The sequence below is a fragment of the Stenella coeruleoalba genome, assembly GCF_951394435.1.
Source record: "Stenella coeruleoalba genome assembly, chromosome: 2".
Classification (NCBI taxonomy): domain Eukaryota; kingdom Metazoa; phylum Chordata; class Mammalia; order Artiodactyla; family Delphinidae; genus Stenella; species Stenella coeruleoalba.
In genome coordinates this window covers 58,155,657-58,227,745 of record NC_137147.1, presented here as the reverse complement: position 1 = coordinate 58,227,745, position 72,089 = coordinate 58,155,657, and the positions used below count along the sequence as shown (strand labels likewise).

The following is a 72,089-nucleotide window of genomic DNA, read 5'->3' as shown; positions in this document are numbered from 1 at the left end:
TTTTAATATATAACCAATATGTTATTCTAAGTATACCACTCATTCTAGCATGAGCTTCCAAAATTAATTCACTGGCAAAGATTTTGCAAAGTTTTCTCTTTTTTATGCTGTCATCCCTCTCTCTCTCCACTGGTTCATTTCCAAAAAAGAATATAACCAATTTTTTCTATTTATAAAAATAACAAAATGACTTCTTTAACTTCTATTCTAGTTACAGTTGCACATTTGCACTCTATTTAAAAAAAATGTTTAGTCTGTAATCACTGTTCATGCCTCTGCACTTCAGGTTCTCCTCAACTAACTCATATTGGGCTACTGTCCCACAACACCCCCTGAAAATGCTTTAGTCAAGATCACCTACAGTATGCAATTGCCAAGGTTCTCTTTTTATCTTACTTGACTTCCGAGCAACGTTAGTTATAGTCGACAATTCCCTTTACATTTTTCTTTATTCAGCTTCCATGATACTTCTTTCTCTTCTATTTCCTCCTACTCATTGTCCTCTCAGTTTCTTCTGATGCTTCTTTCCTACTGACTTGATCTCTAAATATTGAAATTCCCAGGACTCTGGGAATTGGCCTCTTCTTTTCTACTTCCATATTCTGATTCTTTACGATCATTTGGTTTCATGGCTTTAAGTGCGCTTATAGTTCCCCTTCTCTGTAGCATGGCTCTCAAATATTCATGTTCTTCCACGAATTCATCCCAGAAGTCTAAACACATATACTCAATTATTGCCTTCCTTGGTTCTTCCTCAAGCTGATTAATAGTTACCTTAAACTTAACATTTCCTGAAAAATATCCTTTTCTCTTTCTAACCAGCTTCTCATTCCATAATCTGTACTATCTCAGTGGATGGCAGTACCCTCTACTCAGTTGCATCAACTGATCCCTCTTTTTCCCTTGCCACTTATGCACAACCAACCAGCCCATTAGAAATTTTGTGGACCCTACAGACCCATTCTCCACATGAAATTAAAGTTCTCTTTTAAATGTAAGATTTTTTCCATTGTTCTGGTAAAACCCTGCATGATTTTTACAGAATCTATATGTGGAAAACTGTAAAACTCTATGAAACACATCAATGAAGATCTAAATAAATAGATATTTCATGTTCATGGATTGGAGGATTCAATGTTGTTATAATGTCCATTCTTCCCAAGTTGACTTAGAGATTCAACACAATCCCAATCAAAATTCTGTAAATTATTTAGTAAATATTGAAAAACTGATTTCAAAATATATATGGGAAGGTGAAAGATCTAAAATAGCCAACATAATGCTGAAGAACAACAACAAAGTTGAAAGACTCACACTATTCAATTTCAAGACTTATTATAAAGCAACAGTGATAAGGACAGCATGATATTGGCAAAAGAATAGATACACCAATAAACAGAAAAGACAGTCCAAAAATAGAACCATACAAATATAGTTAACTAATCTTTGTCATGGGAGCAAAGGCATGTCATGAAGAAAAGACAGCATTTTTAACAAATGGTACTATAACAACTGGACATCTGTATAAAAAATGTATCTAGACACAGAACTAACATATTTTCCTAAAATGAATTCACAATGTATGGATGTAAGTGTAAAACTCAAAACTTGAAAATTTCTAAAAGAAAATATAGGAGGGGGCTTCCCTGGTGGCGCAGTGGTTGAGAGTCCACCTGTCGGTGGTCCGGGAAGATCCCACATGCCGCGGAGCGGCTGGGCCTGTGAGCCATGGCTGCTGAGCCTGCGTGTCCGGAGCCTGTGCTCCGCAATGGGAGAGGCCACAACAGTGAGAGGAGGAAATTTAGATGACTTAGCATTTAAAATGCGTTTTTAGATACAACATGAAAAGCATAATCCATGAAAAAAAAAATTAGGTACAAAACATGAAAATTTGACCACTCTGACACAACTTGCTTGTACCTCTTTATATTTTATATATTAGGTTATTTTTCTAATTTTCCCTTTAGATATATATCTAAAATTTTCCTTCAATTTTCAGTCTTGAAAGTGACAGTGGTTCTTTGTGCATTTCTCTATTAGTCAGCTTAGACTTCCATAACGAAATACCATAGACTGGGTGACGTAAACAAAAGAAGTTTATTTTCTCACAGTTCTGGAGACTGGGAAGTCCAAAATCAAGGTGACAGCCAGCTGATTTCTGCAGACTGTGGCCTTCTTGCTGAGTTATTGCATGGCAGAGGGAGAGAGCTCTGATGTCTCTTCCTCTTTTTAAGGGTACTATTCCTATCGGATCAGGACTTCACCATTATGACCTCATCTACCCTTAGTTGTCTCCTAAAAGCCCTATCTCCAAATACTGGCACATTGAAATTTAGGGCTTCAATATATGAATTTTGGTGGGACACAATTTAATCCATGGCATTCTGCCCCTCCGCCCAATTCATGTCCTTCTTACATGCAAAATACATTCATTTCATTCCAATAGCCCCCAAACTCTTAACTCATTCATCCCAGAATCAACTCAAGTCCAAAGTTTCATCAAAATAACACTAAATCAGATATGGGTGAGACTCAAGATATGATTCATCTGAAGGAAACATTCTCTAGCTGTGAACCTGTGAAACCAGGCAATCTATGTGCTTCAAAGGTACAATGATGGGAAAGGCATAGGATAGATATTCCCGTTCCAAAAGGGAGAAATCAGAAAGAAGAAAAGGGTGCTAGTGTCCAAAATCTATCAAGACAAGCAACACGAGATCTTAAAGTTCCAGAACAATCCTCCTTGGCTCTATATCCCACCTTGTATACCCACTGGGGTGGTGGTCTCACCTTCTGGACCTACTGGGATGACAGTCCTACCTCCATGGCTCTGCTGTGTGGGGATTATGCCCCACAAACGTCACCAAGTGGGGCCCTATCCCTGAGGTGCCACAGGATGGCCCTGCCATCAATCCAGAGACCTTCTGACCTGTTGAAACAGAGGAAGTGGCTCCATCCTTTAAAACCAATGAGGCAGCCCTGGTGATCTGTGAATCACCTTCAGAGTTATTCTTCCCTTTTTAAAAAGAATGGTGCATATTCACAGCTGAATTGCTGTATGATCCATTCCTGTAGGATCTAAGAAATCAAACAGTCTTCTTCCATTTACACTTTTTCCCCTCATTTAGTTCAAAATGTCAGTGTATATGCTGGTATAATTCCATCTCTGTTCCTGACTTCTGCTGAGATAGCTGATTAAGTCCCCGAGTCACACCTATTATCTCTTTATCAAGTGGTTATACAGCTACACCCTTAGTATTCCCTTCAGATCATGCATTCTAACTTTAGGATAGGCTGACAATTTTCCAAATTTCCAAGTTGTGTTTCTTTTTTGCTTAACAATTTTTTTTTCAATTCTTTTCTCACATTTTACTGTTAGTGGTTAGAAGGAACCAAGCTGCTCCTTCAACACTTTACTTGGAAATCTCCTCAGCTAATTATACAGTTTCATGGTTTGCAAGTTCCACCTTCCACACAATACTACAACACAGTTCAGCCAAATTCTCTGCCGCTTTATAAAAAGGTTCACCTTTCCTCTAGTTTCTAATAACATGTTGCATTTCCATCTGAGCTCTCACCATAATGGCCCTTAACATCCACATTTCTACCAACATTCTGTTCATGATTATTTATGTATTCTCCAAGAAGATGGAAGCTTTCTCTCCAGCTCTCCTTTTTTTCTTTCTGAGCTCTCACCAGAGTTGCCTTTAACATTCATATTTCTAACGTTCACCTCAAAACTCTTCCAGCCTCTACCCATCACCCAGTTCCAAAGCTGCTTCCACATTTTTAGGTATTTGTTACAGTAGCACCCACTTCTTCATACTAAAATTCGTATTTTGTCTGCTCAGGCTGCTTTAACAAAACACCATAGACTGGTAGCTTAAACTATAGAAATTAATTTTCTTATAGTTCTGGAGGCTGGGAAGTCGAAGATCAAAGTGCCAGCCGATTTGGTTTCTGGTGAGAGCTCTCTTCTGACTTGTAAATGTCCACTCTCTGAGTTCTCGCATCAGTTTTTTTCTCAGTGTGTGCATGTGGAGAAAGAAAGATCTGTCTTCTTATAAAGGCATTAATCCTATTGAATCAGGGCTCTACTCTTATGACCTCATTTAACTTTAATTACCACCAAAAAAAAACCCTATCTCCAAATACAGTCACATTGGTCTTCAATATATGAATTCTGGGGGAACACAATTCAGTCCATAGCAATTTCCAGTTGATCTTTGTTAATAACACTTATTTACATTTTGTGAATAGCAGCTCTTGGATTGGAAAAAAGGGCACTGAAACCACACACTTAGAAATTCTATCTGTTGCTCAAAGGACAGTAGCATTCTGATTCAGCATAGGAGTCTGTCTTTGGGAACATATTTGTTGTAAATCATATTTTTCACACCTCATGTTACAGATTCTTGGTGGCAACTCTTCTCATGAAACTTATAGGAACCTCCTGATTGATAGTTAAGCATACAGAAGAAACAAAGAAAAAATTACACTCTAAATTCAGAGAGAAAAAAATGAAATCAATAACACATATTTTTATCACAACCATCCATCTTTCCTAGAAATTTAATATCATGACATTATATTTATTTGGATTTTACCAGTAAATAAGAACCATGTGCTTTATTTATCAGCACAAAACAGGGTATTCCTACACATGCAATAAAATGAGATATTCAGGTAACTATTAGAAGATTTAGAGCCCCAAATATTTTTTCTAATAAATTTGGGAAATATAGCCTTTCTGTGTTACTTTAGAAATATAGAGGCAATAGGCTTCTGGTTAAAATGGCAATTTGAATGCAAGGACCTACTTGCTTTTTAGAATTTAAATAATTAAGTAGATGTACTTGAATTAATTCTGGAACTCCTTATGTTTTAATCTTACTGCAGTATTGAATTCAGAGAAATACTATATACAATCTAGAAGTAAAATATGTACTTTTCTCTCCCCAAGTCAACTTAAGGCTAATTTGTAGCTCACAGCATGAGCTATAAGTCCTCTTGCCTTCCCTTTCCAAGGTCCTGCTACCTTAAGCACTTGAAAATCAGCTCACTCAGTAACTCTCACTCTGATTTCCTCACCAAAACACTCACCTTCCTTATCTCCTGTGTTTTTCAGTATATATTTCCTGATCCACACTCTCTCTCGGGTATCTGTTATCTACACTCCTGTTATATGCATTAATTTCTTTGATAATGATGATAACATGTGAGCATTGGAGAGAAGCTGGGATCCCTCTGATATTAGTGAACCCTTTAGGTACAGAGGGACTGGACAGGTGGGAAGAATGGCTCTCAGTCCACACAGATGGAAAAGGAAGGCTGCTTATTCTGGGGAAGACTAGAGCATGGGGAAACTTCCTTTTCACCTCCAGAAGTATCAGAATTCGCAGGTTTAAATATGCTCTGCCTTCCACCACTCGATTATTTTCCAGTGCTCAAGAAACACTACAACACTACAGCCTGTTTGACAGCTAAGGGAACACAAAGCCTTAGCACTTTTGAGTGGTTTATTAAATCACAAGCAAAGATGCACATACATTTAAACTGGAAACGTTTCCACTACAATATTCTACATTTAAATTAAAATTCTATGTTCTTTTCCAATATGACAACTTGTTGAAATTTTCAGATTCCAACCAACCTCGCTCCTTGAAAATATAAATTATTCTTGAAAATATTTAGTGACAAAAACACAGAACAACATAAAGTGCAAAGTAATAAAAGGGATATATAAAAGACTACCATGTGGAAATTCTGCTTCCTTTTATTCCCCAATAACCAAAAGCAAACTCTTGCATTTGCTCTTGCTTGATCCAGACTGTGTTCAGAAACTGCTCTCCTGTCATAAATGTTGTTAACCACATTTTTCAAAATTGATACCACAAAAGCTTCTTATTGTTTTAAAACAATACATTCTTAACTGAAAATTATTTTAATCAAACAAGTGTGAACAGCACTGAATATTTCTGTCTTAGCATTATGTATAATAAAAGACAAATGGCTCATATGGTGTTTTATTGGCATCTGTATAATTAATCCAATCAGCCTTTTAAGAAGGTGGTATTTTCTTTTTGAAAACTTTCTGAAAATTTATAGATTGGCAAAATATTTCATAGTAGTGTTTCAGAAGACTGATATAATGCAGTCAATACGTTTCCCCTGCTGATGTACTTATAGCACTTCCAAACAGTTTCTCTGTCACAAGGAAGTCATCTTTGTAAGGAAAAAGTAAGTAATTCTTCATGATGTTCTTTGATTCTTAACAAAAGAGGACTGATAGCAATCAGACTAGTAGAAGTCAAGAAAGCAAGAGTAGCAGAAGCATGGAAGAAGCCAACTCTAAAATCAATCCTTTAGTCCTTATGATTCCAAATATCCACAGAAATTAATAATCACGTTGAAGACAAAAACAATATTTTTGCAATTATTTCAGTCTTCACTGAATATTTATGATTCAACATAGATAGGTTGTTGATAGATTGTTAACAACAAAAAAACAAACAAGCCAATCCAACAATGGGCAGAAGACCTAAATAGACATTTCTCCAAAGAAGATATACAGATTGCCAAAAAACACATGAAAGAATGCTCAACATCACTAATCATTAGAGAAATGTAAATCAAAACTACAAAGAGATATCATCTCACACCAGTCAGAATGGTCATCATCAAAAAATCTAGAAACAATAAATGCTGGAGAGGGTGTGGAGAAAAGGGAACCCTCTTGCACTGTTGGTGGGAATATAAATTGATACAGCCACTGTGGAGAACAGTATGGAGGTTCCTTAAAAAACTACAAATAGAACTACCATATGACCCAGCAATCCCACTACTGGACACATACCCTGAGAAAACCATAATTCAAAATGAGTCATGTACCAAAATGTTCATTGCAGCTCTATTTACAATAGCCCGGAGATGGAAACAACCTAAGTGCCCAACATCAGATGAATGGATAAAGAAGATGTGGCACATATATATAATGGAATATTACTCAGCCATAAAAGGAAACGAAATTGAGCTATTTGTAATGAGGTGGATAGACCTAGAGTCTGTCATACAGAGTGAAGTAAGTCAGAAAGAGAGAGACAAATACCGTATGCTAACACATATATATGGAATTTAAGAAAAAAAAATGTCATGAAGAACCTAGGAGTAAGACAGGAATAAAGACACAGACCTACTAGAGAATGGACTTGAGGATATGGGGAGGGGGAAGGGTAAGCTGTGACAAAGCGAGAGAGAGGCATGGACATATATACACTACAAACGTAAGGTAGATAGCTAGTGGGAAGCAGCTGCATAGCACAGGGAGTTCAGCTCGGTGCTTTGTGATCGCCTGGAGGGGTGGGATAGGGAGGGTGGGAGGGAGGGAGACGCAAGAGGGATGAGATATGGGAACATATGTATATATATAACTGATTCATTTTGTTGTAAAGCAGAAACTAACACACCATTGTAAATCAATTATACTCCAATAAAGATGTTTAAAAAATAAAAAAAAAATACACATATGTCCCATGCAATACTTGGGATGTACTTACACACACACACACACACAAAGTACTTAACTAAAAAATGCTATCATCTGACAACACAGTGTGGCCACAAACCTTCAGTTGTAAAAAATGCAGTATCTGTGAAGTGCAATAAACCCAAGTACAATAAAACAGATACGCCTGTATAGAATCACCAAACCAGCTCTACTTAATATTTCCTTTATAATAGTGACTTAATAATGTCAACTTCAAAAACTGCTGATATACCCTGGTATTATGAAAACCTAAGAAATACATAGATGAGAACAAATTGTGCCATTTAAATTACACCAATCCTTCAGGGCAGATTTCTTCTTCTGGTTGACTTAATTCTGAACTAGGACTAAGTTAGCAAGATGACGAACACTCTGTGAAATACATATGGAAAAAACAGTCCATGCTTGACACTTAGGCTTGGAGTGAAGAAAGGGAGAATAAATTAGAATAATAATGAAAATGCAGCTGTTCTCTCTCATAACTGTGTTTTTAATGTAATGCTTCTCTGTTTTTTAATGGAAGTACTCTTTTCAGTAGTTTGCTGTCTTTCCCCTAGAAGGGAAGTATAATAGGTATAATCAAGACTACAGAGGGGTGATAATAGAAGGGACAAAGTAAAAAAAAAAAGATAGATTGAAATCTGTTAATCCAAAGCCTAAATCCCCTGTCCCAGTCACGGGCCCAGCCACTCCGCAGCATGTGGGATCCTCCCGGACCGGGGCACAAACCCACGTCCCCTGCATCGGCAGGCAGACTCCCAACCACTGCACTACCAGGGAAGCCCCCATGTTGTTAACTTTTGAACGCTAACCTTCCTCTAACTCTCCCTAAGGTGAACAGATGCCTTATCCTTGTTTCTTGGACATTTATGTCTCCGTAGTGGTGGGTTTTATAAGAACTAAAAAAAATCTTTGCCTCTTTTAGGCTCTCTGAGGGTCTAATTCCTCTTAAGAGGAAAGGTTTCTCTTCATTACTAAATCATATACATACATTTATATGTATGTATATGTATATATGTGTCTATATATGCATATGTATGAATTTTTGGAAAAATATTTTTAAAGGCATTGAAAGCACAAAAATATGTCATACTGTCATATGTGTCTAAAGCATCACTGTATAATACAGGATCTATCCCCATTTTTGTAACCCACTGATGTCTATAGAATGAATTCTGCAAAAATATTTTCTTTATTTTAAAAAATGATCAAATTTGCTAATTCTTATAACTTGAGAATTGGATTGTGTTATAGCCACATTAAATTTAAAAATAATTTAAATGCAATATTTTTGTTGAAACATGATTTCTCAATCTTGGTACTATTGAGATTTTTGGCCTCATAATTCTTTACTGTAGGGGGATGTCCTGTGCATTGTAGGATGTTTAGCAGCATCTCTCTCCTCCACCCACTAGATGACACTAACATCCCTCAGTTGTGACAACCAAAATATCTCCATTTTTGACAAATGCCCCTGACAAATGTCCCCTGGGCAGTAAAGTCACCCTGAGTTGAAAACCACTGCCTTAAAAGAAAATATTCTATTATTTGTCATCATTAATATATGACATTATTAATAATAATATCCACATTTGGTGGATAACTGTGGTTGTGAATACATATAAGACTCTATATCCTAATAGAAATCAACATAATATATTTGTTCCCATTCAGTAGACATTTCCCAATTTTAGTGAATCTTGTAGAAATAAATGCAAATCTGAAGCTCAACTAAATAATCTTTTTGGCTTTTGGATTAAAATTATGAGGACATTTAAATTCCTCTTCCTGTGTTTATGTCCTTTTCTTTCTTTTTTTCATATGTTAAAGCAAGAGGAGATGATTTGATTATTGTCTCTACACAGTTCATTGATAGCATCTGCTACTTTGCCCTCAGCATCTCACAGAAATTTCAAGGGAAATTAATGACCAGATGGCTTTACTTGTTAAAAAAAAATTTTTTTTTTCTGGATATCCAGGCTATTTCAGCATAGTGCCTTATGTCCTAAAAGGAAAGCCAAAGTAATGTAATGTCATTAGGCAGAGTAAAATTTAGACAATGCGGTCTACTCTTTAAAATTCTATTTCTTCTGGTCACGTATTTTTTTTCACTTCTATAAAACTGCATCATCTCTTTGTGGTGCCATCCTCCAGTTAGTATTGACTGCTGTGGATACTGTATTTTTCTTCCTCATTAAATTTTTGTAAAATATTATTTTGGCAACTTTCCAAGCCAATTTGGCTTTACATAAAGAAGGAGGTATATCCATATTTAAGAAACAGCTACATGCTTGTGGGCTTTATCTAGCTCTGTGTCCTGTCACTGGCCTACACATCTAGGTGAATGTACAGATAGCTCCTGCAGCTGTGTATTGAATACAGCCAGCTCTAACTCCTGTCACCCATCTCTACTGTAATGTGTTCACCCATGTGAGCCCCTTAGCCACAGGAGTGGACACTGACAGCCAAGGCCTCCACAGCTGCTCTTAGGCCAGGACCTGGCCCCAACTCATGTCACTGGCATGCAGTGCTGCCTATGCTCATAGCTAGCTCCTGCAGTTATGCACCTGAATGCTCCCAGTCCCAACACCTGTCAGTCGCCTCCACTACTGTGCATGTGCCCGTAGCTAGCCCCTATAGCTATGCACCTGGACACCACCAGCGCCAACTCTCATCACCAGCCTTTACTGCCATACACATGCCCATTGCTAGCCCCTGATGCCACATGAGTGCAGGCTGAAACCCTGGCCCTTGCAGCCGCTCAGGTGCCCTAAGCTGTCCTGACTTCTGTCAATGGCCTGACTCCTGCCTGTGCTGACAGCCAGCTCCTATAGCAGCACACTTGCTCACTGCTGGCTCCAACTCTCATCACTGGCACCCACCATTGAGAACACACTGAAGGCTAGCCCCTGCAGTCACAGTGCATATGTGCTGCAGATTCAATGCAATCCTTTTAAAGTTACAATGTTACTTTTGAAGAAATAGAAAAAATATTTCTAAAATTCAAATGGAACCCCTAAAGACCCCAAATAACCAAAGCAATCTTGAGAAAGAATAAATCTTGCCAAATCATACTTCCTGACTTCAAACTATATTACACAAAGCTATAGTAAACAAAACAGTATGGTACTGGAATAAAAACAGACACACATACCAATGGAAAAGAATCAAAAACCTAGAAATAAACCCCCACATACAAGGTCAACTAATTTTGACAATTCAGCCAAGAATACTCAGGACAGTCTCTTCAATAAATGGTTTTGAATATTTACACGCACAAATGAAATTGGACCCCTATCTCACACTGCTCAAAAATTAACCTGAAATGTATTAAGGACTTAAATGTAAGACTGAAATCCCAGACTGTAAGACTGAAATCCCAGAATGTAAGACTGAAGTCCCAGAAGGAAACAGAAAGCTCCTTGACATTAGTCTTGGCAATGATTTTTGGATATGACACCAAAAGCATAAGCATTAAAAGCAAAAATAAACAAGCTGAACTACATCAAGCTAAGAAGCATCTACACAGCAAAAGAAATAATCAACAAAATTAAAAAGGCAGACTAAAAAATGGGGGAAAATATTTGCAGATTATACATCTGATAATGGATTAATATCTATATATGGAACTCATATAACTCAATAGAAAAAAAAAGCAATCTGGTTAAAAAACAGGCAAAGAACATGAACAGACATTTTTCCAAAGAAGACATACAAATGGCCAAAAGACACATGAAAAGATGCTCAACATCACTAATCACCAGGGAAATGCAAATCAAACCCACAATGAGATATCACAACACTACTGCTAGAATGGCTACTATCACAAAGACAAGAGATAAGTGTTGGCACAGATGTGGAAAAAAGGGAACGCTTTTACACTGTTACTGGGAATGTAAAATGGTACAATCAATATAGAAAACAGTATGGAGGTTCCTCAGAAGCCCTCCCCTCAAAAAAAAAATTTTCGGAAGACCTAAATAGACATTTCTCCAAAGAAGACATACAGATTGCCAACAAACACATGAAAAGATGTTCAATATCACTAATTATTAGAGAAACGCAAATCAAAACTACAATGAGGTATCACCTCACACTGTTCAGAATGTCCATCATCAAAAAAATCTACAAATAATAAATGCTGGAGAGGGTGTGGAGAAAAGGGAACCCACTTGAACTGTTGGTGGGAATGTAAATTGATACAGCCACTATGGAGAACAGTATGGAGGTTCCTTAAAAACCTAAAAATAGAACTACCATATGACCTAGCAATTCCACTACTGGGCATGTGCCCAGAGAAAACCATAATTGAAAAAGACACATAGGGGCTTCCCTGATGGCGCAGTGGTTGAGAGTCTGCCTGCCGATGCAGGGGACACGGGTTCGTGCCCCGGTCTGGGAGGATCCCACATACCGTGGAGCAGCTAGGCCTGTGAGCCATGGCCGCTGAGCCTGCGCGTCCAGAGCCTGTGCTCTGCGACGGGAGAGGCCACAACAGTGAGAGGCCCGCGTACTGCAAAAAAAAAAAAAAAAAAAAAAAAAGACACATTAACCCCGATGTTCATAGCGGCACTATTTACAATAGCCAGGATATGGAAGCAACCTAAATGTCCATCAGTAGAGGAATGGATAAAGAAGATGTGGTACATATATACAGTGGAGTATTACTCAGCCATAAAAAGAAACAAAATTGGGTCATTTGTAGAGACCTGGATGGACCTAGAGAGTGTCATACAGAGTGAAGTAAGTCAGAAAGAGAAAAACAAATATTGTATATTAATGCATCTATGTGGAATCTAGAAAAATGGTATAGATGATCTTATTTGCAATGCTGAAATAGAGACATAGACATAGAGAACACATGTATGGATACCAAGGGGGAAAGGGGGGTGGGAGGAATTGGGAGATTGGGATTGACACCTATACACTCTTGATATTATATATAAAAGAGATCACTAATGAGAACATATGTATAGCACAGGGAATCTACTTAATGCACTGTGGTGACCTAAGTGGGAAGGAAATCCAAAAAAGAGGGTATATATGTATATGTATGGCTGATTCATTTTGCTGTACAGTAGAAACTAACACAACATTGTAAAGCAACTATACTCCAATAAAACTTAATTAAAAATAATAATAAAATAGCTGAACTTATAGAAACAGAGTGTATAATGGTGGTTGCCAGGGGCTGGGGAAAATTAGATTTGGTCAAAGGGTACAAACTTCTTGTTATAGAATGAATAAGTTCTGGAGATCTAATGTACAGCATCATGACCACAGTTAACAACATGATACTGTATGCTTCAAAGTTGTTAAGACAGTAAATCTTAAATGTTCTTCCCACAAGAACAACAAGAAATGGTAATTATGTGAGGTTATGGATGTGTTAACTACTCTTTTTGGTAATAATTTTGCAATATATACATGTATCAAATTATCAAGCTGTACCTCTTAAACTTATACAATGTTATGTCAAGTATATCTCAATAAAATTGGAAAATAAAAGCAGTACATGCCAATCTATATTTACAAAATCTAAATTTAAAAATCTGTAATATTTGCTATGAAAATGACTATTTTTGTTGCAGTATGATTTCAAATATTTTTCTAATTATATATGTCCATTGTGTAAAAATGTTTAAATAGAATAACTCAATGAACAAAATAAAAATTATCTGTAAAATCAGGCCAGAGATGATTATTGCTAACTCCAAAGCCTGAGACCCAGCTTAGCTATAAAAATATACACACACATATTCAATATATACATAAATATTTGATACTTAAAAGCCACATATATAGAATATACTAATGAGTCAAAGAAATAATGTATATTTTACTCTGTAACTATCTCATTTTTTCTAAGAGAGAAATTTATTAGAAGCACCTCATACTCCCCTTGGAAATAATATGCCAAAACTCTTATTACACTAGAGAATTTTCTGATCATTTTAAAATACAGTATTCTCGTATGATGTTTGGGAAGGAGTCTCAAAACTATATTCAAACATTATTTACAAATGTTGAAGGGAATGGAACAAGCAGTGTGTTTCCAAAGAAGTGGGTAGTGAACTTTGTTCTGTGTCCAGGTGCACATGTGCTTCTCTAGCCCTGATTCTGTGATTACATCTGTGAAAAATTGGAAAAATTACATTAAAAATAAATAAAAATTGCGCCAATTATATACTTCACACCATAACTTATTTGATTACTTATTATTTTGATTTGTTTTGGTTGGGTTGATAATTACAAATTGCAACATATGTAACAGGTTGGCTGGATTAGTATTTGTAACACTTAAGAAACATTTATCGAAAAATTAGTGGCTGCTAGGGTTGTTAATCAGGAGTTCTTTGGACAAAAGCTTTTCTTTTTCTGTCACCATCAGAATGACTTATGAGTTTCTGCATAGTTTAGGCTCAAGGAGAAGGGATGTGTCTCATCAGTGTGAATGAGTTATGGCAGGAACCATTTAGAAAAGCAATGTAGCCACAGACACAGGAACTGCTTAAGTGATCTATCTGTGTGCAGCTTTTTATCTCCAATGACTCCTCTCCTGTGGTACCAGTTACTGTTCATACCATTGTGTGATTTCATGCTCAATTTCTTTTTCTGCTATACAAGCTGATAGATTTTTTGTTTTTTTTTTTACAAAGTGCACTTTTTTAAAATCTACTTTCAGTTTTGCTGTGGTTTAAGTTACCAAGCATTGTTTGTCCTACCAAATGTTTAATACTATTGCTGTTATATATTAAAATGATTTACTACATATGTTGCAGTTAAAACTTGTTAAAATTGCATTTTGGGGGAAGTATTCTACACTCTGATATTTAATTCAGTTCTAACAGGGTGATTGGAATACATTGCTTATGCACTAGAACTCTTCAATAAGGGCATTAAAGTGTAACAAGAAAATTGCTAATTCCAGTAAAATTTATGACAATGTGGTGTCTTGAAATGGTTGATAAACCTTAAAAAGAACTATTTCCTACTGAATAGACAGCTATAGTATACACTTACAATTTTTTCAAAAACCAATTCATATTTAACCAAAATTGTAGGATATATATAAAATTATATTTGCATTTGATGGAATGAACCACAACGGAAGTACTTGCTTTGTCCTAAGGTAACTATTGCTATTTTAGTCATTGTAGCTAGAAAACACTTCTTTATAGTCATTGCTAGTAGGACAGAATAATTTTATGCCACTCCTGATCTTCAGGATTTTTCCTTGTAAATATATTCAACTATAAAAACAGTGCTTATACAAATTTTGAAAAACTTTAATAAAAATGATAGTGAAGATAGAGCATTAATAATTTTGTACACACACAAAACCCACACATAATCAATGTTAATATTTTGAAAGACTTCCCTCCTATTTCTGTTTTATATAATGAGAGTCCCATCACTTTATTGTGAGGCAGCATAGAATAAGTGTTAGGTATATGGATTGTGGATCCAGACTGCCCAGGTTTGAATCACAATTTTGTGATACTGGGCTGGTTACTGGTTACTTAACCTTTGATTCTCAGATTCTGCATCAGGTAGGAATAATAATGGTACCTAATTCATAGGGTTGTATAAGTGAAGAGAATATTTATTATTGAATAAGAAGATCAAGGAACAGAGAAAAAATAAATGGAAAATACAGAAAGATTATGTGATATGATCAAAAAAGGACTAGCATAAAATTAGGAACTAACATAAAATTAGGAACGAAGTAGTATATTGGTTAGGACATTTATAAAACTAATAAAACATAAAAAGAGGAAAGTTCAAGAGACTTAATAAACCAGACTTGAATCTGTAACTGTAAAATCAAATAAATGAAAAATAAGATTCAAAACACAGACTAATATCAGATTCATGTAAAGTTCATGGAACCTCTTGAAACTACTTTTTACTGGCATACCCAATATTTTTCATAGAATCCCTGATATTGGATGGGAAAATTGTAGAGGACTTGAATGATGTTTACTTCTTCATTGCTTTGAAAGGATTGTATTTCTTCTGGCAGAGAGGGAGATTACACGCAGATTTACTTGTGTGAACTCCATAAGAAAATCAAAATCCCTGCTTAGATTTTTAGCCTACAAGGGCTGTTTTCTGCTTGTTTTATTTTTCAGCATTTTATTCATTGCATTAGAGGTTTAGCATTCGGCAAATACTTAGAGGAAAAGTTAATGGAGAATTTCAGGCTCACATCTATGATTTCTCTCTCTCGTATCATGACCCCTCAAATCCCTGCCCTTTGGCATTTCCGAACTCCCGTCTTTGCCTCCATAGCCCAGTGAAACTCTCCCAAGTACCTAGCTGCATACATACGTGTCCTTTCTTCACAGCAGGGGAAATCTTGCAGGTATCTGGAGGAAGTATACACCACACCTCAATGTCCTTCCCTTCTTTGTTGGATCTTGGTCATGCAAATCTTAAAGCTTGTTGTTTTAAATCCATGTTTTAGACTTGCATTCATTGGGAGTGTCAGTCTGATACAAGTTTCTCTACTGAGACCAAAGAACCAGTGATTTTTAAATCTGGAGTATATTCCGGGTGTCTCTCCTGGCACCAACAGGTGATAGGATGCTAGCAGTGCTCAGCCACTATAATACCAATATCCTCTTCAACTGTAGCCTTTGAGTACAATATTTAAAGTAGGTATTCTTAGTACATAGAACACGGGATTGACAGACTGTCTGATCAAGAAAATTTCTTTATTCACAAGGCACAGAATCCTTGATACTCTTCCTAGTAGGATTTCATAATTACTAGAGACCAGTGAGGGCCGTTCATTTCCCATTATTCTCCATTCTTTACGGTAGTTTAATATTTATTTTCCTTATTCTCCTGGATCATTTTTCAAATGTGTCATAAGCAGGTAACTTGTAATTTAGTTTACATATCATCAAACCACAAGGAGTTATAGCCAGGCCTGATGAGAAAAATTAAACATTACCCAGAGATCTTATAATTTGACCTGGATGCCAAAAGGATAGGGCTTTGTGGCTGTCTACTTTGAGGAGGTGGGAAGACATATGTGTGTGAATGTTATATACGAATGTTAGGGAGCCAAAGTATGAACTGCATGAGAGACCCTTTATTGCTTACATAATAAATAGCCTTATGTACTAATCAAACTCCTTACTAATCAAACTGATTTGTTGTAAGCACCAACAACCTCTAAAAATTTACACTTCCCAACCTTCCTTGCAGACAGAAATAGCCACTGATTCAGTTCTACCAAATTACATATAAGCAGAAGTCATTGACTAGAGAGCTTCTAGAAAAGGACCCTAAAAGAGGGGAAAAATCAGCTTCCTGATAGGAAGGTCCTTTGTTCTATTCTTTTGCTTCTCCTCTTTCTTCATGCTTCAGATTCTAATGTGAGGATTGTAGCATCTCTCTTCACATTATGAAGGTAAACCAAGATGACCTTAAGTCCTGGGCCCTGACAGCCATCACCAGTTGACAAAAATGTCAGCACCTGCCTCCTTTCTGACTTTTTATAACATGGAAAAATAAAGCTCTGAGTTGTTTGAAGCACTATACAATGATCTCTTTTCTTTATAGGTTTCAAATTTGCATTATTATGAGTAGAAAGCACTACACAATATTCTGTTTTCCTCAAAGCACCCTCAAATCTATATTTTATGGAACTGAATATCTATAAAACATATCTGTTTGTTTCACTAATACTCTAGCTATTAAGAAAAAGGCTTGAAATAGACTAGCTATGATTTGTACTTTGGGGATTAGATACATGGTCCAATATTTTTTCTAAGATATGTCTTGGAAGTTGCTTAAATTATAATAGAGGATTTAGAATAAAGGTGGTCAATAAATCAAAGACAAGAAATTATTTAAATTTATACATTTTTTTGCAACCTGTGTTCTAAATATATGAATGCATAACTGAACATCTATTCAATGGTAAGCCGTTAACACCAAAATGTTGCACAACTTTGTTTGTTAATGTTTGACTCTAATGCTGTTTATATGCTCACAAGAAACAGCCCATTGTATAGCTGTTAAAATTTGTTCCGCCTTATTTTTAAATCCCTAGGTATTTGTGTCTAAGTCTCAGATGAGTTTTGTTTTCATTATTTTTTCTCTAGGGTTCAGTTTTGTGCACTCATCAAATAAATATTCTACCTAATGTTTATAGAAGCATCCAGATTCTTGGGGATAAAAAGGGGGTAGGGGAAATACAGAAGAGAGGAAGAAGATTGGAGTGGGTAGAAGAAAAAAAAAGAAAGAAGAGGAAAGAGGGAGCAGAGTGGTACTATTTTTTCTGTATTTGCTTTTTACCATGTAGTAGGGTAATGTCATTGTATATATAAAGTCATTTCATCTTCTCAACAACATTATGAAATAGGTACGATTATGATAACCATTTTAAAGAACATCAAGATTTAATGTTTTATGAGATTGTCCCCAAGTTCAGACAAGCAGTAATAGAGAAGTGGCTCAATTCACTGTGCCTGTCTCAGAAAGCAATGCACCTTGGTGACACATAAAATGTGTTTTCTTAGACCTTTCCTTATTACCTAAGGTCCAAATGTGGCAGAGGGTGATAAAGACAAAGATTTTCTTCTCCCACAGATCTTCAGTTCATTCTACTGCTGACTTTCTAAGATTTAATACACTACTGCCTGGGAAGCTCTATCTTGGTCTGAAGTTTTACTGGGATTTTTTTCCCTAAAGAATATTGAAACTAAGAAAAAATACTCTAAGACATTTCTTATTTGAAATGGGCCTAGAAGCTTCTACACCCAGTTCCTTCACAACTGAAGGATGCATAACTCTCTAACTAGCCTGTGAATAATTTGTATTTCTGAAATGGATGTATCAGGTCACAAATTTTGCATACAGTACAGCCCTTTAGGGAATCTGATGTTCTTTCAAAGTCTGTACTCCATAGTTAGAAGGGATTCTTAGATTTTCAATGAAGATAACTCAGTTCTTATCACTTTTGGCCATGTGTAAATCACACAATTATAGTTACTTGCTTGACATTCTGCCCAATTCTACCACCGACAGCTTAGAGTTACATTAGCAATACATACAGACACACGTGCAAAGATCCAACACAATGTTTTAAGGTTTCATGTTACTGTATTACCGTTACTCTGTTACTTTAGTGCTATTCACTGCTACTTTACCCTGTCCATTGGTAAAAGATCATGTGCCTCCAGACTGTGTGAGCTCCTGAGATCACTGCCAAGGCAGCAATGGCTTCCATAGCTGCACCTGCAAAATGAGCTACATCTATAACAGCAGATACAGTGGAGGGAAAAGTAAGAAATCTCTTTATGTTGGTTTCTGCCTGAAGATCAAGAAGCTAAATATATGATCACTAGATAAAGGGTACTTTATAATTGACAGCTGTCACTGCCAGATTAAGTGGGAAAAACCTATTCTACTCCCCAGTTCCAGGCCTTGGCATTAAATGATTCCTTCAAAATATCTTTTTGATCAGGAATAATAATATATATAATGACTGACATTAGCAGATCCACTATACTTATTACCTTTGCTTGTCACCAACTACAGAAGGATTTTATATCACCAATATGCTAGCCAGAGCCATCTTTTGCAATGGATTTTACATAAAGCCTAACACTTCAAAGTCAACAAGTTGCTATATCCATCTACCACCAATACATTGATCTGAACAATACCTAAACACACACACACACACACACACACGATTTGGATTATGCTACTGGGAAAGAGCTGGTATCCTCTTTTCCACACTCAAAAGAGTTGGTTGTCTCAGAGGGATGAGAGAGGTACAGAATAGATTAAACCAAACATGTAGCTGGGAACTAAACCTAATTAAGACTTGCTGGTAACAACAGAGACACCCCCACATGACTTGCAGACACATGAATAAGAATAACTGAGTGTTATTTTAAGCCACTGAGTTTTGGGGTGATATAGCCTGCAGCTTTACTATGGCAATAGCTGACCATTACAGAAGTTGGTACTGGGAAATGAGGTGCCATTTCAACAAAATATGATTTTGATCAAGGCTGTAGGCTGCAAGAAAACTGCTATAAATGGCCAGAAAAAGTGAGGAAACTATTATGAGATACTAGAAAAATTTGACCTGTGGATTTCAGTACTGAAACATTTACTAAAGTTATTGCCTGCAACTGGAGGATTATGTGCCTGATAAACAGAGGTACCAAAAATGATGAAATCTGAAAAGAAACAGCCAGTTTTTGAGCAGTATTTGGAAGTAGTAGAGACAATACAGAATTGCAGAGCTGCTAAATGAAATTATTTTTCAACAAATTAAAGTTGTGGCTAATAAGACACAGCCTCAAGGAAAACGCCTAACTCAGAGGTTATCACTAAAAATCACCTCAGGATAAAGATCCAGTGAAGGGTGTTATCATTAAACCTTTTGTTAAAAGTTCTAAATTAATTAACATCCCTTATAGATCATGCCTCTAAAATGAACAACATGCCATTCAGCAAGATAAAAGTGATGCTAGGATGAATAAAGTAGTATTTTAATACATCCAAAACACACATAATTGAATCTAGAGAAAGAGGTTTGTGGAAAGAATTATGGACATAGGTTTTGGCAGAGTGGACCTGAAAAATAAACAGAAAACCCATAACCTTGTAAAATATAGTTGTGTTAGCAAAAAGCACCACCACCCTAAACTAGAAGAGATTAAGAGTTCTTAGGATGTTAAATACTTCTTGGTCCCCAAATTTCTGCAGATGGTTAAACAGAGTGCCAAAAAGACATGTTTTCCAATCTTCTCTTCATAATTGGCCAAGGAGGTGATAAAAAAAGAAATTAATTCCTAGAAGGCAGGGCTGAGAACAATGGTCTATGGACCTATTCCCAGGATTTAAGTCAAAGAATATTTTCTAGCCCCAGATAATGTCAAGTGGGATTTCAGAATTGTTATGGACCAGTGACTACCAAATTCTTCCCATCCTTTCCCTTTCAAATGGGAGAGTTTGTTGTAGTTATCCTGTCACTTTTCTGCCATCATATAACAGATAATTTGACTCTTTTAGTTCACAGGTCTTCAGATCAAGAGACACTGCAACTAGACCTCATCCAGATCAAGAGATACTGGACTTTGTACCTGATGTCATGATTGAGTGAAACTTTTCCAAGTCCTGTGATAAGGAAAGGAGAAAGAATCAGATGCTTTCAGGAAGACATGATCTTTACTCTAACTGCACAGCTAAAAATGAAGCCATAGCCTAGTGGTTAAGAGTATACTGAGTAGCTAAACCAGAATTTTAAATACTAACGCTTGGTTGTACTTTATATTTAAAATGGTAGTAATAATATATACCTAATCTTATTGTAATGAATATATAATACACTATAGCAAATCTCCATAAAGATTTGACATAGCATAATGACTCAATATATTGTGGTCCATGTTGTTCTCAACTGAATTACCAGTTTTAATTCATTTTATACCGATTTTTGGCATATTAAAAACCTACATTTTCATTAAGACAATAAATAGTCATGATGACACACACAAAGGTTTTGAAAGCTGATAAAATATTTTAACTATAATTTTGTTCTTATATATAATTCTACCATTAAAAGCTATTTATGCTGTTAGAATGTCCTATTTTTAATGACATAATGATACACTTATATAGCTATGCTAATGATATATGCTAATTTCAACTATGAATTCTGGTTATTAAACTTTTGCATTACTAATTATAAGAGGAACATATTATTAATTGCTAAGAAAAGGTATATTTAATACAATAATTTTAGGTTAGATTTTCCTCTTCGAAATGTTTCTTGAATATACCTGTTAACAATTTCCATTTGCTAAGCAGATATAATAGTTTTGCAATTTTCATTTTAGTTTTCATTTTAGTAAATTTTGAGAATAAGCATTCAACCGTTCTTTTGTACAACAAAATGCTATAATAGCACTTGTAGTGTCCTATTAATCACTGTATTGTAATTATGACAGACCTATTCAGCCAACATTGTACTATTTCTTTCAGAAACATATCACAAGTTTTAAAAGGGGCCTGCTCCTTATTTCTGCCACACACACAGCCACAAACACACCCAAGTTTCGGGGAGGTAAGTCTAAGTCTTAAACCCTGACTGTATGTAAAAAGAAGTTATTATTATTACTTTTACAGGTAAATTTAAAAATTGGTTACATCTGGTACTAAAAGAAGCAAAAATTTTAGTAGGTTAATATTACTAAGCAATTATGATAAACAGAAGAACCTTGCACTGGACTGTCTCTCCTTAAGATCTGTGTTCACAGATTTAGAAGTGATGTGGTTTTCTAATCCCTATTGTCAAGTGTTCCTATCTACACTGTATATCCAGAAAAAAAGAAAATACTAATTCAAGAAGATACATGTACCCTAATGTTCATAGCAGCACTATTTAAAATAGCCAAGACACAGAAACAACCCAAGTGCCCATCAACAGATGACTGGTTTAAGAAGATGTGATATATATACAATGGAATATTACTCAGCCATAAAAAAGAATGAAATATTGTCATTTGTAGCAACATGGATGGACCGAGAGACTATTATACTAAGTAAAGTAAGTCAGACAGTGGAAAACAATTATTATATGGTATCACTTATATATAACTGAATCACTTTGCTGTACACCTGAAACTAACAATATTATAAATCAAGAATACTTCAATTAAAAAAAAAAGAATGGGTAAGCAACTGGGCCTGTTTCAAATCCTCTCTTGCAGCTTTATGCATAAGGAGACTTGCATTGGATGGTAAAGGCTAATATCCCATAAATATGCTTACCTGGCTAGTCCCTTGGGGAGAGTGGTCTTATGCTTTATTTTAGCTGTCTTTACTCAGAAGATCTTATCTATAATTCTCTTCTAGAGCAGGAAATCCTTTCCTCTAGAATAACTGGGTTTTTTTTGGCTGGGTTGGGTCTTCATTGCTGAGTGTGGGCTTTCTCTAGTTGTGGCAAGTGGGGGCTACTCTTCCTTGTGGTGCGTGGGCTTCTCATTGCAGTGGCTTCTCTTGTTGCGGAGTACAGGCTCTAGGTGTACAGGCTTCAGTAGTTGTGGCACACAGGCTCAGTAGTTGTGGCGCATGGGTTTAGTTGCTCCGTGGCACATGGGATCTTCCCAGACCAAGGATCAAACCTGTGTCCCCTGCACTGGCAGGCAGATTCTCAACCACTGCACCACCAGGGAAGTCCCCCAACTGCTATTTCTCAACCTGAGGTGACTAAGGAAATCATCTCCCATCTTGAGTTCATCCTATTTAATCCTGAGAAGTAGGGTATCTTCTGAGACTTGTGTCATTTAAATAGTTTGTTGCTTAATTTCATCACTGATTATGTCCTATACATAACTGACAGGACACTTTTTAAGTATCAATATATTCCATACAGTTTATAGTATATCTACACTTCTGGTATCTTTTGCTTCCTCTTGTATAAGCCCACTGGAATTTATTTATATCTTTGTTTGAAGGAAAGTTGTTCATATTTTGATGTGTTATTATAGTTAACTATCAGTTATTTTCTTTCTTCTTTCCTTAGGCCTATTACTACCCAGTGAAGTATTCCTTTTACCATTAGTACAATTGTAGCATATGGAACATATAAATCATTTCACTCTCCTCTTTAAAATTGCTTGTGACAAAGCTTTACTCAGGGATGGGAAAATGAGATGAAAAATCCTTAGCTCAACAACTGTCAACTCTTAAGTAATTAGTCAACCATAAATTCTATAATTCATGGCATTTTGCGTTAGTGGAAAAGTGAGCTACTTTGGAAATCTAACTTCACATAAATTTTCCAGCCTTGATACTGTTTTTTTAAGGAAACCATTTGGTCCATATGACCCACAGAGACAACCAACTAGGCAGCCAGCATAAGGTTTTGATAACATATGGGTTAATTAATAAAGTCTAACCAATCAGGGGAAGTGTTGGATTTAAAGGCATTTAATAAGATTAGACTTTCAAACATTATTTGGTGCATTAATTCAAATATACAAATTGGCACAGCCCAGAGGCCCAGGCATGAAAAAAAAATGAGGATAGGAATAAAATTAAATTTTAGGAAGGTATTAAAATAAAAATACACTCACAACCTGAAATTGAGACTTGGAATTAGAGTTCTTCAGCCTGTTAAAACTTACCGCTATTAGTATATGAGGCCACTAAGGTAGGCAGATTGGTAATTGTGCAAGCAGGTATATATTTAAAATTAGAAATTATCATTTTTTTAGGCATTAAATTTGAATGTTCAATACGGTCTATTCAGATAATTGCTACCAATACTAGAGCATCTTTATTCTTAAAGTATTAAAAATAGTACAGTGTTCTATGAATTATAATTGAGGATTTTTGCTCTATAACTGGTTTGGTTTTTCAGACTCATCATGCTAATACCTACATGTTTACTTCTGCTGCCTGCAATAGTCTATTGATAATTCATATTCAGGTTAGTGTGGGAACCATAGAAAGAAAAAGTAAGCTTTTGCTCTGAGAACTCAATACCACTGAAATCAACTTTGAAAACAGAAATAAATCATTAGAAGAATATCCTGTCAGGCCCTTCTAAAATGTAATATGTGTTGTATTTATGAGACAGTATGCATTTTCTGTACTGTAGTTAGTAAATTAAAACTAAAATGAAATTAAAATAGAGGCTGTTCCCACCATGTTGTAAATGAAAGTTATTATAATTCAATATCAGATATGAGTCAGTTAATTCTACCTCAGCCAAAGATCTGATATTTCAGAGAACGACAGATGTTACCCTTTCTACTACCCCATTAATATACCTAGTCAGTTATTTCACTGTTCTCCCTAGGGCAGAGAATAAAGGCATATTTTCCTTTCTGTTCCTTAAGCAAACCTACTTGCTCCCCGAAGCACAAGATTTAATTATCTGTATTGCATTATATTTGTTTGAATAGCTACAGAAGTTATTAATGGGCATAACATTTACTGATCTTTTTCATGAAATTCAACTATGATATTTATGCTGATTTAATTACATCTAGCACATTAATTAGTCTAGCAGTAAGAATTAAGGACTTAGGATTTACAACAAAATTTTAATTTATTTCTATTGATTATTATGATATGTGACAGTTTGGTTAACGGGACAGTTTAGACATAGAATTCATGTATGTATGTAAGTGTCTGGGAAGAACGAATTGGTGACCTACTATATTAACTAGCTTTTTATGGGAACATCTACCAAGAAAGGACCCTGGAGCCTAGTGGGTGCTAGATCAACCACTAAATGGCTGTGTCAACTTAGGCAAATAATTTAAGCTCTCTGTGTCTCAGTTCCATCATTTATAAAAAGGAAAAATGATAATCTCTATGTTAGAGGTTCTTTCTATATTAGTTTAATATCTGTAAAGCACTGGGAGAAATATCTGGCACATTGTACCTTCTACATAAGTGTCAGTTGTTTTTATTATTATTATTATTATTGAAAATAAGCAAAAGAGACAGACTTTGAAAAACAGAGTAAATTTATATTTGGTCACTTTGACTGCTAGATAGAAATCTAATGAATAAAGTACACAGGCTATTATGACTACAGATCTGGACTTATGTGTATGTCAGGATTATTGGAGTTAATAGTTTTGGGTAACATCAAATTGCAGTTACTATTTGAAGACAAGAAATGAAGGAGAAAACATGAAAAATTAAGGAGAGAGTTAGGACCGAACATAGGGCATTGAAAGAATTTTGTCAGGAAAGGAATAAGGAATGTGAAGGATACTGGGGTGGAGAGAAGGAGATGGTTGGTAGGAGAAGCAAGAAAAAATACAGGACAAAAGACATGGAAAAAGTGATATATAGCATTAAAAGCAGTAAAATAGAGACATTAAAGGAAGCCAGTGGCTTTGAATATGAAATTTATTGGTAGTCCTTGAGTGTAGTTTCAGAAGAATTCAGAAGACACTGACTGCAATAAGTTGGAGAGTAAATGTGAGTTGAAGCAAAGGAAACATTTTAGAAATCTTTGAAAATTTAGGTGGTCAGGCTGGCCTTAAACCTTGATTAAAAATGGAAGGGAAACAATAACCACAAGCCAGCCGTAACATGAGATTTCACCACCAGATTGTCTTAAAACCCTCAATCTTTGAATTTAGTTTGAAGTGACTGAGTTGATTGTGGAGAAGCAAAAGCAGAGCATCTCTGGAGAAACCCATTTCCACACAGACCTCAAATAATTCGCATACTTAATGTTCCAGAAAACGTGAGCCTCTCATAGGAAATCAGAAAACTCACACGAAAACAAAGTTTCATGAGCTAGATCCAGCAGAAGCAATGCAAAGCAGGTTCACAAACACAATAATGTGAGATACTGAATATCAGACATAGTTTGAAACAAGTACTTCTTAAAGTAATGAAAGAAAGGAGGAATTACAAATATGAGCAAAAGGAAACAGATTAGAACATGACCAAGCATATCTGAAATGAAATAAAATACAAATTCCAAAAATGAAAAACATACATAATTTTAAAAAAGCTTAAAATTTTTGTTAGCCTGTCAAACAGGATGTAACCTCTTAATAAAATATATTTTTATAGTTTAAAGTTATATATGCATGATTATGTATTAGTTTCCCATGCTGTATAACAAATTATTGCAAACATAACAGTGTAAAACAACCCACATTTCTTTTCTCATAGTTTCTGTGGGTCAGGAGTCTGGCCACGGATTCTGCAAGACTGCAATCAGTGTGGTGGCCAGGACTGGGTTCTCCCTGGGAAGCTCGACATGTAATGAATTTGCTTCCAATTTTACTCAACTTGCTGCAGAAATCACTTCCTGGCAGGTGTAATACTGAAGGCCCTGGCTTGTTGCTGACTGTTGTCTAGAGGCTGTCCTCAACTCCTTGGCACATGGGTCTCCCAACATAGTCACTTACTTTATCAAGCCAGTCAAGGGAAAGCCTCTAGAGTGAGCCTGCAAGCAAGATGAAATCTCTTATAATGTAATTATGGAAGTGACAGTTCATCACCTTTGCCCTATTCTATTGGTTAGAAGCAAGTCACAGGCCTCATCCACACTCAAGGAGAAGGAATTATATAAGAGCAGGGAATTATACACAGGCATAAATACCAGGATACAGGCATTATGGGGAGTCACCTTAGAGTCTGTCTACCATATGGTAAAAATTAAAGCCATACAAAAATATATAACATGAAGTGCATAAAAGACAATGGAAAGTAAAAGTTTCCCTCCTCCTCTCCTAACCTCTTGTTCTCCCCAATAGTGTCTGCTATATGTAAGAGTCTCTTGTACATCATTCCTGAAAATAAAATAGTCTGCTCTCTGTTCCCCTAAATGAAAAATGGCCATTAGTAGATGTTATAGACTGAATTGTGTCCCCTCCACCCCCAAATTCATATGTTGAAGTTCTAACATAACTGTATTTGGAGATAGTGCCTTTAAGGAGGTAGTAATTAAGGTTAAGTGAGGTCATAAGGTGGGGCCCTAATCCAATAGGACTGTTGTCCTTGTGAGAAGAGGAAGAGACGTGAGGGATGCATGTGCACAGACAAAAGGCCATGTGAAGACACAGTGAGCAAATGACAGTCTGTAAGCCAAGGAGAGAGGTCTCACCAGAAACCAACCCTGATGGTTGATCTTGAACTTCTGGTTTTCAGAATTGTGAGAAAAATAAATTTCTGCTGTTTAAGCCACCCAGTCTGTGGTATTCTGTTATGGCAGCCCTAACAGATCAATACAGTAGATTATAGTTTTAGTGAACTGGAAATTATATCTGAAGACATTAACTGGAATGTGGCAAAGAAAAAGATGAAACACATGGAAGAAATATCAAGGAAGAAAAATAGAGTAAAAAGTACTAACAATATTGCATTGGGGTACCAGAAGGAGAGAAGAAAAAGAATGTGACAAGGGGAATAAACAAATAAATAATGGCTTCAAGAATTATGCAGAACTAATAAATGTCTTTCAAGAGCTTTGAAGGGTTTGAGATTTTATACTACTCTCAAATTAGTTGGCCACAGAAGACACAACATGCCCTGGTCAGAGAAAGGATTTTATTACTCATGGACCAGTAGGGATCTGGAGCTTCATGTTTGCTTAAGCTCTTCCTGACCTCCAAATCTGACAAGGGAGATGCAGAGGAAGATCTAGGTGGATGGTGTTCACAGTATATTGTGTGACAGCTGGGGAACTCCGAGCTTAGGGAACACAAAATTTTAAAGGTGATGTTAGCAATCCTGCCCAATTTACCCAGAGGGACACATCGTTTTTATTATTCTGATCAGGAAACAAATTTGTCCTTTGACCTGGAGGAAAACTCTCTCTATATTCCAAGGCTGTTTTGTATCAGACACCCTTAAAAAGATAATCCAGAACAAAGCTGCCAATATCTCTTCACAAGATGTACAGGAATGTAAGAGACCCATGGAGAGCTGCTTACCAACGAAGTCACTGCCTCCCAGAAAGTCCACAGACTTCTAAGATGAAAGCCTTTAACGAAATTCTCACCAGATATATATCAAAATGAAGCTACAGAACACCAAAGGCAAACAGGAATCTCAGAAGCAGCCTGAGAGAAAAGACAGTTCACCTCCAAAGAATGGCAGCAGTCAGTAGCTGACTTTTCAAAAGTGTCAATGGAAAGCAGCGAGCAATGAACTAAAATGAGCTAAGAAAAAATAACTATCAACCTAGAACTGAACATCCGGTCCCATTTTTCCAAACAAAACAACAATAACAACAACAGAACTGAATTTGCTGCCAAGAAAACCTTGCTAAATAAAATTCCAAAGGATATTATTTAGCCAGAGGAAAATGATCCCACTAGAAGGCCTGAGATACATAAAGATATGATGAGCAAAGAAAGTGTCAAATATAGTTATAAATCTACACATATATTGACTCTAAAAAGGAATAATAATATTTCTTTGGGTTAACATAAGATAGAACTCAAATACACAAAAACAACAGCCTGTAAGTCAGGAAGGGGAGGATAGGAGCTAAAGTGCTCAACAGAAGAGTCAATATGTAACTTTGATTTTAGAATTTGATAAGTTTAGAAGGCATGTTAAAATTTCTATAAAGGTTACTAAAAGATCAGAAAGAGAGAATATATCTTTCAGAAGAATAAAGGGAAATAAAGGGACTGTCACTGCTACCATGAACATCCTAGTAAAATGTTTGATATAGTAAAAGTGAACTTTAGATTACTGGATGGACTCTGAGTAAAACAAATAGAACAGTATTATTTCTCCAAAGCAAAAGCCTACAAATACCTTTGCTGAAAATATTTTCTCTAAGATTGCTGATATACCAATAGTTGAAATAAGATAGTTTCTCTAGATTAGTTTTATTAATTACAAGGAATAGACTTTGGAAATGGACCATCAAAATCATTGTTTTTTATACTTTTATGTGTCAGTACACATCCATCTCAAACTTTGTTTCATACTGGGAAAGCTGATTGATCATTTTTGTGGATTATTTTATCTATTAGTCAAATAATATATTTTTTTCAGGAACGTTTTCCAGCCTATTATTTCTATATTTATTTAAAGTTGCCTTGTAGCAACTTTACATATTTATTTCAGTGCCTTGTAGATTCAACTTCAAAATGATGCAGACACTTAAATTTTCCATATTATATCAATTTATGTGTAGATATTTGAAAAAAAAGCATGTTCTTTTAGTGAAAATCTATCTAAAAACTACATAAATTAAATTTATCAGGATACAGAAATAAGTGTTTTGTGATTCTGACTATTTTGACTTGCTTTATCCTATTAATGGGTGCTATTAACTCATATGTGCAATGAAAACAGAAAAATACAAAGCATGTTTTAATATAAAAAAGATTTATATGATTCTGATACCATATACCAATATACTTTTAAAAATTGACGAAAAGAAGTGGAGAATAAATCAAACATTCACAATTTCAATTGTTGTACATAAAAATATTTTTAAAATGTAGCAGTGGCATTTAATTAATCCATTTAAAACATTGATAGCATTCCTTATGACAACCTGTAATTATATCCTTTGCATATTAGAAATTAGAGGCAAGGTATGTATTATAAATATGAAAAAGGACTTTCTTTCTAAAATGGAAAAATATTGCAAATGTAGAAAAGGACTGAATTTCAAAATAAATTTATCTCTATTTTAATGTGTTCTTTTCAGTACTTAGCATTATCTATAATGGTACTCTTCCCCAGAGGCTCAGCACCTTGACCAGATATAGGTAGTGTAAGGATTTAAGAAGTAACTTGTAAAAGGTCTAATTATTGACAGAAAGTATTTGCCCTTTATTTTCTGATACACAGGGACAGCAGAGTATTATGTTAATTATGGAACATAATTAAATCAAACCTTTATAGGTTTGATTTACTGGGCAGCAAAAATCTATTCTCTCAAAAATCAGTGCAAATGCATGTGTTGTATAATTTCATGCAGCTGTATCTCTCTGACCCATCTCCTAGCTAATCATATGTTGAATGGAAAGGAGGCTGAAGTGCTGACAGGGATCAAGTGGTATCTTCTGGTGACAGGAGAAAATGAGTAGGCACGCCAATATCTAATGATATGCCTTGAAGCAATTTTCTGCCATTTAAAAGTTAAAACTAATGGACAAAAGGTATTCTTTCTGTCCTGATAGGAGGCTAACTCTAATTAATGAAAGTTTCAGAAACAAAAAAAATGAAACTCTGTTCAGCTTCTCCATTCAAGGTTTATTATAATATTGGAAAGTTTTACAGTGGTTTTAACATGACTGGAGAAGAAAATTCTGTCCAGATAATCTCTGAAGGTTAATATTTAGAAAAATGTCTTTCAGAGTTCTTTTTAAAGTCTGAGGGATTGTTTAAAGTTTTATTTGAACAAATTTGAAGGTTAAACATTTTGAAACTCATTGGCTCAAAGACACCTATTTCAAATACTTAAAACAGAATGCACCAGTGATTATCAATTATATTTTCCCTCCTTTATTAATAATATATACCCCCTGAAAAAATATGTTTTCTTGTTTTGTTTTACATTCATATAGCATAAAGGATATCAAGAGATTCAAGATTTAAAAGTAAGGAAAAAGAAATAGGGGAGAATATCAAGAGTAGAGTAGAAGGACATGGAGCTCACCTCCCCCTACAAACATATCAAAAATACAACTACATGTGGAACAATTCTCACAGAATACCAACTGAAAGCTACAGAAGATCTCTTATACAATGAAAACTGCAAGAAAGATCCCCATGTAACTGGGTGGAACAAAAGGGAAAAAAAAAAGGAATCAAATGGGACCTGCACCCCTGGGAGGGAGCTGTGAAATAGGAAAGGTTCCCTTGCCCTGGGAAACCCCTTCACCAGGGTTCCTGCTGCTGCCTGTAGCATCTGAGTGCCAAAATTCAGGCTTCAGTGGACAGACCCAGGGAGAGGATTCAGTCTGGCTGCACACAGACAGCCTGAAGGGCCTAGAGTGAGGTCCAGGCTGCTATTGTTGACTTGCACAGGATGGAGCGCCAGCCCACCATAGGAGCCCCATCATCAGCATGCAAAGGGTAGGGCATGGGTCTGCCATAGGAGCCCCACTGTCAACAGTTTCACAGCGGGGTGCAGCTCCAGTGGCTGCAGATTTTGAGAGCCCAGACTTGTCAGAAGCAGTACTGACAGCCTGGCCAATTGTCAGTGATTCTACAGCAGAGAAGGGTGTGGGGTCAGCAGTGACGGAATTTGTGGGTGCACACAATGGGTGGCAGGCAGCATCATAGTATCATATGTCCTGGAGACAGCTCCTGAGGAGGAATACACAGTGGCTATTTTCACAGCAGTACTGATCCAGTTCCACCTATCCCATACTGCAGCTTAGAACTGGATCTAGGGGCTTCTACTCTAACAACTGGGGAGCAGACCCTACCCTCAACACGGCTGTGAACAGCTGTTGAGCAAAGTGGAGGCCCCACCCAACAACCAGTGCAGGCTCTCGTCACCACAACACCAAACACACAGGGGGACAATGGCCTGCACACTCTGAGTAAAGACGTGGCAGGCATATATAACAAAAAGAGCACTTGCACCAAAAATATTGTATTCAAACAGTCTACACATGGATGCTCCCACATAAAAGCGGCCCTTCAAGACCACAGTAGATAACTGTTTCTCCTAAATTCAGAGTCAGAGAAATTTAAGTAAAATGAAAAAGCAGAGGAACTACTCCCAATGAAAAGAACAAGAGAAATCTGCTGAAAGAGCAAACAATGAAACAGACCTCTCCAGTCTACCAGACCCTGACTTGAAAAAGAAGGTAATAAAGGTGCTAAAGGAATTAAGAAAGATTATCAACAGAAATGCAGATCACTGTAACAAGGAACTAGAAACTATAGAGGTGCCAATCAAAATTAGACAACTCAATTGCCAAGATAACAACCAAGCTAAAGGCAATGAATAGCATACTAAATAATGCAGAAGAATGAATAAATGATGTGGAAGATAGAATAATGGAAAATCACCCAATTATAACAGCAGACAGAGAAAAATATTTTAAGAAATGCAAGCAACACATGAGATCTATGGGATAATATAAAGCATGGTAATCTATCCATAATAGGTATTCCAGAAGGAAAAGAAAGAGAAAAGGGGATTGGAAATGTATTTGAAGAAATTATGGCTGAAAACTTCCCAAGCCTAAAAAAGGAAACAGATATCCATGTATAGGAAGCACAGAGGGTCCCAAAGATGAAATGAAACAGACTCACACAAAAACATATCATAATTAAAATGGCAAAGTTAAAGATAAAGAGAGGATTCTAAAGGCAGCAAGAGAAAAACAAAGAGTGAGTTGCAAGGAACCCTCCATAAGGCCACCAGCTGATTTCTCTACAGAAACTTCACAGACCAGAAAGGAGTGGCATGATATATTCAAAGTCATGAAAGGGGAAAATCTGCAACCTAGGATACTGTACCCAGCAAGATTATCATTTAGAATAGAAGGAGAAACTAAGAATTCCTCAGACAACCAAACCCTAAAAGAACACAGCAATACTTAAACCTAACCTAAAAGAAATACTGAAAGGTCTTCTTTAAATAGAAAAGAAGCAAGAATCTATAGGAAAGGGAAAAACAAAATAGGAAAGGCAAATATATAAGAGGACTGAATATAATTTAAATAAGTCAGTATACAGAAAAAAAAACAATCAAAAATTTTGTAAAAATGATTATAACTAAAATGAATAGCAAAAGGATAAACATGAAGATGTAAAATAGGACATAAGAATCATAAAAATCTGACAACAAAGGTATGAAACTAGGAATCAACCACAGAAATAGAAGTGGGGGAAAATATCGATTACATGGAGACTAAACAACATGGCAATGGGTCAGTGATGAAATCAGAAAATACTTTGAGAAAAACAACAATGAAAACACAACCTTACAAAAATTCTATGGGATGCAGTAAAAGCAGTCCTAAGTGGGAAGTTCATAGTGATACAGGCCTTTTCTAAGAAATAAGAAAAATCTCAAACAACAATAACCTACCACCTAAAAGAATTAGAAAAAGAACAAACAAAACCCAAAGTCAGCAGAAGGAAGGAAATAATAAAGATCAGAGAGGAAGTGAATGAAATAGAGATAAAACACAATAGAAAAGATTAATAAAACCAAGAGCTGGTTTTTGAAAGGATAAACAAAATTGACAAACATTTAGCCAGGCTCACCAATGAGAAAAGAGAGAGGACTGAAATAAATAAAATAGGAAATGAAAGAAGAGAAATAATAAATTCTGCAGAAATACAAAAAAATCATAAGAAAATACTATAAGGAATTATATGCCAACAAATTGGAGAACATAGAAGAAACTGACAAGTTTCTAGAAACATACAGTCTTTCAGAATTGGGTCAAGAAGATAATTTGAACAGACTGATCACTAGAAGTGAAACTGAATCTGGTAAAAAAAACAACAACAAATCTCCCTGCATACAAAAGTCCAGGACCAAATGGTTTCACTGGGGAATTCTACCAAACATTCAACACCCACTCATGATAAAAACTCTCACCAAATTGGGTATCAAGGAAACATATCTCAACATAATAAAAGCCACTTAAGACAAACCCAGTCAACATAATACTCAATGGTGAAAAGCTGAAAGCTTTCCCATTCATTAAATTCCAGAACCAGACAAGGATGCTCACTCTCACTTCTATTCAACATAGTATTGGAAGTCCTAGACACAGCAATCAGACAAGAAATAAAAGGTAGTCAAATTGGAATGGAAGAGGTAAAATTGTCATTATATGCACATGCCATGATACTCTATATAGAAAACCCTATTTTCCCCACACAAAGACTTAGAATTGATAAATGAATTCAGCGAGGTAGCAGGATACAGGATTAATATACAGAAATCTGTTGCATTTCATTACACTAACAATGAAATATTAGAGAAAGTAAAAAACAATCCCGTTTAAAATCACATTAAAAAAATACCTATGAATAACCTAACCAAGGAGATGAAAGACCTATACACTGAGAACTATAAAACATGATAAAGGAAACTGAAGAAGATTCAAAGTAATGGAAAGATATCCTATGCTCTTGGATTGGAAGAATTAATATTGTTAAAATGGCCATACTACCCAAAGCAATCTACAGATTTAATGAAATCCCTATCAAATTACCCATGACATTTTTCACAGAATTAGAACAAATAATCCTAAAATTTATATGGAACCACGAAAGACCCAGAATTGTCCAAGCGATTCTGAGGAAAAAGAACAAAGCTGGATACATAACCCTCCCAGACATCAGACAATGGCACAAAGCTACTGTAATCAAAACAGTGTGTTGTTGGCACATAAACAGACATACAAATCAATGGAACAAAATAGAAAGCCCAGAAATAAACCCACACACCTATGGTCAGTTACTCTTCAGCAAAGGAGGCAAGAATAAAAAATGGAGAAAAGACAGTCTTTTCACCAACTGGTGTTGGGAAAGCTAGACAGCCTCATGTAAATCAATGAAATTAGAATACTCCCTCACACCATATACAAAAATAAATTCAAAATGGTTTAAAGATCTAAATGTAAGTCATGAGACCATCAAACTCCTGGAAGAGAACACAGGCAAAACATTCTTGGACATAAATTGAAGCATTATTTTCTTTGATCAGTCTCCCAAGGCAAAAGAAATAAAGCAAAAATAAACAAATGGGACCTAATCAAACTTATAAGTTTTTGCACAGCAAAGGAAACCATACACAAAGTGAAAAGACAATCTACAGACTGGGAGAAAATATTTGCAAACAATGTGACTGACAAGGGGTTAATTTCCAAAATATACAAATAGCCCATATAGCTCAATATCAAAAAATCAAACAGCCTAATCAAAAAATGGGCCAAAGATCTGAACAGACACTTCTTCAAAGACACAAATGGCCAAAAGACACATGAAAAGATGCTCAACATTGCTACTTATTAGAGACATGCAAATTTAAAACTACAATGAGGTATTACCTCACACTCGTCAGAATGACTATCATCAAAAGTCTACAAATAATAAATGCTGGAGACAGTGTGTAAAAGGGAACCCTCCAACACTGTTGGTGGGAATGTAAATTGGTGCAGCCACTATGGAGGACAGTATGGAAATTTCTTAAAAAACTAAAATTGGAGCTAATATATGATCCAGCAATCCCACTCCTGGACATATATCTGGAAAAGATGAAAACTCTAACTCGAAAAGATACATGCACCCCAATGTTCATAGTAGCACTATTTACAATGGCTAAGACATGGAAGCAACCTAAGTGTCCATTGACAGATGAATGAAGAAGTGATACATGTGTACAATGGAATATTACTCAGCCTTAAAAAAGCATGAAATGTTGCCATTTGCAACAAGATGCATGGACGTAGAGATTATCATACTGAGTAAGTCAGACAGAGAAAAACAAATATTATATGATATCACTTATATGTGGAATCTAAAGAATAATACAAATGAATCTACATACAAAACAGACTCAGACAAAGAAAACAAACTTATGGTTTCCAAAGAGGAAAGGGAGGCTGGGATAAATTAGGAGTATGGGATTAAGAGATACACACCACTACATACAAAACAGACAAACAACATGGATTTACTGTATTGTACAGGGAGCTATATTCAATATCTTGTAATAATGTATGATAGAAAAGAATCTGAAAAAGTATATATATACGTAGAACTGAATCGCTTTGCTGTACACCTGTAACTAACACAATATTGTACGTCAACTACACTTCAATAAAAAATTTTTTTAAAAAAGAGGTAATGAGCCTGTGGGGTATAGGAAAACAAAAGGAGCAAGCGATATGGCACTATCTTTAAATAACTGACCTCTATCACTTTCATTGAGAAAACATCACTGAATCCATTTGTGCAAGTTCCCTTACCTATAAAATGCACATAGTAAGATGAATGATCTCTTCTAGGATGAAAATAATTTTGTTCTTGAGTCAGTGAATGCTAATAAATTTATTTCCTATTGGCAGAGGTTTTCTGTAATTTAAAAAAAGTTGCTGAGTTTTAAAAACAGGAAATTTTAGTGAAGTTATATACTTGGTGTATGTGTTCAATATGACTTTAGTTTTTTTGTTTTTTCAGATTTCACTGCTTTTAGTCAAATTTAGCAAGGTTGGGAGGGGTTAGAAAAATGAAGTCATTATTCCCTATAGACCATCAAGGGTCAATTTCCAAGGGTCTCAATTTCTTATCATGATGGAAAACACAGTCCACTTCAGGGCTGTTAGCTTCAGTTTTTATATTGTAATTATTTACCAGTATGTAGTAATAGAGTTAAAGCTTTTATAAACTCATTCTATCTCGTCTTAAAAAAAGAAGCATGGTCTGTAGCTCTGTCAGTAAAAGACCTAAGAAAAAGTGGCCACTTGAACCCAGGTTTTGATCTTTAAATGCAATGAAAAAGAAAAAATAACAGCCAGTATTCCTTCGAGAACTGTCTGAGTCAGATCTGGAATACAAAATGTACAAGATGATCCTGGAGTATTTTATCTACAAGAAATCTAGGAAACTAAAAAAAAACAAGACTGTCACGATTGTGAGATAGTCCACGACCTGGGACCCTCTGTAGGAGGGTCAAACTGGACAAACCTCTCCTCCAGCAACAGAATACGAAGAAACTATAAGGGGCTAAAAATAACTGCACACATGTGCAGTTGGAGCAATTATGAACAAAAAGATACAAAAAGGCCACAAACCAACCAGCATTTCTTAGGTGCCTGGAGCAAAAGCAGGCTTCTGTGCATAATCCCTGCACACAGCACCACCAAGCAGGGGGCACAGTCCCCCCTAAGCAAAGCCTCCTGCCCAACCCACTGATCCACTCCTGTTATTACTCCCTTTAGGGAACTAGCTTGCCTCCTCTTGGGAAGTGAGGTTTTCTTGTTTTTGCTCTCATGCTGCAGCACAAGCCCCAGTAACGCCTTGTCTGAAATCCTTGCTTGCCTCTTATTAATTTTTATTTATTAAAGAGTCTAAGGACCTAGGTCAGTAACATATTTTAGTGACCACTAAGGGACACCCATGGGGCTTTTGTTTATCTTGCCCCTCAGAGGTCCGCCAAATTTTCCTCTCTGCTGACATGTGGCCACCTGAACCTTTTGCTTCAGTGTCACCGTGTTTAGTAAGTCTGCCTTCGGGCCCCTCAGTACCCTCATTCAGGCAACACTTTCCCCTGCCCCTCTGTCCTTTTCCCTCTCTTTATCTATACTTCTTTTTCTGTTCCTCTCCTTCTGTGTTCTAACCTTCTGAGAAAATGGATGTCAGGCAGCTACAGCCGAACTCCTCGCAGCTTGTGACACTATACTCCCTCTGGCTGGCAACAGCTCACCCTGATGGGTGACAAAAAGAGGTGACAGAGGCTCACCTCACACTGTGCAGATCTTGGTCCAGAGATCTCTCCCTGATGGGAGATTTCTGAGTTACAGAGGCTCAACGCTCACATCACATAGTGGCTAGCACTCTGATCATCACAAAATTCTCATCTTTTTTTTTTCCTGTCATCAAGAGAAGTCCCATCAGGAACAGGCTGAAGCAGCAGACTTTTCTGTGTGAAATGGCTGGTGCCTGGCCTTTCAAGAAACAAATTGGAAGTGCCTGAATAGACACCCTCAGAGGGGTGGTAAATGGTAATCTCTCTCCCTCTGCCTCTCCTCCCTCTTGCTCTCCTTTGCTCTTCATAACTATACTCCTGTCTCCTTTCATCTTGGAGACTCTGTATTGGGTCACCCCCTTCACGACCCCTAAGACCTTTCTGTTTTGTGTCACCAGCTCTGAGGATGGGAATTCTGTGATCTCCTTTGCCATCTTCCCCTTTGGTTTTGTTACTCTAGGTCTCGAGGGCTCCCTCTGGCCCCCGGGATCTCTAGTTGTCAGCCCCCAGATTTATATGTATATGTGGGAAATGCCCAGGGAATCCCCAAAGATTCTCTTTTGTATTCTTAGCAATTGAGGACAGTTTAAATTAGATGATTTAAAAAGAAATAAGCGGATTTTCTTTTGCAACACAGCCTGGCCCCAATATGCCCTGGGTGACTGAGAGGACTGGCCACAGAATGGATCCCTTAATTTTAACACCATTATACAACTGGACCTATTTTGTAAGCACTCCCTTATGTGGAGGCTTTTATGAAATGTTACCAACACCCTGGTCTGAGGGACTCTTGCCGCGCGCGCGTGCGCGCGTGTGTGTAGCCTCTCTGATTTGTCAAAAGACTGGGAGCCAGACCTCCTCACAGACCCTCTCTTCCAATGGCCGATAAGTCATCAGCTCACCAAGTCTTCTTCTCAGAACCCTGTTTCCTCCCTTTAACATCGCTTTCAGCCCCTAGACCTCCACCTTACCCTTTCAAATCAGAAACCCCAAAATCAGAGCCCCCAGTGCTGTCCCCAATGGGACTACAATCAGGTTAAAATTAGCTCCCACTTTTGCTTCACAGGGCCTTTATCCCTTCCAGAAATAGCTGATGGGAATGGGAGAAGTACTAGAGTGCATGCTCTCTTCTTGATGGGGGTTCTAAGAATCTGTAAGGAGAGGTTTGGCAGGTTCTCAGAGAACCCCAACAAGTTTAGGGATGAGTTTATCATGCTGGGGTTAAGGTTCTTCCTGACCTGGCAGGACATCACAATTATTCTGGCCCACTGTTGCACCCCAGACAACAGGAACGTATACCAAGGAAGGCCAGAGCACATGCAGATGGCCTATTGGCCACCAATCTGCACCACCAGATTTATCAAACAGGTGGTGGTACAATCGAGATCATGACCCACACTCAGACTATGAAGACTGTGTGGACCAGGCTAAAATGAGACATTATATTACTTGCTTATCAGAAAGAATGAGAAGTGTATGGTGAAGGCTGTAAATTATGATAAGGTCTGAGAAGTTATACAGGAAAGAGATGAAAACCAGGCAGTCTTCCTGAGCCAGGTGACAGGGGCATTCAGGAAGTACACTGATACAGACCCTGACTCCACAGAAGGGAGGTTGCTATTGGCCATGAATTTTATCACCCAGTCTGCTCCTGATATCAGGAGAAAATTTTAAAAGCTTGAGGCTGGGCCCCAAACCGCACTGTCAACCTTGGTAGAAGAGACCTTCAAGGTCTGTAATAAATGAGATTTAACAGAAGAGGCTAACAAGGATAGGAAATTAGTAAGCAAAATGAAGCTTTTGGATGCTCTGATTCACCCACCACCTCGAGGGGACCCTAGGGGGCCGAGAAGATCAGACAGAGAGTGGAGAAGCCTCCTGGGCTAAAATCAGTGTACGTATTCTTGGAAGGGGGGGCCACAGGAAAGGGGAATGTCCCAAGTGCCCTCCTGTGAGATGCCTGAAGGACAACCCTGGCTGGCTCCAGTTCCTCCCAAATCTCTCAGATTCCAGCATGCTGAGGGATGGGGCTGAGTGCCTGCCTGATCCTACACAATCCAACCTCATCACTCCAGCATAGCCTTGGGTTACCCTCAGTGTGGCAGGTAGGAGAATGGAATTTCTTATGGACACTGGAGCCACCTGCTCTGTTCTAACTTGGCTGGCTGGCCTCCTCTCCAACTGTGACTGTACTGTGACAAGAGTTGATGGACAGGCAAAGGTAAGGTGATTTATCTCCCCTTACCTGTGGAGTTGGGTCTATAATTATTGCTCACTCACTTTTGTATATGTCAGAATGTCCTGTCCCCCTCCTCAGAAGGAAAAGACTTACTAAATAAATAGAGGGACAGTATTTTCTTAGAACAAGGTGACGTTCAACAAGGTGACAAACCAGAGCAGGGAATACTCCTATAGGTGACCTCAGACAGCCCGCATGCTGATCCCCAAGACATTCCCTGAGAACTTAGAGAACAGGTGCATCCAGGGGTTTGGGATATTTCAGTGCCAGGAAGGGTGAAACGTGTTTCCCCAACAGAAGTAAGATTAGAGGGACGGAGACAAGATGGCGGAGTAGAAGTATGTGAGTTCACCTCTTCTTACAAAGACACCAATACCACAACTAACTGCTAAACAACCATCAACCAAAAAGTGTTTGAACCTACCAAAAAAGATATCCTACATCGAAAGACAAAGAAGAACCAACAATGAGATGGTACGAGGGGCACAATCACAATAAAATCAAACCCTATACCCACTGCATGGGCGACCCACAAACTGGAAAATAATTATACTCCAGATGTTCTCCTGCAGGAGTGTTCTCTCTGAGCCCCACATCAGGTCCCCCAGCCTTGGGTTCTGGAAATGGGAGGAGGAGAACACAGAGAATCTGGCTTTGAAGGCCAGCAGGCTTTGAGTGCAGGAATTCCACTGGACTGGGGGAAAAAACTCCACTCTTAGAGGGTACACATCAAGATCTTGTGTGCACCAGGACCCAGGGAAGAAAACAGCAATTCATAAGAGACTGGACTAGACCTACTTGCTAGTATTTGAGGGCCTCTTGTGGAGGCAGGGGGTGGTTGTGGCTCACTGCGGGGACAAAGACACTGGCAGTGGTAGTTCTGGGGAGTACTCACTGATGTGAGCCCTCCTGGAGGCCACTATTTTCTCACCAAGACCTGACCCCACCCAATAGCCTGTAGGCTTCAGTGCTGGGATGCCTCAGGCCAAACAAGCAACAGGGTGGGAACACAGCCCCACCCATCAGCAGACAGACTGCTTAAAGTCTTCCTGAGCACACAGCTGCCCATTAAACACACACATTGACACGACCCTGCCCACCAGAGTGATAACACCCAGGTCCACCCACCAGCGGGCAGGAACCAGTCCCTCCCACCAGGAAGCCTGCACAAACCTCTTAGCCTTATCCACCAGGGGCCACACAGCAGAAGCAAGTAGAACTACAACCCTGCAGCCTGCAGAACAGAAACTGCAATCACAGAAAGTTAGACCGAATGAGACAAAAGAGGAATATGTCCCCGATGAAGGAATAAGAGAAAACCCCAGAAGAACAACTAAGTGAAGTGGAGAAAGGCAATCTCCCAAAAAAGAATTCAGAAATAATGATAGTAAAGATGATCCAAGATCTTAAAAAAAGAATGGAGGCACAGATCAGGAAGATATAAGAAATGTTTAACAAAGACCTAGAAGAATTAAAGAACAAACAAATATAGATGAATATAATAACTAAAATGAAAAATACACTAGAAGGACTCAATAGCAGAATAATTGAGGCAGAAGAATGGATAAGTGAGCTGGAAGACAAAATGGTGGAAATCACTGCCATGGAACAGAATAAAGAAAAAACAATGAAAAGAAATCAGGAGAGTCTAAGAGACCTCTGAGACAACATTAAAGGCACCAACATTGGCACTATAGGGGTCCTAGAAGGAGAAGAGAGCGAGAAAGGACCTGAGAAAATATTTGAAGAGATAATGGCTGAAAAATTCCCTAATAGGGGAAAGGAAACAGTCATCCAAGTCCACGAAGCGCAGAGAGTCCCAGGCAGGATAAACCCAAAAAGGAAACATCCGAGAAACATAGTAATCAAATTGACAAAAGTTAAAGACAAAGAAAAAATATTGAAAGCAACAAGGGAAAAGCACATACAAGGGAACTTCCAAAAGGTTATCAGTTGATTTCTCAGCAGAAACTGTGCAGGCCAGAAAGAAGTGGCACTATATATTTAAAGTGATGAAAGGGAAGAATCTACAACCAAGAATACTCTACCCAGCAAAGCTCTCATTCAGAGTTGATGGAGAAATCAAAATCTTTACAAAGAAGCAAAAGCTAATACAATTCAGCACAACCAGACCAGCTTTGCAACAAGTGCTAAAAGAACTTCTCTAGGTGGAAAAGAAAACGTCACAACTAGAAACAAGAAAATTATGAATGGAAAAGCTCACTGGTAGAGGCAAACATACAGTAAAGGTAGGAAATAATCTGCACAAAAATATGAGATCAAAACCAGCAATTGTGAGAAGAAGAGAGCACAAATGCAGGATATTGGAAATGAAATTGAAATTGAAAGACCAGCAACTTAAAACAATCTTCTTTATATAGAGACAGCCATATCAAAACCTCATGGTAACTGCAAACCAAAAATCTACATTAGGTACACACAAAAAAATAAAAAGGAATGGAAACACAACACTAACATTAGTCATCAAATCACAAGAGAACAAAAGAGGAAGGGAAGGAAAAAGACATACAAAAACAAACCCAAAACAATTAATAAAATGGCAATAAAAACATGCATATCAATAATTACCTTAAACATAAATGGATTAAGTACTCCAACCAAAAGACATAGACTGGCTGAACGGATACAAAAACAAAAGCCATAAATATGCTGTCTGCAAGAAACCCACTTCAGATCTTGGGACACATACAGACTGAAAGTGAGGAGATGGAAAAAGGTATTCGCCGCAAATGGAAATCAAAAGAAAGTTGGAGTAGCAATACTCACATCAGACAAAACAGACTTTAAAATAAAGACTATTACAAGAGACAAGGAAGGACACTACAAAACGATCAAGGGATCAATCCAAGAAGATATAAACACTTGTAAATATATATGTACCCAAAATAGGAATATTTAATATTTATATATTGAATATTTAATATTCAATATATAAGGCAAATGCTGACAGCCATAAAAGGAGAAATCGACAATAACACAATAAATAGTGGGGGAATTTAACAACCCACTTCATCAATGGACAGATCATCCAGACAAAGAATCAATAAGGAAACACAGGCCTTAAATGAAACATTAGACCAGATGGACTTAATTGATATTTATAGAGCATTCCATTCAAAAGCAGCAGAATACATATTCTTCTCAAGTGCACATGGAACATTCTTCAGGATTGATCACATGCTGGGCCACAAAGCAAGCCTTGGTAAATTTTTAAAAATTAAAATCATATCAAGGATCTTTTCCAACTACAATGATATGAGACAAAATCAATTACAGGAAAAAAACTAAAAAGCCACAAACATGTGAAGGCTAAACAATATGCTACTAAACAACTAATGCACCACTGAAGAAGAGGAAAACAAAAAATACCTAGATACAAACGAAAACAAAAGCATGACGATCCAAAACATATGGGATGAAGCAAAAGCAGTTCTAAGAGGAAGTGTATAGCAATACAATCTTACCTCAGGAAACAAGAAAAGTCTCAAATAACCTAACCTTACACCAAAAGCAACTAGAAAATGAAGAACAAACAAAACCCAAAGTTAGTAGAAGGAAAGAAATCATAAAAATCAGAGCAGAAATAAATGAAGTAGAGACAAAGAAAACAATAGAAAAGATCAATGAAACTAAAAGCTGGTTCTTTAAAAAGATAAGCAAAATTGATAAACCTTTAGGTGGACTCATCAAGAAAAAAAGGGAGAGGGCTCAAATCAATAAAATTAGGAATGAAAAAGGAAAAGTTACAGCTGACGCCACAGAAATACAAAGGATCATACGAGACTACTACAAGCAACTATTCATCAATAAAATGGACAACCTAGATGAAATGGACAAATTCTTAGAAAGGTACAATCTCCCAAGACTGAACCAGGAGGACATAAAAAATATGAACAGACCAATCACAAGTACTGAAATTGAAACTGTGATTAAAAATCTTCCAAAAAACAAAAGTCGAGGACCAGATGGCTTCACAGACAAATTCTATCAAACATTTAAAGAAAGTTAACACCTCTCCTTCTGAAACTATTCCAAAAAATTGCAGAGGAAGAAACACTCCCAAACTCATACTATGAGACCAACATCCCCCTACTACCAAAACCAGACAGATACCACAAAAACAGAAAATACCAGGCTAATATCACTGATGAACACAGATGCAAAAATCCTTGACAAAATACTAGCAAACTGAATCCAACAATACATTAAAAGGATCATACACCATGATCAAGTGGGATTCATCCCAGGGATGCAATATCCCTGATATTTTTCAATATCCACAAATCAATTAGTGTGATACACCACATCAACAAACTGAAGAGCAAAAACCATATGATCATCTCAGTAGATGCATAAAAAGCTTTTGACAAAATTCAGCACCCATTTATAATAAAAACTCTCCAGAAAGGGAAAATACCTCAACATAATAAAGCCCATTTAAGACAAACCTACAACTAACATCATACTCAATGGGGAAAAGCTGAAAACATTTTCTCTAACATAAGGAACAAGGCAAGGATGTCCATTCTCGTCACTTCTATTTAACATAATTTTGGAAGTCCTAGCCATGACAATCAGAGAAGAAATAAAAGAAATCCAAACTGGAAAAGAAGAAGTACAACTGCTACTGTTTCCAGATGATGTGATACTATACATAGAAAAACCTAAAGATGCTGTTAGAAAACTGCTAGAGCTCATCAATGAATTCAGTAAAGTTGCAGGATACAAAATTAATACAAAGAAATCTCTTGCATTCCTAAACACTAACGATGAAAGATCAGAAAGGGAAATCAAGGAAACAATCCCACTTACCACTGCATCAAAAAGAATAAAATATCTAGGAATAAACCTACCTAAAGAGGCAAAAGACCAGTAGCCAGAAAACTATAAGATACTGATAAAGAAATAAAAGATGAAACAAACGTATGGAGAGATATACCATGCTCTTGGACTGGAAGAATCAATGCTGTGAAAAGGACTATACTACCCAAAGCAATCAATAGATTCAATGCAATCCCTATCAAATTACCAATGGTATTTTTCAGAAAACTAGAACAAAAAATTTTTAAATCTGTATGGAGACACAAAAGACCCCAAATAGCTAAAGCAATCTTGAGAAAGAAAAATGGAGCTAGAGGCATCAGGCGCCCTGACTTCAGACTATACTCCAAAGTTACAGTCATCAAAACAATATGGTATTGCCACAAAAACAGAAATATTGATCAATGGAACAGGATAGAAAGCCCAGAAATAAACCAATGTTCATTGCAGTGCTGATGACAAAGACAAGATACGGACGCAAACTAAAAGTCCATTGACAGGTGAATAGATAAAGATGTGGTACGTATATACAATGGAATATTACTCAGCCATTAAAAAGAATGAAATAATGCCATTTGCAGCAACATGGTTGGATCTGGAGATTATCATACTAAACGAAGTAAGTCAGACAGAGAAAGACAAATATCATATGATATCACTTATATTTGGAATCTAAAAAAAATGATATAAATGAACTTATTTATGAAACAGAAACAGACTCACAGACTTAGAGAACGAACTTATGGTTACCGGGGGGGAAGGCTGGGAAGCAGGTTTAGATTGGGAGTTTGGGATTGACATATACACACTGTTATATTTAAAATAAATAACCAACAAGGACCTACTGTAAACCACAGGGAACCCTACTCAATATTCTGTATTAACCTAAATGGAAAAAGAATTTGAAAAAGAATAGATACATGTATATGTATAACTGAATCACTTTGCTGTACCCATGAAACACAACATTGTTAATCAACCATACTCCAATATTAAATAAAAATTAAAAAAAAGAAGATTAAATCCTAGGGGAAAATACCCCTGGAAGAAACAATATTCTTTAAAGCCCTAGGCCCTGGAGGGGATCCAACCACTGCTCACCAAATTCTGAAAACACGTACTCATTAGGCCCTGCTAGTGAGTCTCTCTGTTCAGAAGCCTAATGGGGATTACTGGTTTGTGCAAGACTTAAGAGCAGTAATGTGGCATCCCTATTCACTCAATGGTGCCAAACCCATGCACCCTCCTCACCCAAATGCCCGGGGGTGCTCAGTAATCTCTGTGTTGGACTTCAAAGGTGTATTTTTCTGTATTCCCCTGTATCCGGACTCTTAATACCTTTTTGCCTTTGAATGGTGGAACCCCAACACTTTGAAGGCTACCCAATACACTTGGACAGTGCTTTCACAGGGTTTTCAGGACAGCCCCCATCTTTCTGGAAATGTTTTAACAAAGTAGCTGAGGGAGAATGGAACTCTGTTAAAATATCTTGATGACTTACTGATCAGTAGTGAGACAAAGCGAGCTTCAGGTCAGAATATTGTTAAGGTTTTAAATTTTCTGGCAGCAAAAGGGTATCAAGTCTCATCATCCAAGGCTCAGGTCTCACAGTAACAGATTCAATACTTAAGATTTGGTTTGAGCCCTGGCCATAGATCAGAAGACAGCAATTAGTGCATGATCATCTCCAACCACAAAGAGAGAGCTCTGAGGCTTTCTTGGGATGGTTGGGTTCTGTTGTATCTGGATTCTGAATAATGGTCTTATAGCCAAACTCCTATATGAGGCTTTGAAGGGGAAAGAAACGAAACCCCTTCAATGGAATAGGAACCACTGGTGGGACTTCAAGACTCTAAAGTCTAAATTGAGCACAGCACCAGCACTGAGGCTTCCAAATTTATACAAACCCCTTTACCCTATACATTCGTGAGAGGTCAAAAATAGTGCTAGGTGTCCTGACCCAAAAGCTGGGGACAGATCAAAGACTAGTGGCTTACTTTTCAAAACAACTGGACTCAGTAGCCCTGGCATGGCCATGCTGCCTGTGGGCAGTAGCCGCTACAGCCCTGTTTGTTAACGAGGCTTCCAAGCTCATCCTGGGACCAAACTTAGATGTATTAACCCCTCATCAAGTACAATCCGTGCTAGAAGTCAAAGGCCATCATTGGTTGACTGGGAGAAGGTTAACAAGATATCAGCCTCTCCTAATGGACACCCACAACATTACCTTAAAGATGTGCCAAGCTTTGAACCCAGCAACTCTGCTTCCAGCTGTTGAGAGTGGAGACTTACCACATCAGTGTACAGAAACTACAGAAGAAACTTACTCCAGCAGGTGTGATCTTCTAGATGAACCTCTTGACAGCCCAGAGGTTGAATGGTTTACTGATGGGAGCTGTTTTATAGAAATGGGAACCTGAAAGGCGAGGTATGAGAAGGTCAGTCTAGAAGAAGTCAAAGAAGCCAAGGCCCTGCCACCCCAGACTTTGGCCCAGAAGGCTGAACTAATTGTATTAATGAGAGCTCTGCAATTAGGGAAGGAAAAGAAATTAAATATTTATACTGACTCTAAGTATGGGTTCCATGTGCTGTAAGCTCATGCCGCCATTTGGAAAGAAAGAGGGATGTTAACTGCTGGAAACTCTCCCATAAAGCATAAAGATTTAATCCTGGCTCTTTCAGAGGCAGTGCAGCTCCTGACCCAGGTGGAAGTAATCCACTGTAGAGGCCACCAGAGGGATGGATCTTTTGTGAACCAAGAGAACAGAAAAGCTGATCAAACTGCAAAACAGTTAGCTCGAGTGCAAGAGCCTGAGCAGATTGTGGCCCTAGTGATTGACCGCCGCCCCACCCCCACCCCCGGGCTCCCTGGCCTTCCCCAGTATTCCCAACAAGAACAAGAAAACACTGAAAAAATAGGGTTATGAGAAAAGAAGCACCTGTTGGTATATGAAGGATGAGAAGGTGCTTATCCCTGAGGCTTAACAGTGGAAATGTGTTAAGAGTTTACATGATGCCACCCACTTGGGGAGGGATACGTGATGGAACTTAATGCAAAAGACCTTTTTAGGGAAGGGGCTTAAAAGAACAGCAAAGTAGGGCTTCCCTGGTGGCGCAGTGGTTGAGAGTCCACCTGCCGATGCAGGGGACACAGGTTCGTGCCCCGGTGCAGGAAGATCCCACATGTCACGGAGCAGCTGGGCCCGTAAGCCATGGCCGCTGAGCCTGCGCGTCCGGAGCCTGTGCTCCGCAACGGAAGAGGCCGCAACAGTGAGAGGCCCGTGTAACAAAAAAAAAAAAAAAAAACAGCAAAATAAGTAATACTTGCCTGTGATTTGTGTGCCCTTAATAATGCACAGGCCCATCCAATCACCCCTTCATTACTCAAGCCAGTTCAGCACGAAGGGAAATACCCTGGGGAAGATTGGCAGAGTTCACCCAAATGCCCTGGCAATTAATATATAAATATCTCCTTTATTTGTTGATACCTTCATGCAATGAGTTGAAGCCTTCCCTACTCCAACCAAAAAGACTACTGAAGTCTGTAAGTCCCTCGTAAAGGAAATAATTCCTCAGTTTGGACCTCCAAAAATCTCTCCACAGTGATAAGCAGCCCTCTTCTATAGCCAAAATCACACAGTGGCTCTCAATGTCTCTGGGAATAGATTACAAGCGACACACCTCCTGGCAGCCCCAACCTTCAGGGAAAGTAGAGAAAATGAACCATACTTTATAGAAAACTTTAGCAAAGTTTTGTCAAGAGACTCTTAAACCTTGGACCAACCTGTTTCCTGTTGTACTCCTCAGGGTCTGTATAGCCCCCAGGAGTAGTCTGCAGCTTAGCCCATTTGAAATGACCTATGGGAGACCTCTCCTTACTACTGACATTCTACCTGATGAGGAAATGAGCCAAACTGTGCAGTATATTATTAATCTAGGACAAATTCAAAAGACAATCCTGGACTATGCCAACAAAGCACTGCCAGCTTTTGCTAAGAATACAGCAGAAGGGGCAGTCTCTTCATAAACTAACCGTGGAGACCAAGTTCTTCTTAAAACTTGGAAGGAAGGATCCACAGAAGATCAACAATTGTCAAAATGGAAGGGTCCCTACAGAGTAATCCTAGCCACCCCCACCGCTGTGAAACTGCAAGGGATACCTAGTTGGGTACACCTGTCCAGAATAAGGCTCTTACCTCCAAAAACTTCGCAGGCCACATCAGAGGAACAATACATCTGTGAGCCAGTGGAAGATCTGAGATACCTATTCAATAGACAAGCACAATCAATAGCTAAGTAAAAAGTGAAATGGTGGATTGGATTCTTATTTGCCATTCTTGTTAGTGTATTTTTGCTTGCATTTTGCTGGTTTGCTCAGCCACCCTCGCCAGGCAAGCAGCTCCTTTGTCCGCATTGGCTCTTAGGGAAACACACCACCACAAGAATGCCCCTCCTATTGATTCTGTCCACCTTACTACTCCCTGTAATCAGGGGACAATGGCACAAAGACTCACTTATCAACACTGCCAAAATCATATTTGAAGGGGAACATTTAAGGGAATGTTGTTTATGCCATCAGCACCCTCTATTGGGTACTGCCCCTGCTTGTATTCTCTCTGAATCTGTCAGTTCCAGTGATGATTTATGATCTAAACGGAGGACCGCTGCCACCCTCTTGACCTCTGCTAGTCACACTTGCACTCTTCTTAGGTGCTGGGAGCAAAAGCAGGCTACTGTGCATGATCCCTGCACACAGCACCACCAAGTGGGTTGGGTGGACAGACCACCTAAGGCATAGGCCTCCTGGCCAACCTACTGATCCGCCCGTTGACACCACATTTAAGGAACCAGCTTACTCCCCCACTCAGGGAGCAAGCAAGGGCACCTGTTTCTTGTTTTTGCTCCCTCAGGCTGCAGCACCAGCTCCAGTAAAGCGTTGCCTGAAATCCTTGGCTGGCCTGTAATCAATTTCTATTGATTACAGAGTCCAAGGATCCAGGTTGGTAACAGTTGTGTCAAAAGGACTCAAGAGCCAACATGAAGGGGATTCCATTGCCCAAATATAGAACAATTTGTCCAATAATAACTGCCCTTCATTGAAAATAATAGATATTTTAAATCAAAAATATTGAAGTGAGATGATAATACTAATAAAAATACTAATACATAAAAATACTAATTTTCCAAAGTTGCAGAATACAAGTAAATCAATCCATTATTTTGAAACTTGGAAAATAAGGTGAAAGAATTAAGCAAGAAAAATAGATGAGGGGGGCTTCCCTGGTGGCACAGTGGTTGAGAGTCTGCCTGCCGAAGCAGGGAACAAGGGTTCGTGCCCCGGTCGGGGAAGATCCCACAGGCCGCGGAGCCTGCACATCCGGAGCCTGTGCTCCGCAACGGGAGAGGCCACAACAGTGTGAGGCCCGCGTACCGCAAAAAAAAAAAAAAAAAGGTTTCCAGGTAATAATATAAGAAGGAGTGGTATGATCAGAATATCAACATTTTGTAACACCTAATCAATTTATTGGCTGTAAGTACTGATGGTCAATTATCACCTATAAAGTAATCCACTCCCCCATGCCCCAAGTCATACTGGAGTTTGATCTAAGTTGAATGCATATTTTATGGAAAATCTAGAAGATAGAGGAAGATGTTTATACCTTGAGAACACAATGAGCAAAATCCAGATGGAGCATGATTCTACAGTACCTGGATTTTTCAAAGAAAGTGGCAAGGAAAAAATGATTAAAGAAATATGAGGCATGTCAACAAACCACAAAGTGTGGGCTTCATTTGGATTCTGATTTAAACTGTCTAGAAGAAATGACATTTATGAGACAATTGGAAATTTTACTTATTTAAATATAATAAGAATCTACTTTTTCTTATTATAATAGTACTATGGTTATGTTTTTTAAACTATCATTGAGTGATACAGTGAAATATTTATGGATAAAATGACATGGTGTTTGAGATTTGCTTCACAATGATATGCAGTTGGGAAATGGATGAGCTCATGAGTCCCATGAATTGATAATTATTAAAATTGTAGGATGGGTACATGGGGGTTGATTTCCTTATGGTGTCTACTTTAGTATGGTAAATTTGTCCTTACTAATAGTTTTAAGTACAGATTTTGCTGCCATAAAAGATACCTTTTTCTCAATAGCCCATTATGAAGGTCCTGACCTAAATGCATGTTTACTCCATCAGCGTTTTAATTGCACCTGGATCTTGGCAAATAGCTTGACTTTCTCCAGGTTCATTTTATTAAAAAAAAACTTGTCTCTTCTAAATGCTTATGGACAAATGAATAAGCCCCTCACCTGGGACTGTTTTAAACTGTTAGTTCAGATTGGTAGAAGTATGCCGTATTCTCCTGTACCTCTAAAGTCATTAAAAAACATTATATTTAACAAATTTAAATTCTATACTTAAAACACACTTGTTTTCTCAGTTCCAAATTTACTCTTTTTATTAGAGAATTTTAAATTTTTAATTATATATTTGTTTGCATCATCCAGCCTCTTACTCTTCCATTTCAAAATTAGTATAAAGAAAATTGTGAAAATATTAGGATCTTGGTCTATCACTGCTAAGGGGCAAAGTTGTTTATTATTTTATGTTTTCATGCTTACTAAAATCCTGCCTCACACCCTGACTTTCACAGTAATCTAAAACAAATCCCATGGGATCTAGATCTGAAAGTATTTCTCTGATAGTAAAGGTAACCAAAAATAGGTCATGAACAGTTAAGAACAAATGTAAATATAGTCATACTTTTTACCTCTTTATATGCAAGGATTATAGTATGGTGTTGATTTCTGCTCTGCCTTCCCAGTTTCCTGACTTCCACGTCAGATCTCCATCTTGGGAATGAGGTCATCCAGATTCTGGTCATTGCTGCCTTTTGTCTTCTATTAATGGTCTTCTCCAGTGAGTGGACGCACTCCTGCTCCTTCATCATGGGCCCCATGGGCAGCAGCTGGTTCGCATGCTGAGGAAAACACCCAGGAGCCAGCTGGGCACGGGAATATCCTGAGCTCCCAGGAAACCAGGCTCTGCCAGCTTGGCTTCCGGCGGACTTCCTGAGGAAGGCATGTGGAGCGCAGGCTTCTCTCGGGCCCGGGCAGGTCGTCGGTCTCAACAGGCCTTCCTTAAAGGAGCCCATGGAACTCGCGGTCTAAGGACTGTTTCCTCCAGGCTGATTCCTTAAACCGGAATCAGCCCCAAACTGCTCCAGAGAAACCACCACGCCCAGTGCCTAGAACCTCAGATGTGTCGCGGAGGTGCTCTTCATTCAGACGCAAGGCAGCTCTGGCAGCGTGGCTCCGCGGGTAAGCCCTAGGCTCACCGCTGGCCGGAGCCCGAGCGCGGAAGAATCCTCTGCTTGCCTGCCACTGCTGGCGGTCCCCGCCCCGGTCTACGGCGCAGGCGTGTCATCCAGCGGCGCCTGAAAGTACCTTGCTCCGCCGAGGTGAGTTCCAGCCGCTGCAGGCCCCGCCCGCCTGTTCCGGGTCTCTTCACCACCTCGGAACAGGTTAAGGTTTGCGTCACCCAGCTTGTCCCGGTCTGGGTTGTAAGACAGCTGAGGAGGGAGAATGGGATCCTCCTCTGCCTGCTCTGGGACCTCTTCCTGCCTCGCCTCAGGTCTCGCAGAGGGAGGTTTGAGGCCGGGCCCCTTTCCCAGGTTCCTTGGTCGGGGCGTACTTTTGCTGGCAGCACCTTCAGAGACGTCCGATTCTAGGCATATAAGCCCACTCCTGGAAGGGTCAGCCATTTGGCCATTGGCCGCTTCCTTTTAAGGACATGGAGACGTGGCCCTTCCAGTCTTCAGAGGGCAGGCCTGTCCTCGCCAAGCAGGTCTGCGAGGGGCCCGCTTTCCGCGGGGCTCCTTCCAAGCAAGTACCCGGGGGCAAAGCAGCGGAGGAGGAGAGTCCGCGGCCAGCTTTCCCCTTCCGCGCTGTGCGGCCCTCTGTTCTGTCTTGGGAGGCCACTCCCAGAGGGCCTTCCAGGATTTGGCAGGTGGATGTAATGTCTTTCTCTAAGCGATAAGAACTAATGTGTTCCTGCAAGGCTTGCTCAGGGCTGCCAGACATTTGTGCTGGAGATGCCACTTGGTTTTCAAGACTTCCAGGGTCTGGGGAGAGTTTGAGGGATCTAGGAATTTTCAAAATTCCTAAACACTTTCCTCTAAGCCACATTTAGTTGCATTTTGTAAATTTTAGTACGTTGTATTTTAATTTTTATTCAGTTAAAATATTTTTTCAATTTCTCTTGGGACTTCTTTTGATACCCACCTAGGCCCTTGGACTCTTTAATCAATAGAAATTGACAACAGGCCAGTGAGGATTTCAGGCAAGGCTTTAATGGAGCTCCTGCTACAGCAGGAGTGAGCAAAAACAAGAAACAGGTGCCCTTGGCCAGTTGGTTCCTTAAATGCGGTAAGGAGGAGGGAGTGGGTCTTTGGCTTGGGCCGGAGTCATAGCTTAAGTGGTCTGCCCACCCCCTTGGTGGTGATGTGTGCAGAGATCACAAGCAGTAGCCTGCTTTTGCTCCTGGCACCTAAGAAAGACAGTCGGTTTGTTCATAACTGACCCAACCATGTAAGTGTGTAGTTATTTTTAGTCCCTAATAGTTTCTTTGTAGTCTTTTGTTCAAGGAGACATTTGTCCAGGTGCAAGCACTCTGGTAGAGGGTCCCAGTTCCCAGCCTATCTCACTTTGACCCACAAATTATTTAGAAATATGCTGTTCGATTTCTAAATTATTAGGGATTTTCATCTATCTTTCTGTTAGCTGATTTCTAAATTAATTACGTTGCAGACTGAGAATATACTTTGTATAATTTCTACTCTTTTAAAATTAAGGTATGTTTTATGGCCTAGAACATGGTCCATCTTGGTGAATATCAACATGAGCTTGAGAAAAATACGGATTCTGCTGTTGTTTAATAGAATATTCTATAGATGCCAATTAGATTAAGTTTATTGTTGTTCAGGTTATGCAAATCTATGCTGAATCTATCTGTCAACTGACAGGGATGGTGATGTCTCTGATTGTAATAGTGAATATGTCTATTTCTCTTTTCAGTTTTGTCATTTTTTTTCCACCTGTATTTTGATGCTCTGTTGGTACATCCACATTTAGGATTTTTATGTTATTTGAAGATTGACCCTTTTGTCATTATGCAATGCCCTTCTTTATTTCAGATGATCTTCCTTCTGAATATGCTTTATGTGAAGTTAGTGTAGTTCCTCCAGCTTTCTTTGGATTGTTGTTAGTATATCTTTCTCCATTCCTTTACTTTTTACCTACATGTAGTATTTATATGTAAAGTATGTTTCTTGTAGACAACATATTTCTGTGTTTTTTCTTTTTTCCTTTTAAACCACTCTGAAAATTTCAGTTTCTTCAGTTGATATTTTCAGACCACCTTAAAAGTTATTGTTATTATAGTTGGATTATTAGCTAGCTTTAATTAAGCGCTTATATGATTCCATTTTATTTCCTCTCTTAGCATATCAATTGTAATGTTTTAACTATTATTTAGTGGTGTCCCTGGATTTTACAAAATATAGTTTTTAACTAAGTCCACCTTCAGAAAGCACTCTACCACTTCAAATGTAGTGTATGTAGATACTCAGAACATTCCCAATTTCTCTTATTGCTTCTTATATTACTGTATTAGTCTGCTTGGGCTGCCATAACAAAATACTACAGACGTGATATTTGATGTGCCTTAAAGAACAGAAATTTATTTTCTCTCAGGTCTGAAGGTTGGGAAGTCCAAGAACAAGGTGATAGCCAGTTCAGTTTCTGATGAGAGCTCTCTTCCTGGCATGTGTATGGTTACCTCCTTGCTATGTCTTCACAGGGCAGAAAGAGAGCCCGAGCTCTCTCATGTCTCTTCTTATAAGGATACTAATCCTATTGGATCAGGACCCCACTCTTATGGCCTCAATTAATCTTAATTATCTCCTTATAGGCCCTATCTCCAAATACAGTCACATTGAAAATTAGGGCTTTAGCATATGAATTTGAGGGGGGACACAGTTCAATCCATAGTAATTAGTGTCATTCATTTCACTTACCGATATACTCTAATCACCCAGTACATTTTTACTAGTATTACTTTAGGCAAACTACAATCTTTTAGATCAATTAAGAATAAAAAATTTATTTTACCTTTATTTTTTCTCTGATAGTCTTCTTTAATTTATGCAGATTGAAGTTCTGACCCATATAATTTTTCATTTGCCTGAAGATCTTAACATTTCATGAAAGGTAAGTCAGCTGGCAATTAATTTCCTGTTTCATGTTAGTTTGAGAAAGTCTTCATTTCTCCTTCACTTTTGAAGAGTAATTTCACTGGATATAGAATTCCAGGTTGGCATATTTTTTTTCTTTCAACTCTTTATTGGCTTAACTCTCTCCTTGCACGATTTCTAATGAGAAATTTACTGTAATCCTTGTTCCTATTACTTACTATAATCCTTGTTTATTTCTTCTTTCACTATTTACTTTTTCTGTTTGGTGTTCTACAGTTTAAATGTACTACACTTGGGTGATTTTCTGTTTGTTTTATGTTTATCCTGCTTGGTGTTCTCTGAACTTCCATAATATGTGTTTTGGAGATTGCCATTAATTTTAATAGAAGCCTGACCATGTTAACCGAAATTTCAGAAACGGAGACCTGACTGAAATAAAGAGGCGTATTTATTTGTGGTTTGTTAGGACTGCAGCCCAGGAGACACAGATTCGACAAGCACGTGAATTGTGTTCTGCTAGATTGTAAAATGGAGGAAGCTTATAAAAGCAAAAGCTGGAAGGCTGCACTTAGTCACATAAGTTGTTTGTCAAGAATTATGATTGGAGCTGGCAAGAAGGGTGCTTGTTAAGCAAAGATTGGTTGGGGTCCGAAATGGTTGCATAGTTACAAGGGGTGGGGGGAGGGACTTAAGACCATGAAGTTGCAGCTTGTGGATGTTATTCCAAATACACCTGGTGATAATACTTGGGTTTGATACAATTCAGAGAAAATTCAGGTTCTCAGTGGTCTATGGGTGCATCTGGGGCCAGATCCTAAATGGCTTCATCACCCCATTTTTGTATGTCTGAACTATGATTACGGAATTACAATTTCAATTTGTCATCAGTCATTATTACTTAAAATATTTTTTTTCTGCTCCATTCTTTTTTTCTTCTTCTTCTCTTATTCCAATTATAGGTATGCTACAACTTTTTTTTCCAGTATTTTCTCTTTATACTTCAGTTTTGGGTGTTTTTGTTTGTTTAAAGATACTTTATTTTTTTGGAGCAGTTTTAGGTTCACAGAAAAATTTAGTGGAACATAATTTTTATTGGAACTCATACACAGAGTTCCCACATCCCCCCTGTCTCCATACACATACAACCTTCCTCAGAATCAACATCCCATAACAGAGCGATACAGTTTTTACAGTCAGTGCATGTGCATTAGCACATCATCATCCAAAGTCTGTAGTTTACATTATAGTTCATTCTTGGTAGTTCAGGAAATTTTATTGATATGCCTTTAAGCTCACTGATTCCTCAATTGTATTGTCTACTGATGAGCCCATTGGAGACATTCATTTCTGCTACTGTGTTTTGATTTCTAGCATTCACTTTTGCTTCTTCTTGTAGTTTCCATCTCTCTGATAATATTACCCATCTGTCACTGCATATTGTCTACTTTTTTCCATTAGAGCCTTTAACATTTTAATCACTGATATTTTAAATTCACTAAGTCCAGCATCTGTGCCCTATCAGATTCTGGTTCTGATATTGCTTTGTCTTTTTATTTTATTTTTCACTTTATTAAAATTATTTTATTTTGCTTGAGAAGCAACTCCTAAAGCAAATATAATAGCATGGAATTTTGATTTTGAGATTTATTATACATATATAGTAAAATATATAACAGTGACACAAAGATGTGGGTAATACATGTAATTTTACTTTTTAAGGTTCTTATGTTTTATATGAAATGGTACATTGCTAACTCTGTAGACTGTGACCACTTAAGGATGTTTATTATAATTGCTACAATAACTATAAAAATAATACAAAGAGGTATAGTTAAAAAGTCAATTGAGGCATTAAAATGAAAAATTAATAAAAAGGAAATGATAACCAAAAAGAAGTTAGTAAAGGAGGAACACAAAGACAAAATAAAAGAAAAATTACTTAGGAACACAAATGAAACATGAATTAATAGCACCACTGAATTTTTAATCCTACATACTGATAAATATAAATGAACTAAACACTCCAATTTTTAGAAAGATATTTTCAGGCTGGATAAAAAGAAAGCTAAATTATATGTATAAGAGACAGATAACAAGACATAGAGGGGCAAAATATGGTAAAAGATATGCTATGCAGACAATAAACACAATAAAACATTGCCTATATTAGTATCAGGGAAAAAGGATTAATTTATCAGGAAGGCACAACAATGCTTAAAATGTTTACCACTTATAAAAGAACTGAAAAATATGAAGCAAATATTAATAGGATTAAAGAGAAGTAGATTAATCCACCAATATGGCTGAGGATTTTAACATTTCTCTCGAAGTATTTGATAGAACAGATTTGAACAACAGATTTGAACAGATTTGTCAGCCAATCTGGCCTGATTTACACTGATGGAGCCAATAACTCAGATAACAATACTTTTCAAGCACACATAAAACAATTACCAAAATATATTTCAAGACAAAATAAGTTCTCAATACATTTTGAAAACTGAAATATCACATAGTAAGTTCTCTCACTGTAATAGAATTAGATTAGAATTAGACTAGCAATCAATACCAGTAAGACACCTTTGTCTCTTTAAACAGTGCTTTTTTCTTGCCTTTTGGCATGCCTTTTAATTTTTTGTTGTTGTTGTTGTTATAGATCAGACAGATTATACTGGGTAATAGAAAGTAAAGTAAATAGGCTTTTAGTGTGAGAATTTATGTTAATCTGGCTAGGAGCTGAGTTGTGTTTAGTGTTTGCTGTAACTGTACGTGCCAGAGCGTTCAGATTCCTCTGATGTCCTTATTTTTATCTCTCCTCTTGACTTTGGGGCTTCTCTATACTGCTACTCAGAAAGAGTAAGCATCTTGTAGCTCTCTCAGCTATTATCTCCTGGAGCAGCCTTAGTGTGGTGCTAAAATGTGGGGGAGAGGGAGCATTCTACAATCCAATTCAGTGTCAGTCGTTCAGTAGGCCTGTATCTCAGACCTTCACAAGTGTTTCTGTCTCCCACCCCTACTCATTTCCCTGATTGCAATGTTCTCAATCTATTTGCTTGCCATCCTGAACCATGATTACTATTTTTAATTCTCAGGTGAAATAATAAGTCTAGTGGGGATTGTAGTTGGGAGGAATTCCTTTCCCCAGTTTGGGTACGAGTTCAAAATTGTGCTCTAACAGAGTACTATCCCGTGGAGAATAAATAGGCCATTGTTATGGAGAAAGCTCTGGACATGTTTCATAATGTTACTCTTCCTCTTCCACTGCCATTGCTACAATGGATCTTTCTTGGGTACTCACCATAAGAACATGATAGGGTTCCTGGAAGGAATGCTCATGAAAGTATGGACCCCATAATTCTGAGACCACCAGAAGTTTTTCACTTTCATGTTAGTCTACATTCTGTGTAGCAATTCATCAAAATTACCATTTAAGTGTTCCCACCAGCTTATGGCTCTAGGAGCTTCTGCTCCAGGTAAGCAGGTCTTGGCTCTGATTCTCTGGATTCACCTTTCTGTCCAGATTTAACAGTGGTGGTTTCCTCTGAGACCTCAGTTTTCTAATGGATCCAAGAAATGTCACCAGTTTTCAATTTGTCCAGGTTTTTCTTGTTGTAAGGATCAGAGTGACCACTTCTAAGATCGTTATATTTTTAAACTGAAGGTAGAATTGCCCATTCTGCCTCTTTTTCTAATTTTTTTGAAATCAATTTTAAGTAGTGTAAATGTCTATTGCCATCTCAACTGGTTTTAGTTCAGAATACCTGAGCAGTATCAAGTATGCTGTAGCAATTTTATTTTTGCATTAAATATTTTGGGGCATGCTTCTGCTAACATTTAATGGAATCTTAAATAGAAATTCATGCTGAAATGTTCAGGTATTTCTATTAAATGTTTTAAAATCTTCCACAAATATCATAGATATATATTCAAAACCATGTTTGGTTGGAGTGCATTAAACACATTTTTTGGTATGTGCTATAGCAATTAACTGTGATTTTCTTGAATACAGATGTATTAAATACTTGAGGACTTCTCTGTCAATGACTTTACTAAAGTGTTATTATCCTTTTTCCAAATAAGGGCTAAGAAAATTTGGTTTGAAATGCTAGCTGTCTAAGGCAGCAGAGGCATTTGAAGTGTGCTGGCTCCGCTACTTTGAAGAGAACATCTTGATGTCCCATTAATACTCTAGGCATTGACCAAAAGGGAAAGACAGCTTATTTTCTTTTCCTTTTAAAGGTTTTTCTCACACTGAAAATATAAATTTCATGTTAAAGGGAAAATAAATCATTGTGACACTATAACTAAATCTGTGGCAAATTCCATTCATTCTGCTACTGTACCAATTGGAGACCTAAGGAGGATGAATTAGAGATGCTGATTCTACAATTTTCACAAGTAAATGGGAGCCAAAAGTAGAATCAGTCACAAACCAGTAGAGAATTATAGCAGCATCCCACGATGTTGATTTTTTGATGTTTTAACAAGTAGACTTTAACCTATATTAATGATTGATTTGAGAGATTATCCATACAGGTACTATATATAATCTGATGCACACATAGGCATACTTAAAAATTCTTAAGGTATATGGAATAATTGCATTATCAAGTGATATTTTTCCTACTTATATATTACTTGTCTGCATTTCAATTTCATTTTTTTGTGACTTTAGTTTAGAGATACAGTAATTCAAATATATTTTCAAAATAACCCTACTTTAAAATCCAATTTCCTTTTGGCAGTGTATTATACTCTATGTCTGACATGTTTCCAGTACAATTCAGAACCAAAATGGCTAGATTTCTTTGGCCTAAATTGCCAATTTGTTCATAAAATTAAATCACATTTAAGTACCTTAAGAAAAAAATTGTAGCAGAAATCTAATTACTATTAAAATAATAAACAATTATTGTTAAATTAACATTAAATCAACCAAAGGTGAAATCATTAGCCATTTATTACTTTGACAAAAATTTTACATTTTCTTGTAAATATCTCAGTTTTAGTAATTTTTATAGATCTGAATTTTTATAGATGTGCTTTGACTTATGCCTTATAGATATATTTAAGAAAATATTGTTCACTCAGTTTAAAAAATATCAAAGGGAAAAGGCACAGTAAGTTTTATGTGGTGTAGTAACTAGAAAATTATGACTAGGTTGATGCATACATATGGCCAGTTCCCACCTAAAAACTCATGGTGCATGAGCCTCTTTTCACAGAAATCAACACTTCATCATTTTCAGGCTTGGCAATGAGTCTCCGCAAAGAAACAAGAAGTGTCTTGTTTGCCCAGTTCTAGGATTATGTTTGACTGGTGCTATTTCTCAAAGTCACATCTTAATTTGTTTCCTGGGCTTCACTGGAAATGGCTTGATGCATCCTCACATTCATATTTTGAGTCCTGAAAGTGAATCTTTCCAGAATAAGAAGACTGCAGAGGACTTTTTAAAAGGACTTAAGTGAAAATACATGACGAAGATAAAAAAATTATGAAGGAAAATAGCATCAACAAATTTAAACTCACATGATGTATAAGGACTTTGGGAAATTGTAATGCAGTGTTATTTATGTTGTTCTACACTCAGCTGACATTTACATTCAAATCATTTTAGTTCAAGGCAGAATTCAGTAATGCTTTAATAAGTTTAGTAAAAATAAATTTTTATAATGAAATAAAACAGAGTCACAGTAGAAGAAGCTATCTCTATCTGGACTTATCATTAATAGTTTATACGAAGAAGTGGCAGCTGAGCCCTGACTTCAAAGTTTCCTGTAGGCAGGGATAAAGGAAAGCGTTAGAGGTTGAGAGGGCAGTGTGAACATTAGCACACAGCATGAGGATGTGGAAAATGTTCTCTATAGGAGAGAATACTCACTTTCGTTTCAGTCAGTGGAAGATACATGATCACTAGAATTTAAAACTCATGCTTTGGTATGGCCAGTTTGTTGAAGACATGGCTTCAGAATTTAGAAACATTATTCTGGAAATATTTCTGGCCTGGGAGCAATAAGGAAGTAGTTACAATTGTCTAGGAAATAGGAAAATACTTTTTGGCAATATAAATTAAAAAAAGCTAGAAGATTTTGATAGGTTTTAAAGATAGAATTAATATTATTAGGTAACTGATTAAAAATGAATGTGAGAAAAGAGTCAAAGATAACTGACCTCAAACTTAAATCCCTTGGGGCTGTTCTGCCGTAACAAAATGTGGGAAAAACAAAGAGCAGATTTTAAAGAAGAAATTACTGTTTGTTTTGGATATCCTGATTTTCAGGTGGTGGTGTCTTATTAGACATGATAATTTGCCTATATTACAGATGATTAAGTCTAAAAGAGACTAAGGTCATGTAATCTGTGAGTTACTAAGCAGACTTTTAAACTCAAGAATTTTGTCTCAAACAGCAGTTCTTTTCTATAAAGCACACTTTTCTTTTTGTCAATGTAAGTATGACAGGTTGTATCTTGTAAAGGACTAGAAAATGTGTAAGAAGGGCCAGACAGGCCAGGGTGCACACTCTCACCCTGCCACTTCTCAGTTCTACTACCTGGAACATATTACTCAAGCACAGTGAGTTTCAATTTATTTATGTGTAAAAATGTAGGTAATAACATCCACCCTAAGCTTGTTGAAAGGATTATATGTAATAATGTTGTAATAATTAAAGCACTATAAAAACAGAAATTTATGTAAGACTTGAAAAAACAGTGAGTCCTATCTACAGGCCATAAATACCAATGCTTTTTTGCTAGACCAAGCGCATATGGCATGACACTGAAGGGTGACATCAACCGTTGACTCACAACTCACCTTCCTAAAAAATGTGAAAACAAACTAAGATCCTGTTACATCTATTGGGAGACCACAGAGATGAAGACAGTGTGATGCATAGGACAGATTGGGAAATCTAGCTTCAGCCTTTTTGCACTCCACTGTATCAGTGGTTTCAAAATGAACTGCCCTTTATTTGTATGGCAGTCAAATACCTGAGAAGCTATAGATAATCACAACATATATTTAGAGTATGCGGACCAAAGGTACATGTGACAATAAAGATAAAAATTGTGACCTCCCCCCTTTGTGACTCTTTCTTGCTACATTGGGGATAACAACTATTTCAGCAACTCCAGGAACAAGGTGTCATATTGTGTCATGGAATCTGGCCCTGGTGCATAGGACTCTCTAGAAACAGGAGAGGCTACACAGAGAAAACATTTACCTACTGGGACAGCCCATGGTTCAGCTACCTTCCTCTTCCTTTCAAGAGCCTGGGTTACTTAACTGGTGGCATAAACTGGCATCACCTCCCAATATAGCAAACACAGACTTTCTATTTTAGGGGTAAAAGAGTAAGAAAATTTACTAGACTTAGTGTTTGTTTCTAGGAGTTATTCAGTAATCTTCCTTGCCTTACTTCTGTCAAGAACAACAAACACCTCTGCTTACAGAATAGTGAGAATCTTTCTAGTTACACAACATATTAGGTAGTAGTAATAAGCATAGCCTTTCATGTCAGACAAACCTAGGTATGGATCTCTGATCTGCCACTAATTAATAGGTATTTGACTTTGGGTAAGATATTTAAATTCACTAAGCATCAGCTTACTTGTAAAAGAGGAACAATAAAAATGATATAAAAATAATACCTCATAGGTTGATCTGTAGAATAAATATGATATTAATGTAAGCAATTGGTATACAGTAAGTCCCCTATATACAAACCTTTAAGTTGCGAACTTTCAAAGATGTGAACCTGTGTTCACATGTCCAGTCACGTAAGTTAGTTCACGTGTCTGGCACATATTGTCACGTACGTGCACCCTCTACAAGTGGTTGTGCTTTGGTGTACTTAACTGTATAGTACTGTATAGAGTATGGTAGTACAGTATCTTTATTTCAAGCCCAGGATATCTGGAAGCAAGCTTAAAAGTGGTGATATGGCTGGTACTACTGTACTTTTCAATGTACTGTACTATAAGGTTAAAAATGTTTTCTTTATTTTTTGTGTTTATTTTTTATGTATTATTTGTGTGAAAAGGATTATAAACCTATTACAGTACAGTATATATAGCCAATTATGTTAATTGGGTACCTAGGCTAAGTTTGTTGGACTTAGGAACAAATTGGACTTAGGAACATGCTCTTGGAACAGAACTCGTTTGTATGTAGGGAACTTACAGTATAGCCTGGCACATAATGAAACTATTGATCAAGGCATTTGTGAGTCCTGCCCATATTCAAGGGTATGGAGAAATATTCTCCACCTTTTTGATGGGGTGAGAAGTTGACATTGCATAAAAGCATGTGGAATGGGAAATATTGTTGTAGCCATTTTTGGAAAATGCAATAAGTTACAGTTTACTCTCTTACCAAAACATTTCACATCCTTCCCACAAGCAAAACACACCTACCTCCTTCTTTACCCTCACTAAATTCTCATAATTATGGCAGCCAAATCCATGAGTACAAGATCTCACATCTAAACCAGGTTCATGTGCTGATTCCTTGGGAACAGTTTCTCAAATAGTTCTTCTTGATCTGAACCGTATAAAAATTGTTATTTATCTGCTTCAGACCCAACACACAGTGTTCATCTACATAGGATATCCACAGTAGACCCTCCTGCTCAATAATGCCATGGAATAGGACGCTTTTGAACAGGCACTGATCCATAGCATTCTGAGACCCAGCACAAGCATATGTTACCACTTCTTTGATTAGGGCTCCATCCTGCTCTTTGGAAGTAGTGCTCAGGGGACCTTGGCTTCACCCTTTGAGTTATCCTTCATTCCCCACATGAAATGGCCCATGTTTGCATTAGAAACCTGAGGGCTCAGAGACTTCTATTTCTAATGAATGTCTCTGTTCTTTTCAGTCCAAGCTGATATAATTATTATACGTGAACTTCTCACCCCATCAAAAAGGTGGAGAATATTTCTCCATACCCTTGAATATGGGCAGGACTCACAAATGCCTTGGCTTGCAAAACATGTGGGTAAGGAGACTGTAGATTTCTTATATATCAAAGTATAATCAATTCTGCACATCCCAGGTGACCCATTCATATGGCGAGCAGTTGATGTTGGCTGAAAGCTAAGTTGGACCTATTGACTGAAGCGTAGCCTCTCCACATAACTTTGGCTATTCAAAATATGGTAACTGGGTTCTGAGAGGGGCAAAGAAGTGTGCAAGAAGTATCAGGAAGCAGGACCTGCTAGGCCTGATAAGGGCTATGTGTAGAATTGATATAGTGTCATTTCTGCCATATTCTATTAATCAAAGCAGTTATAGGGCTTACCCAATTTCAAGGTAGTAGAGAAACAGACTTCACATTTTGTTTGGAGAGTGGAAAAGTCACACTGGAGAAGATCTAAGAGATTGAGGGATTTTGTTGCATCTTTCTTAGGAAAATAAAATCACATATGGTAAGCAGGTCAGTGCTGCTTGTTGAAGTGCATCTTTCTGTGTTTTGTTCTGTCCCTTTTTTTCTCCTTCTTACCTCCCTCCTCTGTGTCCACCTTTGCTGCTTCCTCCTTTTCTATCTTGTTCTTACATAACAGCCTTGCCAAGAGTTGTTACAGTTTAGGAATGCCTGGGTGGGAGATTATAGACATTGGGGATGAACTCTGTTTCCTACTCTCTCTAGATATGTTTTATCAAGGGCTGGCACATTTCATCTCAGTGGAATTGAAAATTTTGATATTTGTGTGGCTTAGGGGAAATAGGTCATTTTATTTGCTTTGATCTGGGTACTAGTCTATTGCAACTGAGCCAAAAAAAGTGTTCCATGTCAGTTCTTTCACATCATTAGTGCACTGCATTGTGGTTTGGGACCAAAGGTCAAGTTATAGTTAGCATACTGTTTTAATACTTCACTTCTTGGTATGTATTCCTCTGCTTTAGTCCTCTTGGGAAATAGTGTGACAGCCAGGACCAAGTCAGGACCCAGGTTAATGTGTATTCCCTGGTCAAAGGCCTGGTGACATCTTATGAATATCATATGAAAATAATTCAGATACTTGTAAAAGTCTTAGTATAAGACACAGAGAAAAGGAACCAATCTCTCTATTGGGACGAAATCACAGACCTTTGAAACAGTGTTCCTATAACAAACAAGAGAACTTTATAAAACTTCAACTCATTTCTTTAATAAAATTCAGAAGGACGTTTGATTAGATTGAAGAGCATAAAAGCATAATCATGAAAAAAAAGTATAAGAAAGGTAGTTGCAAGGAAAATATGATTGACTATTTTTGCTTAAAAAGCACACTTGGAGGGAGTAAATATAAGACAGGGTAGTAGGACAATCCATTTTGTGAGATAGAAGATAAAGTTAAATTGATGAATCATAAAAACAAAATATGGAAGACACAGAATAGATACCCAATGTAGTCTCATTTAATTAATTCTTTTATGTATTTAGTGAGCATCTATTAACATTTTATGTTAAGCACTATCCTGATTGTTTGGGACCTAACAGCATAGCAGACACTGTCCTTTTTCTGAAAGAGGCTAAAGTCAAGCAAATGAAACAGAAAATTAAGTAATTATGGTAAAGCATGATGAATTATCTGATCAGGGAAGTACAGGTTGCTAAGAGAGTGAATAATGGTTATACGAAAGTACTCTTAATAGGGTCACAAAGTCTTCTTAGAGGAAGTACTATTTAAAATGAGATCTGAAATATGAGTAATAGGTAAAGAAAGCAATGACGTGGAGAGTTTCAGAGGAAATACCATATATAATACCCAATTAGGCCCATGTAGAGGAGAGAACACGACACATTCAAAGAAATGAAAATTATTCTGTTGTTGGTTGAACAGATGTTCCATTTCTTTCAGCTATGTAATTCATTGGGTTAAGCTTAGTTAGGGCAGATACTTGCAAACTCTGACTCAAGCCAAAAACTAAGAACCAGTAGCAAGGGCCAATATGTCTAGAGACCTGCATTTCTTAGTATGACTGCACAAAAATTGAGTGCATACAGACAGTAGGAAATTCTTAGATTTCATGGGACTTGACAAATTCTAGTAGTTTACTGCTATTTCTTATTTTTGATCATAGGTCTCATGTTCCTGGACCTATGAACATCCTCCATTACTTTGATTAGAGTACATTGAAAACAAATGCCTTCCAAAATTAATTTAATTTTTTCTGTGAGATATCTTTACATCAAATGCGTCCTTTTGTTTATTCTGAACCTTGAGCACTGTATTTCCCATTTTTTAATCTACCAAGCACTGTAATCTTCACAATAACCCTGTAAAGTAGGTGCTTTTTTTTTTTTTAAACATTTAATTCTTTACAAATGAGAAAACTAAGACGCAGGGAGCTTGAGTTACTGGCCTAAAGTCATCAGAGCTAGAATATGATGGGGATAGTTTTCAGATACATTTATTCTGAGTGCAGAGCCACATTCTTAATCACTATACTAAAAAAACTACCTAACTACAGATATATATTTTTTTACAGTAGTATCATTGCTGATTTAATGCAGGGGAAGGAGAAAAACACACAAGATAAGGGAAATTAGTGAAGAAAGAAGAAAACAGGAGAAAATTTCTCTGAGCTGAAGAAAGAAGTGCATCTCACCAAATGCCACCATAAACTTACTATAATGAAATATCTGTGGTTTATGAGACTATAAATCTATCCTTTAAGCATATAGACCAAAAAAAAAAAAAAAAAGAAAAAAACCCTGTAGTTTAAAAAAGTAGATTGATAAGTTTTTTTCTGTAATTGAAAAAATTTTCTAAATAAATTTATTGAGACAATTTTTGCATATTTTTATGTGAAGTATAGTGATCTCAGAATTTTGTACACAGAAAGTGTATTAATCTTGTGTGAGAAACAACATAGAAGAGTTTAGAAATTGTACCACTAACATATTCTTCATGAAAATGTCTCGGGGAAAAAGAATGCAAACTAGATGAAGTTCAATGTCCTTATAGTGAGTGTTAGAGGTCTTGTGGAAATTGAGTCATTAAAAGGAAGCCAGGATAACTGGAGCCAGGAGAGGAGATGGTATGGAAAGAAATAGACCTGAAGAGGTGGGAATGGTAAATTAGATCAGATAGGGTCTCATAAGCCAAGTTAAGTGGTCTAGTCTTTTACTAAGAACAGTGAGATGTTGGGCTTCCCTGGTGGCGCAGTGGTTGGGAGTCCGCCTGCCGATGCACGGGGCGTGGGTTTGTGCCCCGGTCCGGGAAGATCCCACATGCCACGGAGCGGCTGGGCCCGTGAGCCATGGCTGCTGAGCCTGCATGTCCGGAGTCTGTGCTCCGCAACGGGGGAGGCCACAGCAGTGAGAGACCCGCGTACTGCAAAAAAAACAAACAAACAAAAAAAACAAACAAAAAAAGAATAGTGAGATGCCATTAGAAGACATTAAGAAAAATCAGATCTAGGTTTCAAAATAATCTTTTAGTGTGGAGAATGGTAGGGAAGGTGCTGAAAATGAGGAAAGTCAAGTTGTTTTGGAACAATTCGAGGGTGCGTAATATCACCATTTTTATTTACTGTTATTCATAGTATTATATCTATCTAATGCAAAAATAAGAGAAATATTTAAAAAATTAAAATAATGTCTGAAAAGTGACAATAAAATTCTCATTTTTCTATAATCCTCTAATCATATGAATATCTTCTGGGTAAATCCAACAAATTAACTGAAACATTATTATCCCAAATTAAAGTTCAGTAAGATCATAGCTTAAAAATATACATACTTTGTTTAATAGAGTGAACTAACCAAAGCTTTTTAACCTAACATCTGTCATAAAAATATATCCCAGATTAAATATGTGTTAAAGGAAAAAATTAAAGTTTGTAGAAAAATATACCTGCCAATATTTATCAAACCTTCTATTTGAAATGATTTTTTTCTTGTACAAAACTCAAGGTAGAAACTATATAGCAATGTAATTATGTGGTAGATAACAAAACAATGAAATATTCATAAAACAAAACAAAACAAAACAAAACCCATCATTGCTAAATAAAAGTTTGGAGTCATCTGCATGAAGGTGCTAGGGCAATCTGTGAGAATTTATGGAGCTGTGAAGGAAAGGAAGACATTCGCTGAATGAACCTGTGAATTTATATTCAAGAACAGAATAAACAAGAGCAGCTGGATACAGAGACAAAGAAAATGCGGTTCAACAGATGAGGTGAGAAAGGAAGTGAAAGGTTAGGGTTTTGGTGGTAAAATGTGTTCAAATGATTTGAAGTCTTAAGAGAACTTGAAGAAAAAAATTTTTAGAACTAGCTGTTGAGAGGCCATTGATGACATGTAATTACACAGTTTATTTGGAGGTATTTAAACTAAGTAAAATAGAGCATTAACTATAGGCACATCTTGGAAATATTGTGGGTTTGGTTCTAGACCACTGAGATAAAGTGAATATCATCATAAAGTTAGTGACACAAATTTTTGGTTTCCCAGTGCATATAAATGTTATGTTTATACTATACTGCTGTCTAATATGTATAAAAAGTATTGCCTAAAAAAAACAATTTACATAACCTTGATTCAAAATACTTTATTGCTAAAAATGCTAACCATCATCTGAGACTTCAGTGAATCATAATCTTTTTGCTGGTAGACGGTCTTGCCTCCATGTTGGTGGCTGCTGACTGATCTGAGTGGTGGTTGCTGAAGGCTGGGGCAGCTGTGGCAGTTTCTTAAAATAAGACAACAATGATGTTTGCAGCATCAATTGACTCTTTCACAAATGATTTCTCTGTAGCACTCAATGCTGTTTGATGGTATTTCACCCACTGGAAAACTTTTAAAATTGGAGTCAATCCTCTCACCCTGCTGCTGCTTTATTAACTAAGTTTATGTAATACCCTAAATCCTTTGTTTTCATTTCAATAATCTTCACAGCATCTTCACCGGCAGTAGATTCTGTCTCAAGAAACCACTTTTTTTTGCTCATCCATAGGAATGAGGATGCTCATAGATGAGGATGCTCATCCTCATCTGTTAAATTTTTATCATGAGATTATAGCAATTTGGTTACACCTTCAGGCTCCAATTATAATTCTAATTCTCTTGCTATCTCTACCATATCTTCAATGACTTCCTCCACTGAAGTCTTGAACCTCTCCAAGTCATCCGTGAGAGTTGAAATCAACTTCTTCCAAACCCCTGTTAATGTTGATAGTCTCATCTCTTCCCATGAATCACAGATGTTCTTAATGGCATCTAGAATGATGAATCCTTTCCAGAAGGCTTTCAGTTTACTTTGCCCAGATCCATCAATGGAATCAGTATCTATGGCAGCTATACTATTATGAAATGTAATTCTTAAACAATATGACTTGAAAGTTGAAATTACTCCTTGATCCATGAGCTTCAGAATGTATACTGTGTTAACTGGCATGGAAATAATATTAATCTCATTGTCTGTCTCCATCAGAGTTCTTGGGTGACCAGGTGCATTGTTAGTGAGCAGTACTATTTTGAAAGGAATTTTTTTCCTGAGCGGTGGGCTTCAACAGTGGGCTTAAAATAGTAAGCCATGTTGTAAACAGATGTGCTGTCATCTAGGCTATATTGTTCCATTTACGGGGAAAAGGCAGAATAGATTTAGCATAACTCTTAAGGGCCCTAGGATTTTCAGAATGGTAAATGAGCATTCGCTTCAACTTAAAGTCACCAGCTGCATTTGCCCCCAACAAGAGAGTCAGCCTGTCCTTTGAAGCTCTGAAGCCAGCCACAGACATCTCTAGCTATCAGAGTCCTCGATGGCATCTTTTTCCAACAGAAAGCTGTTGTGTCCACATTGAAAATCTCTTGTTTAGTGTAGCCACCTTTATTAATGATCTTAGCTAGATCTTCTGGATAACTTGCTACAGCTTTAATATCAGCACTTATAACTTTATGTTATGGAGCGGACTTCTTTCCTTAAACCTCATGAACCAATCTTTACTAGCTTCAAACTTTTCTTCTCCAGCTTCCTCACCTTTCTCATTCTTCACAGAATTGAAGAGAGTTAGATTAGGTTCTTGCTGTGGATTACGCTTTGACTTAAGAGAATGTTATGGCTGGTTTGATCTTCTGTTTCAGAGCATTAAAACTTTCTCCATATCACCTATAAGGCTGTTTCGCTTTCTTATTGTTGTGTTCACTGGAGCAGCACTTTTAATTTCCTTCAAGAACTTTTCCTTTGCCTTCACAACTTGGCTAACTGTTTGGCACAAGGCTTAGCTTTTGGCCTACCTCAGCTTTCGACATGTCTTCCTCACTAAGCTTAATCATTTATAGCTTTTGATTTTAAGTGACTCTTCTTTCACTTGAACACTTAGAGAGATTTGAGGCTTATTAATTAGGCTAATTTCAATAATGTTGTGTCTTGGGGAACAGGATGGCCAGAGGAGAGGAAGAGGGAAAGGGCAATGGCCAATAGGTGTAGCTGTCAGAACACACACCACATTTATCCATTAACTTCATCGTCTTATATGGGCGCAATTCATAGTGCCCCCAAACAATTACAATAGTAACATCAAAGATCACTGATCACAGATCAACATAACAAATATAGTAATAATGAAAAAGTTTAAAATATTGGGAGAATTACCAAAATGTGCTACAGAGACATGAAATGAGCAAATGCTATTGGAAAAATGGCACTGATAGACTTGCTCAATACAGAGTTGCCACAAACTTTCAATTTGTGAAAAATGCAATATCTGTGAAGTGCAATAAAATGAGGTATGTCTATATATCAATCAACTCAAGTATATAGTCAAATTTTATGGCATTTTAAATTCAGTGATGTTTGATGGATATCTTTTCACTAATACTTGATAAACCAAATCAAATGACAAGTAAAAACTTTGAATTATGCATGTAATTGCAAAAAGAAAGAACATAATCAAGGCATGTGAATTTTCATTACACTCTTGACTTTATTTACAATAACTTTATCATTAACTTTCCTTTATAAAATGGAGTTGTATCTGCTTTCACATCCTCCAAGAGGCATTTTAAAAAGTAAATAATGGTTATGAAAACACATTAAAATATTTTTAAGAATATTGTAAGTACATGGTATTCCTATTACACCCCAAGTTTCTATTTGCTGTGAAGAAAGAAAGGAATAGATAATTCCCAAATTTCTAAAATCTATCAGCAGGAGAATTGTCTAGTTCTTATACTGAAATGCTATGTAAAACTTAAATTGTTATGTAAATTTACAATAAATTAAACGAAAAAATGGTTAATTCAGAGTCTGAAGAAATAATCACAGAAGAAAATTAATTTGGCTAGTATTCCATTCTCTTCCTTCCTTCATGCTATGGCCTCACTTTTCTCGCGCTTTACTGTACTGTAGAGATAAAGAATATGAAAAATAATATGTCAACTGTACTTCTTCTTTTTAAATTTGCTTATCTTTACCTGTCTTGGGAAAAATTAAGCTCACTGACTAGATTGGAGGTTGAGTTAGATAAATAAACAAGAACTAACTAGTACTTCTGTTATCAAAGAAATAAAAGAGACTATTATTTACCATACTTAAATATGCTAATTAATATTTCAGGATAATATAGGTTACTGTCGTGGAAAAGTTGCTAGTTTCTCTAAACCTCAAGTTCCTATCAATAATATGGAAATTATCCAACTTACTGTATTGTTATAATTTTTAAATGAGATCTTTAAATGAGATCTTTAAATGAGATATTCTTTCATGTTGCTAGTGACTAGCACAATGCTTGGTAAAGATTAGATATTCAATAAAGGAGAGCTGCTTTTATTTTTATATTTTACTGATCGTAAATTGAAAATTACTAACAATTATATTTAGTTTAATAAAAACCGCTATTTCCAAAAATAAACCTCTGCTAAAATACAGACTCATGACATTTTTGCTCCTTGGATATCAATTTCTTCATTTTTGGGGAATAAAGTATATTTGCAAATTGTACCAGCCTCTACAAATTCCAGATAAAGTCCTAATTTAAATTATAATTTTCCTTTGTATTCCTTGGAAACATGACTCTACACATCACTATCTGCTCTTTCAAATCGGACCTATAAATAAATAATAAATACTGTTATTATCTTCATTCAAAAAAAATCCTGAATATTATTATTTTGAGAAACAATTATGTTTAAGCTATGACTTTCTTTACTGAATTTGTTGTGTTGCTGATCCAAATATAACTCATGCTATTCTTAGAAGATATTTAAATAGTCAACAGTATATTTCATTTATGTGAATTGAAGTGAGATT

The 72,089-nt window shown here is 37.1% G+C and overlaps 1 long non-coding RNA gene across 1 annotated transcript; it reads right to left on the bottom strand.

The window, feature by feature from the left end:
* Positions 1-45,547: 45,547 nt before the first annotated feature.
* On the bottom strand, positions 45,548-52,529 carry LOC307182238. The gene is made up of 3 exons (XR_013827155.1): positions 51,362-52,529; positions 48,771-48,838; positions 45,548-46,990 (listed from the first exon to the last, which is right to left on the bottom strand). It is a non-coding gene; the product is annotated as an uncharacterized lncRNA (long non-coding RNA).
* Between the last annotated feature and the right edge of the window lie 19,560 nt (positions 52,530-72,089).